A 72,089-nucleotide genomic window follows, 5' to 3' on the forward strand; every position below is an offset into this window, starting at 1 on the left:
ACTGGCACAAAAATAGAGAAGAAGATCAATGGAGCAGAATAGAAACACCAGATGGGAACCCACAGAAATACAGCCAAATAATCTTTGACAAAAAGACAAACGACAACCCAGGCAAATGGGAAGGTCTGTTCAATAAATGCTGTTGGGACAACTGGTTGATAGCCTGCAGAAACAAAAAGATAGACCCATATCTCTCACCATATACTAAGATCAAATCCAAATGGATAAAAGATTTAAACCTACATCCAGAAACCTTCAAACTTTTGGAAGAAAATGTTGGAAACACACTGGAACACTTAGGGGTAGGCCCTCACTTCCTAAAAAAGACTCCAGATGCAGTAGAAATCAAGACCAAAATAAACAATTGGGACCTCATCAAACTAAGAAGCTTCTGTACAGCTAGAGAAACAATCAACAAAGTAAAAAGGCAACCCACAGAATGGGAGAAGATCTTTGCACACGACATAGGTGATAGAGGGCTGATCTCCAGAATATACAAAGAGCTACAAAACAACCAAAATGTCAAAACAAACAAGCCACTCAAGAAATGGGCACGGGAAATGGGCAAACACTTCACAAAGGAACAAACCCAAATGGCAAATAAACATATGAAAAAATGCTCAAGTTCCCTGGCAATAAGGGAAATCCAAATTAAAACATCAATGAGGTACCACCTAACGCCAGTAAGACTGGCCCACATGAATAAAAGCACCAACAACACTTGTTGGCGAGGTTGCGGGGAAAAGGGAACCCTACTCCACTGCTGGTGGGGCTGCAGGCTGGTACAGCCTCTATGGAAATCAGTATGGAGAACATTCAAACAACTCAAATACAACATACCGTATGACCCGGCAATAGCACTCCTAGGAATATATCCAGAACACTTGTTTTATGAGAAACCAACATGCACTCCTATGCTCATAGCAGCACAATCAGTAATTGCAAAGACATGGAAGCAACCAAAATGCCCATCAACAGAGGATTGGATAAGAAAGCTATGGTTCATCTACTCCATGGAATACTACTCAGCTATTAAAAAAAACAAAATGCAGTTCTTTGTGGCCAAATGGGCCAAACTGGAAACCATAATACTAAGGGAAATGAGCCAATCCCAAAAGGTTAAATAGCACATGTTTGCCTTAATTTAAGATGACACGATGTTATGTATAACAAGTTATGTTATGAATGTTATATGTTGTGTATAAACCTAAATTGAAATGTCAATGAGGTAGTCACAGAAGGTGGATAAGAAATCGCATTTACTTTTACCATATTGGTTACTCGTTACTATGTCAATTAATTCCATGGTGATGTAAATTTTTGCTGATGGTATGTTGGAGCTTTTAATTGATCGGGATGATAGTCTGCTGGCTCTGTCTTCAGACCAGAGAGTGTATACCTAAGAAGCCGTTGAACTTATCTGGACAATAAGATGCTGGACTCTATGTTTGGTATATGCTTGCAATGGGGGAATCTCAACTGAACTTGAACTGTGGTTATGCAACAAGGTGGAGGAATCCACCATGGTGGGAGGGTTTGGGGAGGGGTGGGGAGAATCCCAGTACCTATGAAACTGTGTCACATAATACAATGTAATTAATGAATTTAAAATAAAATTAAAAAAAAAAAAAAAAAAAGAAATAGTTCACAATATAACATCATATTTCTGACAACTGTTAATAGTAGATACAATTTATCCATAAGAATCATAAATTAGTTTATAAAATATAAACATTGCTGAGGATGCTTCTAATCTTAAATATAGATTTTCTTTGTGCATTATAACTCAAATAATTCAAATAAAAAATTAAAGGCTATTCTGAATTTGAAAATTATACCTTAACACCAATTAACTGTTTAATAAATCTAAATGTTTGTCTAAATTGTCTTATACTGAAAGAATTACAGATATGCTATCAATTTATTTGAGCATTTAAACATGATTAGATTTCACATATCTTAACAGTGACAGAAATAGATAATGCTGAAAAAGTGTATCTTAACAGAATTATAAAGAAAATCCAAAAATTTAGCTTTTGATGCACATTTTTATATCTCCAATATATACCTATTATCCCATAAACAAAACAAATTAAAAATCTTCTTAATGATTCCTAAAAAAAAAAAAAAATAATAAATAAATAAATAAATAAAAATAAATCTTAAGATAGAAAAACAAAAAGACAAAAAAAAAAAAAAAAAGCATTTCTAGGTACTGGTGCCATGGCTCAACTGACTAATCCCCCCACCTCCAAATGCCAGGATCCCAGATGTGCTAATTCTTGTCCTAGTTTTCCTGTTGTTGACCTAGCTCCCTGCTTGTGGCTTGGGAATGCAGTCAAGGACAGCCTCCCGCATGGGATTCCCAGAAGAAGCTCCCAGTTCCTGGCTTTGGACTGGCTCAGTTCTATTTGTTGCAACAATTTGGGGAGTATGTCAGTAGATGGAAGATCTTTCTCTCTGTATCTCTTTTTCTCTGTAAAGCTGCCTTTCAAATAAAAAACAAACAAATCTTAAAAGAAACACTTCCTATAGCTGCTAGGTTAGAAATATCAATCCTTCGCTTCTTCTCACTGTCTGTTCCAGAAAGGGATCTCTGGCACTGTGAATATTAGGTATCATATTTAAATAGAAGGAGTAAGTATGTTGAATGCTTATTTATTTATTTATTTATTCATTCATTCATTAATTTTTGAGACAAAGAGCTCCTACCCTTTAGATCATCCCTCCAAAATGCCTATGACCAGAGCTGAGAACTCAAGTTAGGTCTCCTTTGTAGGTGGCAAGTGTCCAACCTCTTGAGCTGTTCCTGTTGATTTTAAGGATCTGCAGTAGCAGGAGGCTGGAATAGCCAGGGGAGCCAAAACTCAAATTTAGGATGCAGGAGTCCCAAGTAGTGTCTTCACTTAGAGGTTAAACATCATCCCCAAAGGCAGAGTTGCTTATAAGTAACTGATGATGGTTTAGAACATCCCTGCCTTGACCTTGCCCCTGGAAACCTTTACCTATTTATTCTTAGCACCCAGTGTTGTCTTGGAAAGGAAGGAGATGGGAAGCATGGTTAGCTTGAGGGTACCATCTTTGAACACCAGACAGCAGAACACAGAGTGAGACGTGGGTAGACCACAGGCCAGGAGCTCTGACTGGTGGCTCATCAACTGCTGAGGGGTGGACTGTAGGCAACTAGGAACCAAGAACTCCTCTGTGTGGGACATGTCAGTGTGTGACATGGTGTGGTTATGGGTGGACACCTTGGGCAGATTTTTCCTCCCAGTCAACCACACAAGGCAGGTGCATCTATTTCCTTTCTCTGGAAGGGAGTAGAGGAAAGGAAATGACCTGAAAGCAAGGCCGACAATTGACTCCCTGGCTCTGCCTCTTGACCAACCACGCTCAGACCTGAACCAGATCACCCATTGCCTTGGGGCCCCAGGCCCTAATGTGAAAAGTGGAAGCAGCTCTGCATGCCGTGGTAGCATTCAAGGAAGGGAACGCATAGGATAGTATCTAACATCATTCAGTTTCTAAAACACATCTCCACAGAAGTCCAGCGGGAAAACTTGGGCTGCTGCTTCAGGCACATGAGAGGGCAACTCCCTGGCTCTGAAAAATGAAGTCTTTCTTTTAAAAGATTTATTAATTCTTATTAGAAAGGCATAGTTACAGAGAGGAAAGACATACAGAGACAGTTCTTCCATCCGCATGGTCATTCCCCAAATGGCTGCTATGACCAGAGCCAAGTTGACCAAAGTCAGGAGCCATGAGATTCTTACAATTGTCCCACATAGGTGCAGGAGTCCAAGTAATTGAGCCCTTCTCTGCTGCTTTCCCAGGCCATAAGTGGAGAGCTGGATGTGAATCGGAGCAGCCAAAACTCCAACCAGTATCCATATAAAGATGCTGGCACTTGCAGGTGGAACGAATTGAGCAATCACCCTGGCATATCTATGGCATGAAAATCAGCACTCATTGCCACAGGTTCTTTCCTGCCCCATCTGACTCACCTGACAACCTTCCCTTGATAGCCCATTGCAGCTAGGGGCAGTAAGTAGGTGTGGCCAGTTACCACACAAATGCACCTGGCCACTGCACCTGCAGACCTTTGGTGTGTGGGTTCCCTCCCTCACTTCTGAAGAGATATCCTGCATGTGTGCAGTGTCCATACTGGTGACATGAGCATGGTATGTGCTGTCAACTCCTGAGACTACTCCAGCCTGATGCTCTCCACAGGGCTCCCTGGTGGCCCAGAGTTCTGTGGGCTGAATCACCTGACCTAAGGAGACCCTTGGGCGCCATTTCATTCAGGCATTCAGGCCAACAAAGTCCTTCTCCCTGGCAAGGTTATCCACATCAGTTTGTGTAACCCTTACCTTGGCACTCTCAGAGCTGCCTTTTGATTGTAGTTCTGTCTTCACAGAATAGTCTTCTTCTTCCAAAACTTTAAGTAACAAGCTCTTAGCCATGGACTCATTCATGTTGCCCCTGGGGTGTTCATGGATGATAGAGATTCCTTTGGGTCCAGGCAGTTCATCTGTTGCTGTGCTCACTGAGTTAGCTGGATTTCAGCCTGCACTTGCTTCCCTCACTTCATCATTGTGCAGTGCACTAGTTTCACAACTGCCCGGGGCAGCTGCACCGTCAGTTGTTGTGCTTTAGTTGTCTCTGTGTGCCTCCATTGTCTAGCCTGTTTGATAGGCTGGCTACCGATGAGCATTTGCTGACTAGATGCATGCATGCATGAATAGATGGAAAAATAGCACCTTCCCTGTTTCTCAGGGACTTCCCATTTACACGGAAGCAATCAAAGATTCCTATTAATGCAAGAGCCATCTAGGTCCAGCGTAATGGCTCAGTTGCAATCACCAGGATCCCATATGGGTGACCGTTCATGTCCCAGTCGCTCCACTTCCCATCCAGCTCCCTGCTAGTGGCCTGGCAAAGCAGCCAAAGATGTCCCAAGTCCTTGGATCCCGACACCCATGTGTGGAGCTTGCTTCCCTGGATGTTTTAGTGTGCAGAGCTTCTGGAATCCCTGAACTGCTTGGCATGCACAGAGAAGCTATATCTCAATTGAACTTGGGCATTTCATTTGCCGCATTAGTTTAGTTTATGCTATAAATGCCTTATGACTCAAGCTACTTGAAGAGAGGGGAAGGGAGGATATTACAGACAGGACATTAGGAAACCCAAGTACTAGAGTGCCCGTTTTCCTGCGAGAAACAAGTTCCAAACCTTCCTGCAGGTGTAAAACCATGGAGAGTGGCCAACCATATTTGTATCATGTTTTTTTTTTTTCCCCGTTAAAAGAACACACCTGTTATAAAGTTTAATTTGTAAATCCAGCACTGTAAGAGATAAATAATAAAGAAGACAGAACCTTATAACAAAATGCTGTGATAACAGTTATCTTAAAATATATGGATAATTATTTCTGGAATTTTTCCTGTAATGCCTTGGGGCTGTGGTTGGCTGTAGTTAACTGATATGTTTCAAGTCAAACTGTAGGTAAGGGAGGGGGCAATCCCTGTGGTGGGATGTAGCTCAGTTTCAAGGGTGGGAGCTCGACCCTGGATTTCCACTTGCCTAGCCCATATGGTGTGCACAGGCACATGGCACACTGTGCCCTTGGCTAACAGACCCCAACATGGCCTGTTCACTGGGCATGCAACTAGAGCATTGGGCTGCACCCTGGTCTCTCTTCCCTACTCTTTTAGTTCTTCATTTGTAAATAATTCTAGGAAGTCAAATGTTACATTCATTCTGCTTTTCAGCAGACAACATGTCTGCTCTGAGATGCAATTTCCTATGCTTTCTGAGGTTTAACTTCATTGGTGGATCCAGAGAGACAGACATATCTGTTAGCCAGTCAAAATGCTGTTGGCACCTGAAATTACTGTTGAAACTGCCCTTCTGCCTGCCCATTTCTTCTATACATGCTTCTGACTTCTCTCAGATAAATGGATATCCTTCTCCAACAGTTTGTCCCCAGTGTTTCTGCTGCAGAAGAACACTATCATCTCAACCCTTGGAGGTCTCAGGGCTTGTTGGCTGGAAGACCCCTGAGATTCAGATAAGAACTGGGCCTAGGGATTGGAGACTGGGCAGAAACTCAGCAATGCCTTCACTAATGAGCCACTTTGCATGGCTTTGCACACCTACTCCAGCGCTCTGTGCTCTAGAGACAACCTTGGTCCTTGCATTCAGATGGTTCATGGGGCTGCTCCCACAGTTTCCAAGGTACTCTCTACAGTCCTAAGAACCAAGAAGCAATGACTGTGGCTCCTGTTTTGATTTTGAAAAACCTTCATTTGGGGCCCAGCATAATGGTTCAAATGGCTAATCATCCATTTGCAAGCACTGACATCCCATATGGGCACCAGTTTGTATACTGGTTGCTTCACTTCCCATCCAGCTCCATGCCTGTGGCCTGGGAAAGTAGCAGAGGCCCAAAGCTGCTGGCTCCTAGCTTTGGATTAGCTCAGCTCTGTAGCACCAGCCAGTTTAGACATTTGGGGAGTGAGCCAGTGTATGGAAGATCTTTTCTCTCTCCTCTCTGTGAATCTACCGTTTCAATTAAAATAAATCTTTTTTTTAAAGATTTTATTATTATTATTGGAAAGCCGGATATACAGAGAGGAGGAGAGACAGAGAGGAAGATCTTCCATCCAATGTTTCACTCCCCAAGTGAGCTGCAACGGCCGGTGCGCGCCAATCCGATGCCGGGAATCAGGAACTCCTTCCAGGTCTCCCACGCGGGTGCAGGGTCCCAATGCATTGGGCCTTCCTCAACTGCTTTCCCAGGCCACAAGCAGGGAGCTGGATGGGAAGTGGAGCTGCGAGGATTAGAACCGGCACCCATATGGGATCCCGGGGCGTTCAAGGCGAGGACTTTAGCTGCTAGGCCATGCCGCCGGGCCCAATTAAAATAAATCTTGAAACAGAAATCTTTATTTTATCTGAAAGTTAGATAAAAAGAGGATATCTTTCATCCATTGATTTGGTCTGTAAATGTCAGCAACAGCCAGGATTGGACCAGGCCAGCACTAAGAGCTTGCAATTCAATTAAGATTTCCCACGTGGGTGACAAGAACTCAAGTACTTAAGTCATTACCACTGCCTCCCAGGATGTGCATTAGCTGGAAGCTGGGTTGGAAACAGAGCAGCTGGGACATGAGCCAGACAATCCAGCATGGGAAGCAGATGTCGCAAGCAGCAATTTCACACACTGAACCCAAGCCCTGTTGAGGTGACAACTACCTCAACCCCACCTTCGAGTTCCTGAGAGGAAGGATACCATTGACCTTCCCTGGGTCAAGTGTTTATCCCTGGAGCTGCCAGTCAGTTAGGAGGAAGTGAAGCTGACCCACAGAGATTGATGGAGAATCTGAGCCCATGGATGTAGATCTTGGACCAGTAAAACCCTTCCCACACCCTGACATTGAAAACTCATGCCACCTCCAGCACATTAGAGTTCGCTCTCCTAGAACCAGGGCATCCCCACATCTTCCACATGGCCCCTCCCTCCCCGAGGTGAGCCTCTCCACCCACACTCAGTTGTGGGGGACAGATTCAGCACCATCCTTTAAAGTATCCAAAAAAGTCAACCTGGGAAAAGCAATACGCACTGGCTTTAAAAAAAACCTGGACATCACACACACACAGGAGTCATTCTTAAGGTGTTCCGTGTGTGTGAGTATGTGTGTGCACACGCGCAAATATGCACCTGCTGCAAAAGCAAAATTCCACAGAGAATTTAAGCATAAAGTGCTAAAGTAACTTACTGCATTGTGAACAAAGCTTTGCAATTGCCATATTTAAACACACACACACACATATATATATATATGTATATGTATGTATATATTGGAATTTCTTCCAACTCTGTTGCATTTCATATATGCCCACAATGGTCGTTACTACACTAGCACAAGCTGGGAACTGAAAACTCCATCCAGGTATCTCACATGCGCTATCACTATTGCCTCCCAGGATCTGAGGAAGAAGCTGGCATTTGGAGCCCGAGAACCCAAGTATTCCACATGCTGAGGTTCATACAGTCCCTGGGTCATACCACATGGATGACAGATTCCTTGATTGTGAGAAACAATGACAAGGGAAGAGGAGAAGCAGGGAAAGTCTCTAAACCCAGACTGCAGAAGCATGTTTGATTGAGAGAGATTGTGGCCGCCCTGGGAAAGCATGGATGAGGACAATGGTGGGAGAATACAGAGGTGTTCTCTGTGAGAGGAAACACCCCAGGACACAATCATGAAACTCCCTTAAGAAGAGTTCTTAAGGACATTGGAAAACATTGCTTATGCTGTGCCACTAAACACCAAAAAAGGCAGCAGCCAAGATTCAAAACTGTATTCATACCTGCGACATGAGTTCCAGTATGTAATAAAGAGGGAGCATTCCCAGAAAATCACATCAAGGCCAACTGTTAGACGGGGAAGTGGAGTACAGGGTGGACACCTTTTATTACCCACACGTTTGTACAGCATAAATTTTTCCTTCACAGGGAAAAAAGTCATTCTTTCTAAATGTCAACATCTGCTTTGAGGATAGTTCTAGCTTCACAGGAAACTTAACAAAGATTATGAGGAATTCTAAGAGATCCCACGCCTGGATTCCCCCGTTGTTAACATCTTGTATTTGTCACAAGAAATGGACTAATAGTGATATGTGATTGTTAACTGATAGACGTTAAATATCATGGGATTTTGAAAGTCTTCATTTGGGGCTGCATTCTGGCCCAGTATCCCACCCAGGACATCATGTGCTCAGTGGCTGTCAGTGCCCCATGGGCTCTCCTACACTGTGCCTTCCTCAGACTCCCTTTGTTTTTGATGAGCTTGCAGGGTTCCTCTCACGTGTCTTTGAAGAATCCTCCCTGAATTTTGGCTTTTCCTATTATGTTTGTTCTTACAATCTGGTTGGGGTTATATGGTACTTGATGGGGGAAATAAGTATGCTAAAGTTAAATACAGTTTTCACCACATCATATCAAAGGCTATATTACTTTTACAATGAAACACACACCACAGAATCTTCTTCTAAATAAAACTCATGCCAGAAAATCTTGCAGTTCTTGACCCAGGGTCAGCTTCCGGGCAATGACTTACGTGGACTATTCTTCATGTTTGGCTTTTCAGCTTTGTATACAAAATCATAAAATGTATTGTATGGCTAGAAAAAGAATGACTGTTAAAAAAAATAAAAATTCTCTGGTGATGAGCCAAGCAGAGCTGCAGCTGGGCATAGCTGCAGAGACAGGGGGAAGAAGGGAGGGAGGCAGGCGGGTTCTGGTGGGGCATGGCTCAGGGACAGAGAGTATCAAGAGTGATAGGGAGGGCCCAGCGGCATGGCCTAGCAGCTAAAGTCCTCGCCTTGAACGCACCGGGATCCCATATGGGTGCCAGTTCTAATCCCGGCAGCTCCACTTCCCATCCAGCTCCCTGCCTGTGGCCTGGGAAAGCAGTCGAGGACGGCCCAAAGCCTTGGGACCCTGCACCCGCGTGGGAGACCTGGAAGAGGTTCCTGGTTCCCGGCATCGGATTGGCACGCACCGGCCCGATGCAGCTCACTTGGGGAGTGAAACATCGGATGGAAGATCTTCCTCTCTGTCTCTCCTCCTCTCTGTATATCCGGCTTTCCAATAATAATAAAAAATCTTTCAAAAAAAAAAAAAGTAATAGGGAACACGCCAGTGCCTGGCTGTGCTGGAGCACTCAGGATTGCTCAAGGCAGGATGGAAACTATCAGCAACAAGAGACAAGCAAGCTGGTGAGCAAGGAGTCAGTGAGGGCCGGCCTTGGAGACAGCTATAATGAGAACACAGAGATGCATTCCAGGACAAAGGGGAACCCCAAAACGTAAGCAAGCCTGGAGCTGAGATTAGTCCTAGCCAAATAAATCATAGAGGATTAGAGGGTGCCGGTGGCTGGCCTGAAGTGCAGGGCACCTCCAAGTCTCGGAGCATGGCACCAGTGGGCTTTGTGTAAATACTGACTTTCTAGGGAAGGCAGACAGGAGTCTTTGTTTCCACTGGAGGGATTAACCCAAGTTTATTGATGTTTAGACAGACTGGTTTTAATCAAGGTTTCCTTTAGAGCTAATACATCTCTGTTTTCTTCATTGGGTGTGGAAAGGGAAGTCATTTTGGGTCTCTGGGTAAACTACTTCTAAATGCTTTGGAAGAAGGTACATGAAGGTCACGTGTAGCACCCAGGACAGTGACCCAAATAGGATCTAAGACATCCCCAGTATGTTTCTCTGCACTTGGTCCAGCACTAAAACGAATGGGCAGATCTAACTGGGCAGAAAGTGTAACTCCCAGAGAATGCCAACTCTCAGTCATCACTGTTACTCGAGACCAAAAGCAGGCGCCTTCTTCACTAATTCTCTCAGCTATCCTAATAGGGTCACTCTTCTTCTACTTCCTTTATGAAAAAACTGTAGCTATGGTGTTTTTTTGTTTGTATTGTTTTTAAGATTGAATTATGTATCTGAAAGGCAGAGTGGCAGAGAGAGGAGGAACAGAGAAAGAACTCCATTTACTGGTGCAAAAATGCACAATAGGTACAAATTGGCCAGGCGGGAACCAGGAGCCAAGAACTCCATCTAGGCCTCCCATGTGGGTAGCATGGTATCAAACACTTGGGTCAAACCCTCCACTCCCTTCTCAGGCACATTAGCAAGAACCTGGATCAGAAACACAGCAGCTGGAACTCCAACCTGCACTCCAATATGGGATGCAGGCACCACAAGTGAGTGCCTAACCTCCTGTGCTCCAAGGACAGTCCCTGAAGTTGTTTTAAGAATTGATCACCTGTACTGATGTGGACAGTGAATATGTTCATTTCCAATCCAACATTCCTGCCTCCCACAGAAGTAAAAACCCCAAGTAGAATCAAGTACTATGTGAAAATGGGAGAAGAGCTTACTGACATTGAAGGAATAAACTGAACATTTGTGCATGAGTGTGGGCTACCCCACACAGAGAAAAAACCAACGTGAGCGGGCCGAGGGGTTGTGCGTAAGCAGGGAGGAGAAAAAAGCAGAAACAATGCCACAGTGGGAGATGTCCTCCCTTGGGAAAGAGTGTGGGAAGAGGCCACCAGGGATTGGACACAGGTTGAAGAGCACTCTCACCCGCCTTCCACATCTTTCTATAAGGAAGCAGTGGTTCCCCAAAGAATATACAAATAGGATGGAGTCTGAGCATGTGTCCTGGTCCTGAATGGGACAAACGTGTCCTGGGAAAGTGAGCTTAGCAAACCTGTAGTTAAAAATACAGGCTTGGGCCCGGCAGCGTGGCCTAGCAGCTAAAGTCCTCGCCTTGAACATGCTGGGATCCCATATGGGTGCCGGTTCTAATCCCGGCAGCTCCACTTCCCATCCAGCTCCCTGCTTGTGGCCTGGGAAAGCAGTCAGTCAAGGAAGGCCCAAAGCCTTGGGACCCTGCACCCGCATGGCAGACCCAGAAGAGGTTCCTGGTTCCTGGCTTCGGATTGGTGCACACCGGCCGTTGCAGCTCACTTGGGGAGTGAAACATCGGATGGAAGATCTTCCTCTCTGTCTCTCCTCCTCTCTGTATATCTGACTTTGTAATAAAATAAATAAATCTTTAAAAAAAAAAAATACAGGCTTGGCCAGTACAGTTGCCTAGTGGCTAAAGCCTTCACCTTAAGTGCGCCCAGATCCCATATGGGTGCTGGTTCTAATTCTGGTGACCCCACTTCACATCCAGCTTCCTGCTTGAGGCCTGGGAAAGCAGTTGAGGATGGCCCAAAGCCTTGGGACCCCGCACCCATGTGGGAGATCCATTAGGGGCTCTAGGTTCCTGGTTTCAGATTGGCACACGCCTGGCTCTTGTGGTCACTTGGGGAATGATTCATCAGATGGAAGATCTTCCTCTCTGTCTCTCCACCTCTCTATCTGCCTTTCCAATATAAGTTAATGAATCTTAAAACAAATGAACAAACAAACAAAAACACTGGCTTACAAACCTGACACAATAGCTCAATGTCAAATTTTCCACCCTGAAAGTTCTGAGGTCCCATATGGGTGCAGGTTGGTGTCCTGGCTGCTATACTTGCCATCTATCTCCCTGCTTTTGGCCTGGAAAAGTAGTGGAGGATGGCCCAAACCTTGAGACCATGCACCTGTGTGTGAGACCCTGAAGAAGCTCATGACTCCTGGCTTTGGATTGGCTGAGCTTCAGCTGTTGCGGCCACTTGGAGAGGGAGCCAGTGGATGGAGGATCATCTCTCTCCCTCCCTCTTTAAATCTGCCTTTCCAATAAAAATAAATAAGTATTTGAGAGACAGAGACACAGACAGAAGTGGAAACCATGATGCAGAGTTAAAAAGACAAGATGAGCACTCAAAATTGTGAAAAAGCTATTCAAACTCAACTGTGCCTATGCATGGTAAACATGTTGCCCAGGGCCCAGCCTGGTACTCTAGTAGCTAAAGTCCCTGCCTTGCATGCGTAAGACCTTATATGGGTGATGGTTGATATCCTGGCTGCTCCACTTCTCATCTAACTCCCAGGGAATGTGGCACAGGACAGCCTAAAAGCTTGGGACCCTGCTCCTGTGTGGGAGACTTGGAGGAAGCTCCTGGCTCCTGGATTCAGATCAGCTCATCTTCGGCCATTGTGGCCACTTGGAGAGTGAACCAGCAGATGGAGGATCATTCTGTCTCTCTTTTTTTCTTTGGATCAGACTATTTAGTGGAAGTGAGTAAATAAATATTAAAGGAGAGAGAGAGAGAGAGAGAGAGAGAGAGAGAGAAACAAATGAAGAAAGGAAGGAAGGAAATAAGGAAAGAGGAAAGGAAGAAAGAAAGGAACAAAGAAAGCGAGAAAGAAAAAAAATCAAAGAAAGAAAAAAGCAAAGATAGAAAAAGAAAGAAACAGGTAGTGCCCAGTGCGGGCTGGCTGAAGGAATTGAAGGAACCAAGGCCTTTCATCAGGTGACCACCTGCCAGCATGGGCCCTTTGGCAAGCTCTGAGCCTTAATCTCATTTGTAACACCTCAACTCTCAGCTTTATTGTCTTTGTTTTTAATTGGCCAGTAGAGAATTGAGTAAATTGAAGGTACCTGAAAGAGTGTTTTGATACATGCAATGTGGCTATATGGAGCTGTTCCACAGCAGCAGCCCTGTATGCAAGTATAATTTTTGTATTCTGAGGACATTTAAAATCTTCCCTACTAGACACTGTGAGGCACTGCCTACCTCCCTCTGGCCAGGTTCCTTGCTTGCAGATTCAACTAAAGGCAAATAAAACCACATGTGTACTGAGCCTATCCAGAATACCCCTTGTCATTCCCTAAACAACCCAGTAAACTGGCTATGTACGTACATGGTAGACACACTGGCTTAGGTGTAAGTAATGTGAAGATGGTTTAAAACTAGGTAAATTTGTAACCATAGACATTTCTCTCCAAAGTGTGCCCTACTGGGCTGGCATTGTGGCACAGAGAATTAAGCCACCATCTGCAGTTTCAGAAACACATGTGAATGGCAGCTTGAGTCCCAGTTGCTCTGCTTCAGGTTCAACTCCCTGCTGATGCACCTGAGAGAGTAGTACAAGGTTGTCCAGGTGCTTGAACCCCTGCACTCACATGGGAAACCCAGCTAGAGTTTCAGATGCCTGGCTTCAGCCTGGCTCCTGGCCTTGATTATGGTGTAATCATCTGAAGAGTGAATTAGTACCCAGGAGATTCTCTCACTCTCGTTTTGATCTTCTAATGAATAATAAAGTGAATCTTGGCAGGTTCCAGGCTGGGTCCATCTCCCTGCTTGGAGCCCTGGTTCCAGCCATTGCGTACACGTAGTGAGATGTCCCTGGGCCTGCCTAAGCTCCAGAGGCTGCTCCCTTCCTGGTGAGTACACTGAGAGTGGAAATCTGGAGAACAGGGCAGGCCCGGGCCCCACCCACCGACAATATTGTTCGGTGGTTGGGGTTAGGTGGGAGTAACCTTGTGTTCTGGGGGTTAAAAATTCTAGCAGCCTGTTGGCTCCTGCCAGGTTCCAGGAGAGGTCCGTCTTTATGCTCAGAGCCCTGATTCTAGCCATCATGTACATGCAGTGAGCTGTACAGGGGCCTGCCCCAGCTCCAGAGGCTGCTCCCTTCCTGCTGAATACTATTTGATGTTAATAAATGCATTGTAGTACAACCTAAAAAAATGAGAAATATGTATCATGTTGAATATTTTCTTTTGAACATCTTAGTGCAGCAATTATTTTGCATATTTGAGCCATAGTTGTCTTGCTTAGCCATGGTTCTTCTTGGGCTTTTTCTTCCTCTGCTCTTTGGTACCACCCAAGCTGGTTGCTTAGTCCCTCTGATATCGCTCTTCTCCTCCCGCCATGTTGCCTTCTCACTTTTCTCACTTGGCCCCTTCTATTTTCCTCCTCTCTTCTCTACTTGTTCCTTTTTTTTTTTCGGGGGGTGGGGGGATTGCTAGATGATCCTTTATTGAGACATTTTTTCTTCTTAGCAAGCTGGGCACTCCACTGCACCACTGTTGATGTCATCTATGATGTCGTGCGGGTGGCGGCCATCCATGTTAGAGCTCATTGACTGGGCAGTCCCCAGATTCTCTTTGATGGTTCCAGAAAGTTCTCTGGCTAAGGATCAGTGGCACATCTGCCGTCGATGTTGACAATTTCATCAGATGTGATGTTCCCACTGTGTTTGATGTTCTGCTTCTTGTGGTCCCTGGACAGCTCCTTGAGGGCTTTGATGATCAGGACAGAGGCCAACGGCACCACCTCAATCTGCGCTTGTCGGATCTGGATGGTCAGCTTCACTGTGGTCCGCAGGCCCTTCCAGTCCCTGGTGACCTTGGCAATGTCATCACCCAGCTTCTTGAGAGACAGACCCAGGGAGCCAGTCTTGGGGGTCAGACGGACATGGCACCCACCTGGCCGCCAGTGTGCCGCAGGTACACTACTTTAATCTCATTGGGGTCGAACTTGCGTGGCAGGGTGGAGGCGTCTGGTGTCAGATGAATCTGGATTCTGGACGACCTAAGAAAGTTGCACTGCAGCCTCCTCTCAGGCAAAAACCAAAAGTACTTATCCTTACACTCACCCACCCACTCAGTTTCTCCCCTCCCCTGATTTTTCAGCACCGTTTGGTTTTCTGCTTAAATTATTCAGGGCAGTTCTCCCATTACCTCATATTTGGAGAAAGAGAGCTGCTTCAGCCAATCTGGTTTCTGTCTGCTTTTAGATCAAGTGATTTATGAGCTGCAGTGAGGTGCTTTTAATCTGTCTTGTTGCACTCTGAGTCTGTAAGATGGCTGTTTGGATGGCAGTGCCTGGAAAAGACAGAGGCGGGGACAGGGAATACCAGAGGGTTTGCTGAACTAATGTTTTTAAATGTGCATTGAATCCAATGAAGCCAAGGTTGGGATTTCTCTGGGATTCCAGGACTGCCTTAATTGCATTTTTTTTGCTGAGAGTAGGAGGGGAAAGAAATAGGAAATTCACTAAGCTGTATTAAGGAGCCAAAGAATCAATATCTGCTCCAACATAGGCTCCTGTATCTCCAAAGAAAAGGTTTCACTTCCAAATGAAGCAAACGGGCAAAAATCCCTGCTCCAGAGGCATCTCATCCAGAACCTTTGGCATGACCTGGAATCGTTAATGAGACTGAAACCCCATGAAAGTTAACAGTGAGTCTCCAAAACGAGAATGGAGTGGGAGGGATAGAGAATCCTCTCCCATTGGACATTCAGCTGCCGTTCCAGTCCCTAACTCACAGATGATGGATGGTGTAGCTGACTGTGCAGGTGAAGTAGAGAACGCAGTAGGAGGCCCAGACTGCTCACGTTTTATTAGAGAGTGAGTCATCAGTTGCTGAGAAGGTCTGGGTTTCACTGGAAGTGGGAATGACTATCATTGTTAACCTGCTTGACAACCCAGCAGAAAGGAACTGCGGAAGTCACTAAGCCAACTCAGTCTGGTCTGGCAAGGTGTCTGTTTTCACTATGCATCAGGTTCTCCCAGCATTTCCGCGAATATCATCCCAGGATATCACTGAAGTACGAATCTAAGTCTACATAGTCCTTCAGATACCCATACTGCTTATTCATGCTCAGCATCTTGCCAATATAAGCAAGCTCACCACAGATGTTTTCCTCCTGGAAGAACAGCCCCTTTTAGAAGATCATGCTTGCCATCGTGCAGCCAGGTGTCCTTCTGATAATGTACAAGGACTGCAGACAGCATATTCCTGAGCAGGATGATAGAACTCAACCAGGCTCCAGTCTATAAACTGTTTTTGTTGTTGTTGTTGGTTTGCTTGTTTGTTTGTTTTATTGGGCCTTTACCATGACCTGGTGAGGTTTCACATCCCTGTGCATGATTCCTTTGCTGTGGTTGTAATCCAGAGATGTAAGTAGCTCATACACATGAACCTGGATATCAAAGTTTGTGTGGAGCTGGTAGAGTTGCATATATATTCAAACACCAAAGTTGGTGTCTTGTTAAAAGAATGATTTATGCATTTTTATTGGAAAGGCAGATTTGACAGAGACAAAGAGGAAGATTTTCTATCTTGTGGTTCACTCCTCAAGTGGCTGCAAGAGCCAAAGCTGAGCTGATCTGAAGCCAGAAGCCAGGAGCTTCTTCTAGGTCTCTCAAATGGGTGCTGAGTTTCAAGGCTTTTGACCATCCTCTACTGCTTTCCCAGACCATAAGCAATGAGCTGGAAGGGAAGTGGAACAGCAGGGAGACAAACTGGTATTGATATACCTTCCCGGGCATGCCAGGGAATGATTAAGCCACTTAGCTACTCTACTGGGCCCAAGCTGATGGCTTTCACTCACGGTCCTTCACTGTGTCAATGATATATGTTTAATGATATTTATTCCACTATTAAGATACCCCAGAGTCTTAACTTATCATGTTTTCTTATTTTCTCACTATTCCAGCAGCTGCAGTGGCTGGAACTGAGCCTATGCAAAGCCAGCAGCCAAGAACTATTTCTGGGTCTCCATGTGGGCTCAGGATTGCAAGGCCTTGTACCATGCTTGACTGCTTTCCAAGGCCACAAGAAGGGATCTGGATGTGATATCCAAAAGCTGAAACATAAACCGCCACTTGCAAGTAGAGTGCTTTAGCCACTATGCTGCCATGCTGGGTCCTAAACAGTATATCTTGAAGGAAAACAAAAATGATTTGAGGAAGCACACAAGCAAATGCTGCACTATGAGTTAGAGTCAGAGAGTGCCCTGATTGCATTGGGGGAGAGCTCAGCTCCATCTGACCACACAGATAGAGACCAGGAAATTTTATACTAGCAGTTCTCACAGTTTCACTTACATACAAAAAAAAAGAGTGAACCCCCCCTTCTTTTGATATTATCAAGATCTGACATGTGATTCTAAAATGTTAGAAAATATACAAAGAAATGATAATACTGTTCATTTTCTCACCACTCTGAAATTGTGCTGGAATTCTGGTGTGCTGGTTCAAGGAGATGCCTACAATACTGCCATTCCCCATCACAGCACCAAATTGAGTCCTGGCTGCTCCACTTTCATTCCAACTCTCTAATAATGCACCTGAGAAATGTCCCTGCTCCCATGGATGAAGCATGTGATTTCTCACTTTAGCCTAGCCTAACCTGACTGTCCTGGTCACCAGGGAGTAAAACCAACTGATGAAAGATATCTTTTCCTCTGTCACCATGGCTTTCAAATCAATAAACCTGCCATGCAATCATTGGAGGATCCCTTCTTTGCTCTACTGCAGCCTCCAGGAAGTTGCAGGTACCCTCCTGTGTGGCCAGAAACAGGCAGAGAAGAGCATGCAGGTGGCCCTGGGTCAAACCCTGTGCTAGGTCACAGCAGGTTGTAGGATGAAGTCATGAAGAAAATGGCATCAGAAGTCCATCTTGCAAACAGCAACACAGTTAAGTGTGACAGATCTCCACATCAAGCCATGCTTAGAGGCAGCAAATGTGGTGTGCAGACATGGAGCAAAAGCAGAGGAAAGTACCCAAAAGGAAGCTGGACCCACTTTTTTCAGATCATAGCACTGACATGCAAGTGCTGGGGGAGGGGGTAAGGAAAGGTAGAAAGGGAAACAGCAGGGACCCTGGAAGACTAGTCCCTCATCTGGGCATGAGGGTGGCTAGAAGTAAGATCCAGTCTTGGAAAAACTCTGCCCCTGACTTGGCCTTGGAACATTGGTGAGGTAGGCATGGGAGATGCATAGTGGGTACAGAGCAAGTGGAACTGGCTCTGGAGCTGTAGGTAGGCGAAAGACCTGATGCAGACACTGGCCATACCTGCATGGTCCTCGAGCAGCAGGCAAGGTGGAGGGAAGACTAGAGGTACTGAGACCCAGCTGTACCCACTGGTCCTGGAGCAGATGTAGTGTGTGCTGGGGGCTGGTGGATAACCCTTGGAACTGGTCTGGCTCTACAGCAGCAGATTGGGTACCAGCTAAGCCTGCCTGGCATTGAAGTTGAGAGCAGAGGGGCACCACCAAAATCAGCCTGGTCCTGGAACAGCGGTTGCGACAGCAGACTGGGCAGACTGGAGTCCTGAGGTCACCACACAGCCAGTCTGCCACTATTTCAATGGGCAGGGTGGACAGGCTAGATGTGTGGCTGGCACAGGTGAAGAGGCAGGTGGGACAGAGCCCAAGCATGCCTAGCCCTGGGGCATCCAGAAGGGAGGAAGGGCTGACTGGCTAGATGCTGAGGGATGCAGGCCCTCTGGCTCTGGAAGTACATCAGATGGCACTGAGTGCTGGAGGGACATGGCTGGCCCCAGAGTGGATGGCAGGCAGGCTGGGACCCGGGTTGCCCTCCAAGCTGGCATTGTTCAGCAGCAACAAGCAGTCCAGCAGGGCCATTTTGCTGTGTGTGGCGGGATGCTGAAAGAGCCAGTGTGGCCTTGGAGCAGGTGGCCATGGTCAGCCAGGATGTTGTCATGGGGGAGCTGTCAAGGCACAGGAGAGACCTCATGGAGGCTTGCTAGACACACTGGCAGGAGTGTTAGAGGTATTGTGGTTGCAGGGCACACAGGGCTCACCCTGGATTTGAAGGCAGAGCATGGTACATGTGCGATGAAGTGCATCTATTCTGGCTGAGCTGACCTTTCCTGGCACTGGAGCAGTGGACATGGTGGTGAGGCTGGCAGACAGAAGCACAGGGTGCAAACTAGGCAGCAGCAGCAGAGTGTTCATGGTTCAAAAGTGGCTCATGGGTCAGTGGGTGTTGGAGGGAGTGGGCTGCTGGCTGAGCCATCCTGACACTCGAGCTGCGGAAATGGTGGACAATACAGGTTTGTACGAATTTGGTGGATTTGTGACCAAGCATTCTGAAGCCTGGAGGGTTTGACAATTAGGCTGGGGACACAGGAATTGCTGCCTGGGGCCATTATTCCTGGCAGAACCAAGGCTGGACAGAGGTGTTGGCATATTGTGGAGCTGGTGAAATGCCTGGATTAGCTTGAGGAGGGTGTGGTAGGCAGGCTAGAAGCACAGGTTTTGCCACCCTATAGGACCTGTGCTTGCTGCAACGGCGAAACACGGGAATGCTAAAGGTGCTGTGGGCCCACGGAGAGTGAGCTTAGCTCTAAGGAGCAAGATGGAGGGCGGGGGTGGCAGGGTCCCTGGCAGAGCCAGCCTAGACCTGACTGCCTCCTGCAGTGCTATAGTCCACCCATTGTCCACCCACTGCAAACATGGCAGCCTCCTGTGTCTGTCCAATTCACCTGGTCCCTATTTGTAAAAAACCATCTAATGCTGTTGTTGAGGTCATTCTCTGAAGGTAGGGAGAGCTGACCCAGGCTGATTGGTCTATTTACCTGCCTCCTGTTTACCTGCCTCTTCTGTAAACATTGCTGTTTAGCAAACACACTGGGGCCACAGGGTCACGGGCAGAAGGGACCTGGCCCTGGAGTGCACTTCTTGAAGAGAGGCTCAAGGTGCAGACATCCACATTTCCCTGGTTTCTTTGCTCACATTCCATTACTGCTAGGCCTCCTCTCTGCTGCAGCTCATCAAGGTACACAAATTAGAAATGCAAGGCATCCTAGAATTAACATCTTTACTGTTCCATCCAAGCAGTGAACAGAGGGTCAGGAATAGACATACAGGGGCCATGCTCAGGGGCTACCTGGCCTCAGAGTCTGTCTGCAGGAAGCCAGAGAACAACAAGCTACTGGAGAGACCAAGAGTTGGAGTGTCAGAGTGATGGAAGCATGTGACCAAGAGAGCCAGGCCCTCACTATTAGGGGCCATTATGGGGGCTTGGGAGGGTTGTGGTTGCACAACAATGCAATGCTGCTCCCTCTCAGGATCCAGATGATGATAGATGGGTAGGAGGGAACACCTAGGTGGTGGGGTAGGGTGGGGTATGGCTTCCAAGCTTGTGACCCTGAACTAGCTACCTACCCCACAACATTGGGAGAAGGAAGCCCTTTGTTTTACGGTGAGATGGTAGACATTACTGCATATTGCGAATAAGTTTCTCTCTCTGCCCTTGGGGTGACTCATGTGAACACTTCCCTGAGATGGTGCACAGTGGACACACTTTCCATCATTTCCTTGGATCTTTCCTCCCTTGGAGTCCCCTCCAGCTGCTAGGACAGATCATCTTCATTCTGCTTCTTATCTAAATCCTGCTTTGCAAACTAGAGTTGTCCATATGAGCATCTTTTCATGAGACAAAAAAAAAATAGGTTGTTGCAGTGTTTCACATTGAATTCCCTACCACACTAGCCCACTTTGGCCTATATCAGCAGGAAGACTCTGGGGGCAGACAGGTTAGAAATGAATGTTCCAGGAATGAGACCTCATGATGCTGGAGGAGATTACAAGCAGCTCAGTGGGAGATGACACAGCAGGGTGAGGTGAGGTGGCCGGGTGGACCTGTTCTGGGGCTGGGGACTCAACACATGCTGGCTGGGACTAGGGTCACTGTCGGAGGAGCCCAGCCCTAGAACAATTGGCAAGCACACTGCCTACTGGTGGAGCAGGATCACTGGCTGAGTCTGATTGGTTCTCGAGCAGCAGACAGTAGTATGTAGCCGGTAGCATGCACACCTGGTCTGGAGCTAAGGCCAAGGAGAGTCGGCCACCAACTTCTTCACTCAGCCTTTTATCCAGCTACAGCACCAGACCCACATAAAATCACAATGTGTTCTCTCCGGTCTTCTATTTGTTAGCAACAGAAACCTTTTCAACAAATGATCCCTATGCTCACTTTGTAACATTTGTCATAAATCCACATCCATAAAATAATGTCTGAGCTTCTAATTCCTTCATTATTGGAACCGTGAACATTTTAGAAACCCTTTCTTTAGGGTAGGCTCTTGCCCCAGGCACCGTCTCCAAAAAAATAAAAAAAAGAAAAGAAAAGAAAAAAAACACTAACCCATTTCCCCAACCTAGTTACACCCAGGTCCCAGAGGCTCTCCCTTCCCAGCTGAATTCTTCCAGACTTAATGTAGGGGTTCTCCAAGGCATAAAACCTCCTGTGCTAGACCAAAAAGTGCAGGGAGGCACCAGTAAGGTTGCCCAGTGGTTGAACCCAGCTGCGGGAGCAGGGGAGATAAAATGGTAGCCATATTTACATTGCTTTGTATAGTATTTATTGATTCAGGAAGCAAACTCAAAATTCTGAATAAAATGACTTGGAAACTGGATTCCCCTCCTGCCCATGCCTGGCCTTTCACTTGACTGGCCATCATTGAGTCAGTGCTTTGCTTGTTCAGCATCAATAGTAAGATGTGGGCAGGGCAGCTTCAGGTCCCTTGACCCAACTGGGTGCTGACTGATTCCATGTTCATGTTTGTAACCAACCATTTGACATGCTACTATAAAATCTAGAACATAGAGAGCATGGGTTCCCCTCTTACCTTGGAACAATGTAACAGCGGATTAGATTTTTTTAAGATATATTTTCATTTTGATAATCTTACATAGGTGATTAGGGCACAAAGTGTCAAGGGTTACAGGAAAGTAGGTAAGACCATTATTTCCACACTAATATTATATTTTGGGGGTTAGGGCAGAAACAGAGGGAGAAGTCCACCCAACCTCCCACCCATCCCAGATCACCGATGTGGGGCATGCTCAAGGGTCCTGCTCAAGCAGTTTTTGATGGTATCTCTTCAGAATCCACAGGCTAAAATAGTCTATTCATGATTGGGGTTCTGAGATCAGCAGTTCAGTTGGAGGGATCTCCAAAGAAACTTCATCTGAGGTGATACCAGACCTGATCAATGTGTTTGCTTGACAGTACAGGGTCCAGCACAGTCCATTGCCCTAATCAGTTTATGCACATGCTTGTGGTTGCAATTGCTGGGTCAGTTCTGTTCCAGCCCTGTCTTCCACATGAAACAATCGTTGTAGTTCAGCCCGATCAGGCCCACTTCATATTCGGCTCTCCCACAAACCAGAGGGAGCTGCAGCCTAGTTGGGGCAACCTCCATTACCCCCACCAGGCCTGCCACATGCCCTGGTTCCCATGTTTGCCACTATGTACCACAGATATATTTAGTCTGTCCCACACCCCATTTAGTTCTCATATATGTCAATGGGCATTGAAGCCTAGTTCAACCCAACCATCCCCACTATCTAGTCCGCAAAGATACTGGCAGGTGACTTTCTGTCTAGCCATGCTTGCTCCAGTCCTGGTTTTCATGCTTTCCAGTGGAAGTGGTAACCCAAGAGGGAGGTGCCCACTATTTCCCTACTAGGCCACTCCAACTCCGGGATTATGCACTCTCCAGGTAGTTCTGCAGTTTAACTTGACAGATTAAGCCTCCGGTGCCAGCCTCTGCCAACTGATACTATGATAAAACCCAACCAACCCTCACCCAATGTAATTTATGCTTGCAACAGTTGGAGTAGTCAGCCCAGCCTAGCTTTTCACTGATCTAGTTTGCATAAGGCCCACAGGTGTGGTAGCCCTGCCTGATCTCCTTTGGCCCCATCCCATCCCACACTCTCCAAATGGGAGTGTCTGTTCAGCAGGGGATCCCACATTTCCCCTACCAGCTTTGCTCCCTCACTCTCTGGTTCTCATATGTGCTGTTTGGGCACTATGGCTACATCTGGTGTGGCTAACTAATCTTGGCATTGTGTAATGTGCATTGATATGTGTTGTGAGCAAAACTGGCCTGAGCCACACCCTGTTCTAGTGCTCTTATTTGCCATTGGGTGATGTGAACTGCTTTATCCAGGTCTCCCCCAGACCTATGTCAAATATATGCTGGTGGGTACCTTCCCCTTGCCTGGTCTGGGTTGCTCCCAATCATGATTCTTGCACTCACAAGCAGCAAGGAGTTGGATGTTTCAGCCCAGCCAAGGTTTGTACATACCCAGACACTGCTCACACATGATTCAGTAGGGGCAGAGACCTAGCCTAGTCCATCCTACATCTAACCAGGATCTCCAGAGCACCAGATGGTGCTGCAGTCTAGCCTGGTTAGGTGTGTCCAGCCCCAGTTCACACTTGTGCCAAGGGAGATTGCCTAGATTCGCTTAGGACGTGGTCAACACTTGGCAGCAGTGACCATGGTCTGAGTCCACAGCATTGGGTCCAGCCTGGCTGGGGCACCCCTGCAGCAGCCAGCTGCAGGAGACTGCATTTCCAGGCACTCCACTTGCAGGACACTCCACTACCGAACACTGGATTAGATTTTATTTCTATATCAGTTTATCCTTGACAAAATGGTTACACTTTTAGAGATCATATCAAGAGCTATATCTAATCGGGTAAAAACATTGTTCATAGGGCAAAAGAGGTTACGTATTCTTAAGTTTACATTTAGAAAATATTTTGTCTCCCTTAAATTAAAATGTAAGGTGTAGAAATCTCTACTTTAATATTCATCTCTTTTGGAGGACTCTGTTATAGCAAGTTACTGAACAAGTTTGGCAAGTAGCATCCTGTTTTGTTTGTAAGTAGCTGTTACTTACCTCATCCAGCACCCCACCCCTCTGGATTAGTGGTGGGGGTGGGTGAAGTTGAGAAAAGAAAAAAGTTTACACCTTGGAAAGACTGCAGTTTCAGGCAGAGAAAGAGGGAGAAGGAGGGGGAGAAGTGACTGTGGCAGCTCAGATTTTCAGTGAGGAAATCTAACAAGGCAACTTAAAACAGAGGAGGGTAAAGGAAGGAGTGAGCTGTGAGAAGAAGTTGGAGCACAGTTGATTTACAGGGAGGAAAATAGTGATGATGGATCTGAGTGAGTAATTTTGATTGACATGCAGATGGCTCATGCTGTAGGCACAAGGAATATCCCAGTGGCTGCAATGGCCAGAGCTGAGCCAATCTTAATGCAGGAGTCAGGAACCTCTTCCAGGTTTCCCACATGGGTAAGAGTTCCAAAGCTTTGGGTCATCCTACCCAGTGTTGCCAGGCCACAAGCATGGAGCTGGATGGGAAGCAGGGCCAGCAGGACAGGAATCACTGCACAAATTGGATCCCGGTTCATGTAAGACAAATACATTTAGCCACTAAGCTACCATGTCAGGCCCAAATGACAGGTTTCTATAATGACAAAATACATAGATGAATATGGGCCACATTCATGCAAGGTGTTGAAACTGCAGATAACCTATAGCCCAGGGACAAGAATGAAGATATACAAAGTCAGGCCTAGCTACAGGCATATAGGGCTCGAGACATGAAGAGTCAGACAAGATTTATATAAGTTTCTAAAGCACAGGACAAAATACAGAATATATCCCATGAACCAGCACAGTAGCTGGAGATCCATTTATAGCCTCAAGTGAGTGTTTGCATTACTGAAAACCATCCACTGTGGCAATGCATTAACAAAATTAACAGCTATTTTGGGTCTAGCTTGATGACTCAGTGGCTAAATCCTCAGGTTGCATGTTCTGGGATCCCATATGAGTGCCAGTTCATGTGCCAGCTGCTCCACTTCCCTTCTAGCTCCCTGCTTGTAGCCTAGGAAAGCAGCAGATGATGGCACAAAGCCTTGGGACCCTGCACACACATGGAATGACTGGATGAGGCTCTTGGCTTCAGATCAACTCAGTTCCGATGATGGGGTCCAATTGTGAAGGGAGCCAGCAGATCGAGGATTTGTCTCTGTCTCTCCTTCTCTCTGTAAATCTGTCTTTCCAATAAAAAGCAAATAAATATCAAAATGGTAATTAGGATAATCATTAAGAAAAAATGCCATGTAAATAATCAATTTCAGGGATATAAATATCATCCCTCATAAAACTTTTAACCTTTTATGACATGAGAGGATTTTCTGTAATACTTAGGAATAAGATGTTTTAAAACAGGGCCTGCTGCAATAACCTAGTGGCAAAAGTCCTTGCCTTGCACATGCCGGCATGCCTTATGGGCACAAGTTCTAATCCTGGCAGCCCTACTTCTCATCCAGCTCCCGGCTTGTGGCTGGGGGAAGGTGTTTAGTATGGTGCAAAACCTTGGGACACTTGACCTGAGAAGAAGACCTGGAAAAGGCTCTGGGCTCCTGGCTTCAGACTGGTGCAGTTCTGGTTATTGTGGCTGCTTGGGGAGTGGATCAGTGGAAGAAACATCTTCCTCTGTCTTTCCTCTTCTCTGTACATATGACTTTTGAAAGATAATTATTCATAATCCTCCAAAAAGAAGCATGTCATAGGAAATATAAATACAATATCTATAAAGTATAACACAGCAAGTTTTTTCCCTAGATTTAACCTGGACAAAACCCCTTGACACTTTGTCTCTTACACATTGTTGTGAATGTGTAATCATGTGATTAAACACAGAAAGGAAACTGCAGCAGAATGGTTAAGTTTTAAGAAGCAAAACTACCCATGTACACTAATGGCCCTTTTGTGGAAAACCAAACACACTGATGAGAGAATCCAACAAGAGTTCTGGGCGGGGGATTGATATATACAATCAAATTACTATGTATTTATAAGAAGCAGATATGTTACAATATGAAAGCAAAAAGTACAGACCAGTTAATGAACATCATTAAAAGAGATTGAAAAGATTAGTTTATATCATATTTTCAAAATATTCTTCAGTTCTGCATTTTAAAATCAAATGAACTAATGGAAAACAAAGCCAAGAAAAGTCCCAGAATCTATTGAACATTCAGGGAATTGTAACTGGAGCCTATCGTCATATAATTCTGGGTTTCCAGACTTGCAACACCAAGCAGAGAGGGAAGGAGAAGCCGGGAGATGGACTGATGTGAGAATCGACAGCATCCCCTGCTGTTGGAAGGCTCAAGCTGCAATAGAGGAGGCCACACCCAGCCTGAGGTGGAGCCACTCCCCTCACTCCCGCTTTTTCTCAAATTCTTAGGACAGCCTACACCCATTGCACTTCTGATTGGCTGCACAGCCTCTGATGCACCCAGGAAAAGCCTGTGAAACTTCTCTTCTCTGTCTCTACCATAGCTGTACTGCTGGTTCTGTTCCCAAGAAAGCCCAGGTGGCTCAGGAGGTGCTGCCCTGTGAGCTCCCTCCCTGCAGGAGCCTGTGCTGGACACCCGACTCTTCAGGCTGGAAGCAGTGAGTGTGTGTCAGCATCTCCTGAGGCCCCAGGGTGGGAGGGGGACAGTAGGGGGACTTTGGGTTCCTCACTCTGCTGCACTGCTCTTGAAGAAAAGCCTCATAGGATCTGGTGACATCAGAACTACAGTCAGGAGCCCCAGGTTGTACTCAGAAATACAAGGATTGTAAGCTTCCTTCTGGACTCAGGAGAGGAACTTTTTCTGGTCCTTATCTAGCTCCAGCCTTGACTCCCAGCCCTCTCATACACCGATCATCAGGGTTGCTTGTGAGCCCCAAAATTAGTTCAGATAGACAGAGACTAATAAAGGTCAGCTAGCTGATAATCCCTCACCTTGTACCTTACTGATCAGGCTTCCCATTGGCTTTTCAGATAGAGAGAGACACTGATAGAGACACTCTGGAACACCTAGCCTATAATGCCTCAGCCTGTAGTTACTGGTCAGGCTCCCTATTTGCTTCTCCTGGACTTTACTAGGTAGGATGTAGAGTTAAATTCTTCCTCATCCACTGGGTTGTTGGGGAATTCACTGCTCACCTGCCTAAAACTTTTCTCTTCTTCAATTGTTAAAATGCAAAGTTCTGTAAAACCATGCTTAATCACTATATACTGCAAAGTTTAGATTGTGGCTTAATTTCCCCCCCCCAAAAAAACTTTTTTCAATTTATGACTGTTAATGCAAAACAAGATGCAACTGTGTAGAAACTTTGATGCTAATTTTGTACTCAGCTGTTATATATGAAGGATGTTAAAGTTAGTCGTTTCATTGTTCCTGTGCCATGCTGATTTAGGTTAAACTCAAAAACATGTTATCTTGGGAGAAAAAAAAAGTTTCTAGCAGCCAGTTGTGTATATATTAAAATTGAGAGTGATATCAAGGAAGTAGTTACAGGATGTGGTTATGAACTTGCATTTTCTAACTTATTGGTCACTCAATGCCATGTGAATTAACTTGATGTTGTTAATTTTGATGTTTCTTCCTGTTGTTGAAGTTGTGTAGTAACACTGGTCCTTGTGGTCACTTGGGGAATGAATCATCGGATGCCAGATCTTCCTCTATGTCTCTCCTCCTCTCTGTATATCTGACTTTGCAATAAAAATAAAATAAATCATAAGCAAACAAACAAAAAAGAAATGATTGATGCACTGTGGTTTTTCTCAGCCTCGGCTACTAGCCAGTAAAACCTTGAGAATGGCCCAGGTAAATGCTAGGATAGTGTGTTTGAGAAACTGGGCACTTTCATTTTGCACACACAAGCTGGTTTAGTCAGAGGATTATTTGTACCAACAAAGAATCTTTCCAAAGATAAGGCCATTTGGTGGCCTTGAGCACTTGCAAATATGTGAATGTATTTGTGCCTGGTTTCAAAAGTTATTTCAAGAAATATTTGCAGTGGCCCACGTCTGCTGGTAAAATGCATAATAAAAATTGGGTTTGACTGGTTTAAAAATATCATTTGTGCTCAATATCTGGGACATGGGTCTTTATAAAAAATACTTATTTTATTGAAAATCATATATACAGAGAGGAGGAGAGAGAGAAAAAAAAGAAGATCTTCTGTTCATTGTTTCATTCCCCAAGTGACTGCAAAGGCCTGAGCTGTGTCAATCCAAACCCAGGAGCCCGGAGCCTCTTCTGGGTCCTCCACATGGGTGCAGGGTACCAAGGATTTGGGCTGTCTTCAATTGCTTCCCTAGGCCACATGCAGGGAGTTGAATGGGAAGCAGTGTCGCTCAGATTAGAACTGGCACCTACATGATGATATGTCCCATGTAAGGGGAGGATTTTAGCTGCAAGGATACTGCACTATGCACCCAGATAATTTCTCAAAGGGGACAAAAGTCCAGAAAGATCTGACACTTGCTATCCCTTAATATTAACCTGCACCTGTGGATAGAGATTGAGCCTTCACCCTGAAGCCTCTACTAACTGCAGATGATGAAATAATTGTTTTGTGATTAGTTGTTGGTAATAAATTGGTATTAAGCAAATACAACACATCTGGTGTTTAAAAAAATAATAATTATCACAGAGGCCACAACCTTAACTTGGTTTTGAATGTGTGGTTGCAGCAGAGAGCTAAGATTCTGGAGGAGACACTGCAGGCTGTGAAGAGTTCCCAGGTCAACACTCTGACACTTCTGCCTGCTTAGGATGCCCTCAGTCAGTACAGTGAGCCCCCCACTGTGTCCTCAAAGAATGATCCCCAAGGCCTGGGAACATGGGGAAGCTGCTGAGTGTGGGTCTCCCTGTGAAGTATAAGCAGGCTGCTTCCCAGAGCTCATTTTCTGACATGTCCTGGTGCTTTGATTTCTGGTTTGCTCACTGATTTGGATGTTACATCTTTGTTCTCTTGCATGGAACCTGAGTTTATGCCATGCTCTCAGAGAAAGAAAAGTAAATTCTTTACAACTTTAATTTCTGTCAAGTTTCAGTAAGACTGTAAACAATATAAACTTCAGACCTATGGAGAAAAAAACCTTTGTCATTTCAGGTCTTAGTCTCTTTGATCTTGCATTCCCAGAGGTGACTAAATTCCAGTCCTGTCTGATCATTCATGTTTGTGATTGCTTAATCTGTGTTTTTCAGTAAGGTGGTATCACAGTAAGTCAAGATGTTACCTGCATATGGGCTCAAGATCTGGCTGCTTTACTTACAGTTCTACTCCCCACTAGAAAAACTGGAAAATAAGCCTTGCATGTCCCAAATGCTTGTATTCCTGCCCCTCTGTGGGACATCCAGAAGAAGCTCTTGTTTCCTTGCTTAGGTTTGGCCCAGAAAGTGCTGTCATATATGCAGTGAACCAGAGAATGGATCTCTTTCTCCCTGCCTTCAAATAAATAAATAAACCTTAAAAATACAATTTGTTTATTCTCATATTATTATTACTTATTGTTTATTTTATTTGTTTATTTTCAACTGAGAGTTTAAGCATAAGAAATAGAGATCTTCTGCCCTTTGGCTCATTACCAGATGGTGGTGGGCCAAGCGCTGGACCAAGCTGACCAAGCTAGACAAAGCTGAGTCCTGGAGCCTGCAGCTTCCTCCAGGTCTTCCGTGTGGGTGATCAGGGCCCAGGCACTTGGATGATCTTACACTGTTTTCCCCAGGAGATTAACAGAGAGCTGGGATGGAGGTGTAACAGCTGATTCCACATGGGATGCTGGTGTCGCAACTGGCAGCTTTACATAATATATACCACAATGCAGGCCATTGCTTTGGTTTTTGAAACTGGTGACAATATTTTTTCTTGCTTGTTAATTCTCATACATGCATTTTTAGCAAGTGTTGGAATATATGGGGCAATATTCTTAGGTTACCAATTGTGCATAAATTCTGATGGTGTCTGAGGTGTTGGCAGGGTAGAGGACTGCAGTCTAACATGTCCTCCATGTGCACTTATTTATTTTGTGATTCTCTAGGACCGGGTTTGTCTTTATTTTCTTCATCTAGTGTTCACCGAGGTCTCTGATCACATTGCTAAGTAGCAGTTCCCACTGGCTGGGCACAGACACTGCAGCCTTAACTTGTCCTGATTATGGCCGGCCAGTCGGTATGTACCTTCCCTCGCTGTTCAGAGAGATTTTCCTTCACATAATGTGCTGCTTTATTTAGAATCACTACGAAGAAGCATGTGGACCTCCAAATTGCGTGTGCAAAGCTGCACCAAACATGCATACCGATTCTTGTTTTTAGATTATTTTTTCTCTTATTTAAAAAAAATAATTTTCATTAATTTATTTCACTTATACAAGTCATAGAGACAGTGATTTACCATCAGGTGTTTAATTCTGTAAAGCATATTTTCTGTGCATGGGGGGGCTATGAAATTTCTTCTAAATAGGTCATTTTTAGTGTCAGGGGATGATTCCAATTTTTAAGATTCTGGAGAATTTTGATCAACACCTACTTGAATACTATTATACGGTACAGTGTAGCGTTTGAGTATACATACAGCATAAGCTGAGTAAACCGGGTACCAGGCTTTCCATGTGTCTGTGTTCTTACAGCACATAGGGTCGTGTGTTCCAGTGTCCTGCATAAGCTTATATTGTGAACACTAGTCATAACACACTGGGATGAAACACTGGGTCTTGTTTCTTCTGTCTCGTTTTCTTTGCTACCTCTTCTACATCCTTCCTTTCCCCGGTCTTCAAACTTACCAACCTGTAGCATCACAATTCTAAATTGGCAGCTGTTTTTTAGCACTTATATATGATAACATGTTAGATTTTTTTCTCCATTTGCCTTATTTCATTTTATTACATCCAGTTTCATCTACTTCATAGTAAATAAAAGTATTTTACGCTTTTTAATGGCTGAATGCAGTCTCTTGGCATACATTATGGTTCACTATTAATGAAATCAGGGGAAATAAATGAAATCTAGAATCAAAAAAATGGAGTATCTTCATTTTTGCTTTTCTGTTTTTTATTTCCTTCCTTTGTCTATTTGGTTGAATATTAAATTACATAACAATAAAAAATAGTCATTCGAATTTGGTTACATATCTTAGAGGAAGTACTTTTGGTTTTTTGGCATTCAGTTGTGTGATGACTCTACATTTGTCATCTGTAGATACAATTTTATTGAGAACTATTTCTATTTACCTCAATTGAGGTATATTGGGTTATATTTTTATATTTGTAGGTTTGTTCAATATATATATGGAAGTTATTACAAAGTAAATGTAGAATTTCATAGATTGCTTTTTGTAAGGTAATTTTAATAATGCTTGTTCTTCATCCTGTTTGTGTGAAATATTTGGTTGGTTGATTTGCATTTATTGGATCATTTTATACATCCTCAGGTTAGGTGCAGCTTGGCTATTATGTTTGAATTTATTGATGTGTTGTTGCATTTATTTTTATGATAATGATTTATATCTGTTTTTATCAGTATACTGATAAATTTTTTAATATTTTACTTTTATTGGAAAGTCAGATATACAGAGAGGAGGAGAGACAGAGAGGCTAGATTTTCTTTCTGTTGAATCACTCCCCAAGCTGATGCAATCGCCAGAACTGAGTGTATGTGAAGCTCACAGCCTAGAGCCTCTTTCAGGTTCCCCACGTGGGTGCAGGGTCCCAAGGCTTTGTGCCATCCTTGAATGTGTTCCCAGGCCACAGCCGGGAGCTGGATGAGAAGCGAGGCTTCCACGATTAGAACAACATCCATATGGTTTCCCAACATGTGCAAGGCCAAAACTTTAGTGCCTAGGCTACTGCACCGGTCCCAGGTAAACTGGTCTGATTTGTTAATGATTTTTTAAACTAAGTTTCTGCAGTATGAAAAATTATTTGGAAGAAGTCCTAAAAAAAGAATACACAGAAAACCAATGGTACAGCAATGAAAACTGCATTTTTGCTGAGCAGTTCCAATGTTTTTTTTTTTTTAGATTGATATAAAGGAATATCTTCCAACTGTTGTTTCAGTCTAGTTTAGGAATCTAAGTATTGTTAGGCTAAGCACAAATTTGGAACTATTCTATACCCTTCATTTTTTTACAATAATTCTGGAAAATTTTGTGCTTAATTTGTTAGAATTTAGTAGTGAAGATACCTGTTGTTGACATTTGGTTTGAAGAGATTTTGTTTCTTCTTTATTGTTACTTACTGTTGGTTTTGTCAGGTATTTTAGTGTCTTTCTGATTCGGTTTGGTAGGCTAATACTAAGTATCCAGAAATTCAGCGTTTCTAACACCTTACTGTTTATAATTACTGTTGGTAGTCCCTGGTGAGTAATTGCATTTTTTCCAGTAAGTATCAATTTTACCTATATGGAAGGCAGAGTTATAGAGAAAAGAGGGAGAGTCAGAAAGAGAGATGTCTGTCTGCTTTATCCCTCTCCAAGTGACCACAATGGCTAAAGCAGGACCAGCTTGAAGCCAGGAGTCAGTACCTTCTTCCAGTTTTCCCACATCAGTACAGGGAATCAAGCACTTGGGACATCTGCATTCCCATGTGCACTAGCAGGGAACAGGGGCAGAAATACAGCAGCCAGGCCTGGCCTGGTAGCCTAGTGGCTAAAGCCCATGCCTTGCATGTGCCAGGATTTCATATGGATGCCCATTCTAAGCCAAGCAGACCCCATCCAGCACTATGCTTCTGGCCTGAGAAAGCAATGGAGGACAGCCCAAAGCACTGAGAGACCCACCCCGAAGAAGCTCTGGGCTCCTGGCCTCAAATCAGCTCAGCTCTGGCCATTGTGGCATCTTGGGCAGTGAATCAGCCAATGCATGATCATCCTGTCCTCTCTTTTTATATCTGACTTTCCAATGGAAGTAAATAAATCTTTATGAATAGAAAGAGAGAGAGAATGAAATACAGCAGGCAGGACTTGGGATCTACATGGGATGTTCATATCACAAGAAATGGCGGAACCCACTTTGTCACAGACAGACCTGATCCACTGTACTTTTGTGATAGCAGTTTTAATATGTTCCTCTTCCTTTTTATATTAAGTACTTTAACCCACTTTTTTTTAATCGAGCAAGAGATTTATTAATTTTGTTTTTTTTTAAGAAAAATGAATGTTTGTTTTATCTTGAGTATTGCTTGGTATTATTTTATTCATGTTGTCACTAATTTTTATTTTGAATTTCCTTTTACTTCTCCCAGACTTGTCGTTTTAATTTTCTGTGACTTGGAGGTTAGTACTTAGATTGCTTATTTGATATTTTTACTGTTGTTGTTTAGGTGTTGAACAGCTCAAGTGAAAAGCTTGATTTCTATATTTCTCTGATGATGGTTGGTTCTTTCAAAATCATTTGAAAATAGAAAGTATAGTTGAAAATAAGAGTGTGTTTTGGTTGTGATAAAATTATACAATTGGATGTGTGCCTATAATCACAGTAGCTCCTTCCTTATGGTTCTTATTGAAATTTAATTTTGATGATGTTTACACAGTTCAGAAGGGTGCATGCACATGTGGACACTGATTATGCTAGCAAGGGTCGTGAATGCGGGGAAAGTGGATGAGACCATTGTTTCCAAATTTTCTTCTTCCTGTGTCTGGGGAATTTTGAAAGAAGGAGAGAAGCCACTCTCAGAATCCACAACATACCCTAACCCTAGGAATGCTCATCTAATTTTCCAGGGTCCACATGATAAGCATGCTCGGAGGTTTCTGTTCAAGTGGATTCCATAAAATAGCCTTCCAAGGTCTGTTGGTTGACACAGTCCACTACAAAATCTCCATTCACCCAGATCTTTGCTGTCAATACTTGGCTGGTGTAGCTGTCCAATTTGTTCTGCCCTCCTTCACTTGCTACAGTAGAATTCCTCTGCAGGCCCCAATGAACTGGCATATCCCCAAGTGCACCTGAGCAGTCCACTGCTCTATGTGCAGCAACTGTGGAGGCTCAGTTCTGACACATGCACTCCAAGGGCAGAGCACAGCTCACATTTCTCCCCATGGTTGGAGTTCTTGGTACATCAATTCAGTGGAAGGAATCCCTAATAAAATTTAATCTGAGGTGATCTCAGACTTGAGTCTTGTGTGGACTTGGCCAGTACAGGATCCAGTTCAGTCTATCACCCACATCAGCCTACGCACACACTGGTTGTTGCAGTTTCTGGATCAGGTTTGTCTCTAGTCCCATCTCTTATGCAAACCAATGGATGCTGTGGAGGAATCCAGCCATACCCACCCAACACTCAGCCCTCATGTACACCAGTTGAGAACTGCATCCCAGTCACAGTGACACCCAGTAACCCCTACTAGGCCTGCCCCCACCATGGTTCCTCTGTGTGTTGTTGTTTGTGGCAGACTGTAACCTGGGCCAGTGTGTCCTGCTGAGTCCCATGAGTGTCTGAGGGTTCCATGGTCATGTTTTGCTCAGCCCTTTACAACTCCCTGCTCTTGAGCAAACCAGTGGAAATTGCAGTTTTCAAGGTGCACCCATATGTCCCCCACAGAATTGCCCCCACACCTGGTTCTTTTGCATGCTTGTCGATATCATGGCCCAGCCTAACATTATCTCCCCCTTCTATGGAACACACTGACAGGTAGTGTAATCTGTCTCTTCCACAAGGGACCCAGCCATACCTTTACTGTGTCCTGACAGATGTTGGTTGGTGGTAGTTCATGTTAACCATCCCAGCCCAGTCTCCCAAGTGGGTGGGTGCTCTGGTCTGACCCAGAAAGATCCTCAATTGCCCTCTTCAACGTGGTAGATGTTAGCCCCCTCCTTTACCGGCAAGTACAGTGGCTTTGTCAGTAGAAGTCTTTCAGAAGTCATTGCTCACCTGCAACATATTCCTTCAGTGGCCCTGCCTCCCACATATGCCCTTACCCTGTTCCCTGAGCAATTCACTGTCCCTGCACTTGGGAGTGCATGGGTTCTACAGCCTAGTCTTCTGAAGGCCAGTCTATCAGAGGGTGATGTTCTAGCCTGGAGCTCTGCCCACCCAGTAAGTTTCCAAGCTTGTGGCATGTGTGCTGGCCTGGGACCTTGCCTCTCTACCAAACCAAGCTCCAGGCCCACTCAAAGATCCTCAAATGCAGTCCACCAACAGACCATGCCACTATGCTAGCCTAGGGCTCTCTTCTCCCCTCCTCCACACCTCCTGAAACCAAGCACATGAGAAAATCCCCAGGATTGCTCTGCCTGTATGGGCATAGTTCTGCACAACACCATTGCCATCCGCTCTTACTTGCAAGCCTGCTCTCCCAGGCCCTCACAAACCCACTTCCTTAGTGACAGTTCAAGCATGAAGGGGTCCAGGCACCCATCTTATGGTTCTAATGATTGAAAATTTAAGAGCAAGGTGATAATAGACTTGGTTGCTTCTGAGGTGTCTCTCAGTGGCCAACTTAAAGCCTCCATCTTTCTGTACCCTCACATTGTGTTTTCTTTGTTCTGTGCATTCTTTCTAAAGGAAACCAAGTCAGTTTGCTGTAGGGCTTCACTGTCTGGGTATATTTTGCTGCTAATTTCCTTCTTTAAAAAAAGTATTGGAAAGTCAGATTTACAGAGAGAAGAGAGCAGATGAAAGATCTTTTAGTCGCTGGTTCACTCTCCATGTGGTCATAATGACAAGACCCTAGCCCTAGCCAGTCCAATGCCAGGAGCACAGAGGTTCTTCTGGGTCTCTCTTGCAATGGCAGGGTCCTAAGAACCTAGGCCATCCTCTACTGCTTTCCCATGTGACAAGCTGACAGCTAAAAATGAAATGGAACAATTGGGACACTTTCCCACACCCACATTCGATGCTAGCTCATGCAAGAGAAGGGCTTCAGTGACTAGGATACCACACAAGACCAAGCTAATTACCTTCTTAAAATGTTATGTTACTGTAGAGTCACATTGGTGCTCTACCTTTCATGATACAAAATATAGGGAGATGTATTTCTGTCTATAGCAGACCCAGTGGTCTGTCCTGAAGACAAGCACCATTTCTGAGGAGCATGTAGTTTTAAATTAGTGTTATGATTGCTCTTAGCTTCATTTCATTTATTTATGTACATTTGATTTTTTTTTTAAGATTTACTTTTTTATTGTAAAAGACTTACAGAGAGAAGGAGAGACAACGAGAAAGGTTTTTCATTTGCCTCTTCACTCCTCAAGTGGCAACAGTGGCTGGAGCTGAGCTCAACTGATCTGAAACCACACACCAAGTGTCAGTAAACTTCTTCCAGGCCTTACATGTGGGTTTGAGTACCAAGGCATTGGGCTGTCCTCTACTGCTTTCCTTGGCCACAAGCAGGGAGGTGGAGCAGCTAGAATATGAACCAGTGCCCATTGCGATACTGGAACATGCAAGATGAGGACTCTAGCCTCTAGGCTACCATGCCAGGATCTCTTAGCTTCATTTTAAATATAATCACTGCATACCCATAGACAAAAAAGAACATCTATAATATATATATATATATGTGTGTGTGTGTGTGTGTGTACACCATTATGAAAATGACTAATGATTGTTTGTAGGTAATCACATGGCAATCCACAAAAGAAATTAAGTGGAAAGCATGATCAAATGAACATATATACTATCTAATATTTATAGTTTCTAAGATACAAACTGAAATTTGAGAACTTAAGGAATGCAAAACCCATATATTACTGTCCTAATGAACAGTCAGCATGAGGAAAGTTTTTCCTCTTTGTTGACACTTTAAATCACTGTTATTGTCAAGTAGTACTTGGGACTAAATGAAACATGGAATGATGCATTTCCAGAAGCATAAACCTAAAACCACTGTAGAACAATTTTAGCTAATGCTGCCTGTTTCCTTACATTATCTACTAAACTAACCCAATGCTAAATCAAAGCTGGTTTTATGATCTTTGGTGAACAATAATAATGGTCAAATTTTCAAATTTGCCATAGGTTTATTTGTCAAGATGCATTGATATTACCAGTTTAGTGAACTAGGTGTAACATTTACAAGCTAGCAAAAAATATATTCTAGTTTTAAAATTAACAAAAATTATAGTTTCAATATATTCAAAGCCTCCAAAAACACAAATGTGGGTCTTTAATTGAAGATGTATCATTGAAATTAATGTTTTTTTCTAGCAAATGTGTCCTCCTGGGTGGCAATTACAGATGTAGAAATTCTCAGTATGCAAGCACTCAACGAGAGTGGAAAGGACAAAATAACCCTGCATTCACTGGTTCACTCCACCAGGATCCCATGGTCTTCAGTTCCAGGTTTGGCCAGGTCCAACTGGGGATCAAAGAATCCCATTTGGGTCTCCCATGTAGTATCAGGGACCCAATCTCTGGCATCATCCACTGCCATTTCAGGGGTCTTATTGGAAAGTTGATCAGAAGAAGAATGGCTGGAACAGAAAGTGGTGCTCTGATAACAGGTTGCCAACATTAGAACTTGGGGGCGCAACCTGTTGTATCTGAATGACAACCTGGTTAAAAAAATACAGAAAATTTCTATGAGGTTTCTCAAAATGGTGTTACTGATACAGCAAAATGGTGTTAGTGAGACAGAAAAACAGATTTGATCAAAGCAGGGAGACTCAGTGTTTTTTTTTGAACTAGAAGAGGTACTTCCCTCCCCCATCATGACCAGGTCATATGGGAACTGCACTCCAAGCAATTGCAACTGAGAACACAGACCTCGACCTCCTGCTGACTGCCAGCAGATGACATCTCTGCTTTCTCTGTCCTTGGTTGCCTGTTGACAGAACCATGCTCTGACTGCGTGGTGCTGAGAGGTATGGGTCCATGGCCTGCTAGGCTGATGAGGCTCTTTATTGAGCAGGAGGACACCTAGACCCCATCTTCACAATGTGCAGTGTCCACTGTGGGTTAATCTATATAGAAGAAACACATTTGCAGTGACTTTGGACTGGAGGTATTAAACATATTAGGGAGACTAAAATGAAAATAGACAGAAGACAGCTGAATAGTAACCTATAGCCATTTTAAGGTGTATAGAAGTCGGTTGTATATAAACTAAAATTGAAATGTCAATGAAATAGTCACAGGATGTGGTTAAGAAATTGCATTTTTTAACATATCGGTTAATCAATACCATGTCAATTAATTCTAGAACATTGTAAATTGTTGTTGATGTTATGTTGGGGCTTTCAATTGATCGGGATGATACTGTGCCAGCTCTACCTTCAGACCAGAGATGGGCTCCCAAACAAAATTTGAACCACAATACGGCAACAAAGTGGAGGAATCCACCATGGGGGAAGGGCCTGGGGAGAGGTTGGGGGAATCCCAGAGCCTATGAAACCATGGCACTTAAAGCAATTCAATTAATTTTAAAAACCTATATAAAGGTATTAGGGAGAAGTTCAGGGAAGACTGGGTTTCTATTCTCTCTTTTGCATTTTTTGAAATAAATTATTTTAAAATATATTTTCATTTGAAAGACAACATTGCAGAGAAAGAAGCCGAATCAGAGAGGAATCTTCCATCTGGTGGTTCACTCCCTAAAATGTCCTCATTATCTGTAGGTGGGCTGGTCCTATTTAGGAGCTTGGAGCTTCTCTTAGTGCACTGACATGAGTCCAGATGCCCAAGGAATAGACCATCTTTTGCTACTTTCCTAGGCATTAGTAGGGAGCTGGATTGTAAGTAGAGCTGAACTCAAGGGAGCACCCATTTGGATGCAAACACTGAAGGTGGATGCTTAGCCACAGGATGCTGATGCCATCTTTCTGTGTGTTTTTGATTTAGAGCAAGGACATAGAACGTGGAGAGAGAGAATACTCTCAGAAGGTGTTTCACTACCCAAATTCTTGTTGCACATTAGGCTAAATTAAAATTGGGAGCTAACGAGTCAGAAGTGGCAGCAGAGGAAGCTTAGCAAGTGATTTGGATACCTGTATTTCAAGAGGACAAAAGTCATCCTCTTGGACTCGGCTGGACCCCACGTGTGCTGTTTATAACATTGGCAGCCAGGCTTCCCACTCAGGTCCCTGCTTGTGTAAAATAGTCAAGGACAGCCCAAAGCCTTGAGACCCTGCCACCCACATGGGAAACTCGCAAGAAGCTCCTGTTTTCCCAGCTTTGGATTCTAATGTGGTAAAACCATTGATGGCTTGCACTTGTTCATCAGGTTAATTGACCCCAGACATCCCCACTCAAGTTAATTTTAGGCATGAAATGTGCACCTTGCCCTAGAAATTACTCCCTACGTTCTCCACACCTGGCCTCTCCTGCTGCCTTTTGTGCTACGTAAGTTAACTAACTTTAGGCTCTGGTAACTCCTTTCCTGCTTAACTGTGATTGAGCCATGTGGCTCTCAATCTGATCAGAGGATGAGAGCTTAAAAACTCCTGACTTTCCCCGTTCAGCACAATAGTGCCTGGAGTGTAGCGGGAGCAGCTGTCACCAAGCTAGGGAAATACAGACTCCTCCCCACATCCTACACTTGGTCCCAGAGTGATCTCTCTGGCACCCTGTAGCAGGATTGGCACAGCTCTGGCTATTGGCACCACTTGAGGAAAGAATTGATGGATGGAATATCTTCCTCTTCGTCTCTCCTCCTTTCTGTATATCTAACGTTAGAACAAAAATTGCTAAATGTTAAAAAAAAAAAAGGAGTTCCAGTTCAGGATTCAGGCAGCTGTAACTGAATCAGGTGTGGTGCTTGATTCAAACCAGACACTCAGGGTTGCATTGATCACAAGCAGAAACTTTACCACTATGGTCATTACAACTATTTTTAGAATACAAAAATAATTGAAAATTGATCATAGGGATGACCATAATGAAACACAATGAGTTAAATTTATAAATTTTCTGTGAGTTCTTAGATAATTTTTGGCATTGTAAAATGATAGAATGAATTATTTCAAAGATTTCCATTTGTATTCAGTATGTCAAACTCCACTCCACACTGCACTTAATTATCTTCTATAGGCTATGTTACATATTTATAAATTGACATGAATATAAATGTAACAGTAAGGGATGGTCACATCTAAATTACTGAAATTAAAATGATTGTCTCAGATCCAAAAGTTTTGGGGGAAAGTTGATATAATGTGTTCTTCTTTTTAAGACTCGGATTATGAATTACTTAAAAAAATAATTTCAATTAATTCATATTTTTCGAATATTAATTAATTTTAATTGATTTTAATTAATTCATACTTTTAATTTTAAAAAAATTTCAAACACCAAAGGTACACAAGAATATTCTTAGTAGTAATGAGTCAAAATGACTAACCTTTGGGGCTTACATTGTGGTATAGTGTTTTATACCACTATTTGCATATTGCATTAACAGTTCCAGGGGGTAAGGGAAACCCCCAAGCCCATGGAATTTTATCATAAATTTACAAAGGGCAGGCACAAAAGGAAGTACAGTGCCCATGTACCTGCAAAAATATCAGTTGCAGAAGTGTCTTCGTGAAATTGTCTTAATTGAATTTGAATTTTAATTCTGTATTACTCACCAAGATATATCCACAAATCAAATTAAAATATATTGTTCTAGATACAGCATGTTTCTTTCTATTCATGTTTATAAATACTATGTATGTTTTAAAGATAAATTACAGAAAGAAGAGCGATGTTGCATGAGCTGGTTGATTCACTCAAACAGGACTATGCCATGCTTAGTCCAACAACAAGAATCCAGATAAGATTCCCAGGGGTTCTTGGAACCCACCCACTGTGTTCTGGACCCAACCAGGCTACTGTATTGGAACTGTTACATAGCTAGTAGACATAAAAAAGGCATTTGGGCAACTGATGTGTTCTATCCCAAGCAGCAGCCCAACCTCCTATACCAGGAGATATCCTAACTTGAGTTTGTGTCCTGCCTTCCAGGCTGGCAAAGGAGAAAATCCAGAGTGTTCCCAAGGCATTGCTGACATGGATGGAGGTAAGGCTTGCCATTTCTTCTGTCGTAGCTGTCTAATCCTCCTATTTTACAGGGTTATATCTTTCCTCTGGAGTTGGTATTATTTGTCTGAAGACAAGAATTTTCTGGGAAACTTCTCAGCACTCAATGACATTTTGGACTCGTAAGATTATTTCCAACACAGAAACAGAGGAGACACAGAGAAATCTCATTTCTTGGATTGCTGGGCACTCTGCCACCTCCTCACCACTTTTCAGTTTCTCTTTGCTGTTGTGTATGTGTGCGTGTTAAAAAAAAAAAAAACATATTGTTCTGTGGCTGTTGTTTGTAGCAGAGAAGTTATCCCAGTCCATGTTCCTGGTAGAAGACATTCCTGGCCACTTACTGTTTAAATGTTTCTTTGATGACAGTGATTGTGAATATTTTCTATAAAAGGTAAGGTTGATCAGTGCTGTTTTTAGTGTCCCAAACATAAGCTCTTGTGATATAGTACTTGATAATTATTTTTCTGCAGCTTTGTGTCTTCCATCTGGTATAGCTACATGTGATCTAGCACAACAGTGTTACTCTTCCAAGGCATCCCAACTAGAGGTAACATCCCAGTGATCCCCATAACCCTGCTTGCCCTTGGTGGACATCAGGAGTCCCCTGCCACAGCAGAGAGAACTACGAGCTTTTCTCCCCTGTCATTACTGCTTAAGCAGAGTGTCCTTTGCCAGCACGTGGCTGAGTCTTCCCCTTGGGATGATCTTCAGTTACTTACCATGGTTCTTCAGGGACCTAATGGCAGAGGTGATGGGGTCAGGTTGGGACAACGGTCTGCTTCTTGCAGGTGAGGAAACAAAAAACCATCACGGTTTTCAGCTTTCATATAAAATGCAAAGGAAGCACAAATAAAGCTTACATTTTCTTATCTGATTTATTCAGTCTTTTGTCAGTTCTGTCTCCAGTCTTACAAGGAAATAATATGGCTTAACAAGCTTAAGAAGAGCATTGTTTATGTAGACCACCGAACACCATTCCATGCAAAAGCTAAGGCTCAGGACTTGTCTAGCAGGATCATATCCTATTATCTGATATGATGTTGGATCAGGAGACGGGTAACATTAGTCAGGGCCGTGACATTAACTAAGATATGAGAGAACCATAACTGGGCTTAAATTCTGTGGGGGATATGTAGGCCAAAACCTGTGGAAATACTAGTCCCATTGGTTAGCTCAAGAGTTGGGGTGGTGATAGACTAAGCTAGGTGTGACCAAGAAGCCTGCCATCACTCATGGGTAAAGGAACCAACAAGTCTGGACTGGTCAAGGCAGCAGCACCCAAATGTGCATCCTGAATAGGGTGTGGGGTGGGCTGGGCTGCAGCATTCACCAGCGCATACAAGGCCAAATGGAAGGCCAGACTATGCCCAACACTGGCCTAATACCCAATGGCATATATGAGAACTGGGTCCGAGAGTGGGTCAAGTGGAGGAACTTGGGAAACTCCCCTAGGATCATAGCTTCTGCTGGTGAACACAGTCCAGTTCTGGGGTCAGACAAGCTGGGCAAATTAGCTCCAATGGCTGTCTAATGTGTGGGTTGGTAATGGAACAGGATATACCAGGTAGGACTGAGCAAACCTTAGCCCACAAGCAAAATTAGAAATCAGGATGGAGCGCAGGTCATGCTGAGCTAGGCTCTTGCACCTACTGGTCTGCATGAGCCAGGGAGACTAGGCCACAGCATCTAAGTCAGGGACCGGATGGGTGAGGGGCTGTGCCAAGCTGAGTCAGAGTAACCACTGACATGCGCATAATCTGTGGCTGTGAACAGGCCTGGTTGGGGAGCTAAGGGGACATCCTAGCTGGGTTGAGGCTCCCACCAAGAAGCCCGTGGGATGGAATAGGGGCTGCATTTTGATCAGGATATGGTTGTAGTCACCTTTGGTACAAATGTGGACTGGGACTGGACACACTAAGCCGGGCTAGACTCCAACACCATGTGGTGCTCTGGAGGACCAGGGTAGATGTGGGATGAACTAGGGTAGGTCTCAGCCCTTACTGAGCCAAGTGTGAGCTGTGTTTGGGTATGGACGAGCCATGGCTGGGCTGAAACATCCAAGAGTAAGATTCAGATTGGGTTGAAGGTCAGTCAGGAAAGGCCACTGTTCCTGCTAGGACAGGAGGTGAACTGAGTAGGGTTGGCTCATGGACCCGCTGGTATGTGCAAATTCTGGCATTGGGAGAGGTTCTGATGGAGGAGCCTGGGCAACTCCTCTGGCAGGACACAGACCCGGCAAGTAAGTGCAAGAAGCATGATAGGAAACAGCCCAGAATAGGCCATGGAAAGTTTCCCACTGGCATACATTTGGCATGGATCAGGGGCAGGCCAGGCTGAATCAGTTCACGTGATACACTTGCAAATCCGAGCACTAGAAAAGGATGTGGATTGAGCCAGGTTCGATCGTGACAAAAACCAGTGCACATTACGGAATGCCAAGGTGAGGTGACCTGTTCTGTATTGGATGTGGCCGCAGCACCCAACCAGCACACTTGAGAACCAGGAGGGAGGGGGCAGAGCCAGCAGTGGGAGTGTGGAGGACTCCCATGCTGGACAGCTACTCCCATTGGAGAGCATGAGTTCGGATGGTGGCAGACCAGACCAGGCAGGGCTACAACCCCTGTGGGCCTCATGTGCTCTAGTTCAGGGAAAAGCCAGGTTGGGCTGACTTTTGCTGACTAGTGCAAGCATAAAATAGAGTGGATGAGGGTTGGCTTTTGGGCTTTGCCGCAGCAACAGCTGGCAGAAGCTGGCATTGGGGGCTAATTCTGTCAAGTTAAACTGCAGAACCATCTGGAGAGTGCATTATCTGGGAGTGGCCTAGAAGGGAAATAGTGGGCTCCTCCCTCTTGGGTCACCACTCCCACTGGAGGGCACAAAAACCAGGACAGGACTGGGGTGGCTAGACAGAAGGGCACCCAACAGCATATGTGTGGGTTGGATAGTGGAGCTGGTTGGGTTGAACTAGGCTTCAGTGTCCATTGACATGTATGAGAGCTGAATGGGATGTGGGACAGACTGGACTTGTCTGCTGCACATACTGGCAAGCATGGGAACCAGGGCAGAGGGGCAGGACTGGTGGGGGTTATTGTGGGTTGCTCTTACTAGGCTGCAGCTCCCACTGGTTTCTGTGAGGGCTGGGTATGTGCTGGGCAGAATCAGACTGGACTGCAACACCCATTGGTGTTTGAATCAATCACTCGTTATTTTCATGTCACTGACAAGGAACTAAGAAAGATTGTCCAATTTGTTCAAACTCAAATAGTCCGTACACTATATAGTTAAGAGTCACATATACATCCAGGCAAGAATGTTGTGACACTGTAGGCTAGGTCACCACCTGAGTCACAACATTCTTTATTGGTGTGCCAGTTATTATCCCAGTGAATCTGTTCACTTTTAGTATGATTTTCAGATAACTCACACTGAGGAATGCAACTTAAATACTTGAGTCCCTGGCACCCACACAGCAGTTCTGCCTTTTGATTTCACACCAGGCATTTGGGGAGTGACCTGGTGGGAGGCAGATCTCTGTCTCCCTGCTTTGTTTCTGTCTCCACCACTATCCATCATTCTGCTGTTCTAATACATTAATTTTGTTTTAAAAACCGTCAGATGCAGAAATCCAATTTCAGAATGTGTGTGCTAAGGAGGAATCTGAACCCCTTAGCCCTTCAAAAGGCTCTCATTCTGGCAGCTGAGTCCCCAGTTCCCAAGTGTGTATTTTTTTTTCTTTCCAGTTTCTGCTTTGATTAATATGCCTCTCTGTGAGCTCTCAAGGTAATCCCTGGACACAAGGAAGGAATCTACAAGAAGTCAGAATGTGTGTGTAGCAGAGAACCACCTTGTCTGTCAGGATGCCTGCCGCTCTGCTGTTGATTCATTCGCTCAATGTCCGCAACAGATAGGACTGAACCGCTTGGAAACCAGAAGTGAGGAGTTTCTTCAAGGACTCCTGCATGAATGCAGTAGCCAAAGGCCTTGGACCATCCTCTGCTTTTGTCTCAGACCTTGAGCAGGATGCTGCTGGAAAGGAAATAGAGCATCCAGGAAATAGAGCATTCATATCTATGCTGAAGCTGCAGGCAGAAGCTTAACCTGACAAGCCACAACATCGACCCCTCAGAGGATGTTTCTAGATGTTTGTCAGAATACTTTAGCCAGTTTTCTGAGCTCACTATTTTTTAAATCTGTGATAATGTTTGTTTGTTGAATGTTCACTTTTGTTTTTGATAAATTTACTTTTTGATAACAATATTCTATTTAATGCAATCTCTATTAACTTATTATAGAATACAGTAATACAACAGTCTCTTCCAGTTGACATATCATATATGGCCTTTATTTTAAGTTTTTACATTTAATTTTGTTGCTGTACATGCTACTGAAGTTTTCCCTGAGCTCTTACATACCGATTAGGATCTTTGAAAATGCTTATCATTTTATTAAACTTCCTCATTCAATTTTCCCACGTGGGTGTGTGGAACTCAAGTGTTTGGGCTGTCACTCATTGTTTTTACATGTGCATTGATAAGGAGCTGGGTAGAAAGCATGGAAGCTGTCACTCAAACTGATTCTCCATTATGGGATGTCGGCATTGCAAGTGACAGCTTAGCTCTCTATGCCACATCGCCTACCCCCTAAGTAACCTTTGATATATTGTAATATTTTGATCAGACTGCAGTGAAGGAGGACAATTATTGTTATGCATGATAGTGAAATGGCAGGACATCCTCTGGCATTTTCCATCAATACTCCACAATCTATCAAGGTTAATGAAAATAAACAGAGTGAGGAATTGCCAAGATAGGGAAGGGTTTAAATCAGATGCCAATAAGCAGTGTGTGGCATTCTGGATGGGATCCTGCCAGAGCTTGAGAATTTTGGTTAAAAAACAAAACGGAACAAAAAGCTATGGTACTCAATTAAAAATACTGCTTCAATATTATCTCATTAATTGTGGCAAATGCATCACAAGTGCAAGATGTAAATAATGTGAGAAATTGACAATGGTATATGGATATAGGACATTCTCTAAAATTTCCTTCCTGACTCTGAAATCAATATTTTCATTTAAGCTCGATTTCCCATAATGAAATTTTTGCTGATTCCAGTTCCTATGAAGAATCTTCTTTGTACTCAAGTGGTCACAATTTGCATAATTACACTAGCAAAGAAAATTGTTAGAAATCCACAAATTGCATTGTTCCTTCCATAATGGGCAGACAGACTAGAGGTTAAGTAAGGTCTTGGCAAACACATAGGTTTTATTTATTTTTTTTCCTTTTTTTTTATTAAATTTATTCATTAATTACATTGTGTTGTAATTACATAGAATCTGGGATTCTCCCCCCCAACTTCCCCCCATGGTGGGTTCCTCCACCCCGCTGCATAACCATAGTTCAAGTTTAGTTGAAATTCCCTCCCTGCAAGAATTTGCCAAGCATAGAGTCCAACATCCCATAGTCCAGACAAGTCCATCTACTTATTGGGAAGACCCTCTCTGGTCTGAAGGCAGAGTCAGCAGAGTATCTTCCCAGTCAAATAAAAGCACTAATATACCATCTGCAACAATTAACATCATTATGGATTGAATTGACATGATATTGAGTAGTCAACATGCTAAAAATAAATGCGATTTCTTAACCACTTTCTGTGACCCCCCATTCACAGTTCAATTTTAGTTTATATACTACAAATGACATAATATCCATAACATAACATGATATGCTTAACATCATATCATATTAAATTAAGGCAAACATATGGTATCTAACCTTTTGGGATTGGTTCATTTCCCTTAGCATTATGGTTTCCAGTTTGGCCCATTTGGCCACAAAGAACTGCATTTTGTTTTTTTTAATAGCTGAGTAGTATTCCATGAAGTAGATGAACCATAGCTTTCTTATCCAATCCTCTGCTGATGGGCATTTTGGCTGTTTCCATGTTTTTGCAATTAATGATTGTGCTGCTATGAACATAGGAGTGCATGTTGGTTTCTCATAAAACAAGTGTTCTGGATATATTCCTAGGAGTGCTATAGCTGGGTCATACGGTATGTCGAGTTTGAGTTGTTTGAATATTCTCCATACTGATTGTCATAGAGGCTGTACCAATCTGCAGCCCCACCAGCAGTGGAGTAGGGTTCCTTTTTCCCCCCCGCAACCTCGCCAACAAGTGTTGTTGGTGCTTTTATTCATGTGGGCCAATCTTACTGGCGTTAGGTGGTATCTCATTGATGTTTTAATTTGAATTTCCCTTATTGCCAGGGAGCTTGAGCATTTTTTCATATGTTTATTTGCCTTTTGGGCTTGTTCCTTTGTGAAATGTCTGCCCATTTCCCGTGCCCATTTCTTGAGTGGCTTGTTTATTTTGGTGTTTTGGTTGTTTTGTAGCTCTTTGTATACTCTGGAGATTAGTCCTCTATCACCTATGTCGTGCGCGAAGATCTTCTCCCATTCTGTGGGTTGCTTTTTTACTTTATTGATCGTTTCCTTTGCTGTGCAGAAGCTTCTTAGTTTGATGAGGTCCCATTTGTTTATTTTGGTCTCAATTTCTACTGCTTTTGGAGTCTGTTTTAGGAAGTGAGGGCCTACCCCTAAGTGTTGCAGTATGTTTCCAACATTTTCTTCCAAAAGTTTGAAGGTTTCTGGATGCAGGTTTAGATCTGTTATCCATTTAGATTTGATCTTAGTATATGGTGAGAGATGTGGGTCTATCTTTTTGTTTCTACAGGCTATCAACCAGTTGTCCCAACAGCATTTATTGAACAGACCTTCCCATTTGCCTGGATTGTCGTTTGTCCTTTTATCAAAGATTATTTGACTGTATCTGTGTGGGTTCCTTTCTGGTGTTTCTATTCTGCTCCACTGATCTTCCTCTCTATCTTTGTGCCAGTACCAGGCTGTTTTGATAACCACTGCCCTGTAGTATGTCCAGAGGTCCGGGACTGTGATTCCCCCTGCTAACTTCCTGTTCTTCAGGATGGTTCTAGCTATTCGTGGTTTTTTGAAACACATAGGTTTTAAAGGTGAATAATTGTTCTAATAATGCCTTCTTGTTCAACATAATTAGCATCTTGCACTGCCATCTTCTCCTTTCTAAAACATGAGAGTAACAGTCATTTCACAATCATTGTGGTAAGAATTACACAAGATAACAACCATTATGGATAATTAACTCCATTCGTGAGAAGATTGGCAAATTGTTCAATGGGAAAAATATTGACCATGTACTAAATAGGAAAGTATATTGTGAGCTATGACAAACAAAAGGGCACAATCCATGTTCTCAAGTAATAATTAGTTGAAACAGTGAAATTGTTGGGGTCCATGCAATGGATGTGGGGGACACGAGGGTGTGAAGACATTGTTCCATTGTAGGCAGGGCCACAAGGAACTTCCTGCTGCGGCAGGGCCGGGCGGATATCTACAGCCACCTGGATGCAGCTCCACCTTTCTTTGCATGGATACCGGACCATCCTGCGGAAGAATTCTGGTTCATTCAGGCATTGTTCGCTACTGTGGAGTTGGCTTTTTACTCAATGTGAGCTTGGAGGTTAATGTCAATAATAATGTCTTGCAATAAGGGCCTTCTGTCATTCCTACTGTCTTGGCTATCCCCATTGACCTTATGCTAATCAAGGGACCTATATTTAGGGTTTCATTCTTTCCTTGATCTTTAGGTTCTCCTTTTCTTTGTGATACAAGATTAAGTTGTAGAATAAGAATTGTAGCAGGAACTTCTATTGTTTTTAGGTAAAGCAAATGGCAGAATTATCCTTAGAAACACCAACTTGACCATGACGTAAAAAGTCTGAGCCAGAGTTTGACTGGTTCTGTATAAATAAAGCGGACAGCTTTAATGCATTGTCCACTATGATCAAGGAATCCTGGTGGTCCGTCTCTTTATTTTTTTCTTTGAGCCTCATCCACGCACCCTTTGCGAGTTCCGAACTCTGCTGGAGCTGGTCTCTGGCAAGTGAATTACATGAGGTAACAACCATTATGGGCAATTAACTCCATTCGTGAGAAGATTGGCAAATTGTTCAATGGGGAAAATATTGACCATGTACTAAATAGGAAAGTATATTGTGAACTATGACAAATAAAAGGGCACAATCCATGTCCTCAAGTAATAATTAGTTGAAACAGTGAAATGATAATCTAGCAGGTGATTTAAAGATTATCTCAGCATAAAGGAAGAATAGTCTGTGGCAGAAGAAAACATTTTCTGAAGAGACTGCTAAACTGAACAAAAGTATTTATTAAACCGGAAGCAAAATTCTCTAGAGCCTGAACAAGATAATGCAACTCCTTATCATACATAAACTCGTGGCAGAATTCACAAACTGTCATAAGCTCATCAGGGAACAGCCATAGGTTCATCATGTTTACAACACAGTTGAAAATGGGTGAATGTTAGGTGACATTGGGGGGCTGTGTGGATGATGGCAGGATTGGCAGGTCGTGTTGAGATGCTAAATGCTTGTTGTGTAAGCCACCAAAAGATCATCACAGAAACTCTTGGGATCCAGGAGACAGGAGAAACATTTCATAGAAGTAAACTCAGAGATGCAAGAACTATAAAGACAGTTGCAAAGCGTTTTGGCTAAATCATTTCAAAAAAGAGCTTATTTTTCTGTACATAACTCAACCACTGTGTGCATGAGAGGAACATGCTATAAAAGCGTAGTGCTTAATGAGGTCACATTAAACATTTAAGTCTATCAGTTATTTGAAGTCAAAACACAGAAATGGAATGAGATAGAATATCATCTCAAATCAAATTTGTGAAATTCTGACCAGAGCCAGAGCCGGCAGCCCTTCGAGAACGTGGAGCAGCCACCTCTGCTCGCACTGCCGCAGGGCTACGGGCACTTTGCTTTCGGCATCTTTGACAACAGCTTTGAGATCCCCACCTTCCCTCCCGGGGCACAGGCGGACGACGGCAGGGACCCCGAGAGCCGGCGGGAGCGAGAACACCGTCCCGGCACCGCTATGGCGCCCGCCAGCCCCGCCCGCCTCACTGCTCGGCGGGCCACCGGCCGGCACGAAGGCATCCCCACGCTGGAAGGGATCATCCAGCAGCTGGTGAAAAGCATCATCACCCCGGCCACCATCCCCAGCCTGGGCCTGGGCCCCTGGGGCGTCCTGCACTCGAACCCAATGGACTACGCCTGGGGGGCCAATGGGCTGGATGCCATTATCACACAGCTCCTCAATCAGTTTGAGAGCACGCCCCCCGCCCCCGGCCGACAAGGAGAGGATCCAGGCCCTGCCCACCGTGCCCGTCACGCAGGAGCACGTAGGCTCCGGGCTCGAGTGCCCGAGTGCCCCGTGTGCAAGGACGACTATGTGCTGGGGGAGTGCGTGCGGCAGCTGCCCTGCAACCATCTCTTCCACGACGGCTGCATCGTGCCCTGGCTGTAGCAGCACGACAGCTGCCCCTTGTGCCGCAAAAGCCTCACAGGACAGAACACGGCCACGAACCCCCCCCGCCCCCGGGCCTGAGCGGGGTGGGCTTCTCCTCTTCGTCGTCCTCCTCCTCGTCCAGCTCGTCCAGCAATGAGCACGCCAGCGGCACCTCCTGAGCAGAAGCCACTGGGAGGGCCGGCTGCCAACCGGACTGCAGGCCGCCCGCCTGAGCGTCCAGGTCAGTGCCTTCCAAGCGGTGGATCGAGGCGTCCTAGCAGGCCTCCTCCATCCCAGCAAGCGCAACTGGAGCCCTGGAGAGCAGGATCGGGGCTCGGATGGGATTCACCTGCTGGGACTTGAGGGTTAACACAGGCCACCCCTGATCAGGGGCCCAGTGGGTGCTGGCTTGGGGCGGCCCCATGGGGGCACGGGAAGCTGACTCAGCCCTTCCGCCTGTACAGGCTGGGCTGGAGAGGTAGCCGAGGCCGCTCGAGGCCACCCCGGCCTCAAGCTGCCTTTGGGCTGCATACTCGCCCCACAGGGCTGCAAGCCCCCCAAGAACAAGACTGTCCCATCCAGGTTAAAGGTTGGCCCTGGCACCCGCTTCGGCTGTCTTTGAGTTTACAGTTTACAGTTACCTGAGTGAACGTTCAGACATTTAAAAGCCACATTGCAGTGTGCGGCTCTCCCACTTGCACCAGCCCAGGCCCAGAGCCCACAAGGCACAGTGAGGCAGGCCCAGCCACGAGCCCCTCTGCAGAGCTGAACACGCGGGGAGCTCTTTGGAGAGAAGGCTGAGCGGCAGAGGCAGCTTTTCCCTTGCCTCTTTCTCTAGGTGTCTGTCCCGTCAATAGAATGTTCCAGAGTCTCATGGATGTCCAATGCCCATTACAGTGCTATGTACGAAGCAATAACCCAGTGTATCTTGAATGAGTAAAAAATTCAAGAGCACAGAATAAAATCTGGCTCTCCTAAGGGAACTGCAATTTACAATTTAATAGGATTATCATGGTATCATCCATGATGGGAACCGGGAAATAGCAAGGGCTGGGGGGATGAGGGGAAGGGACTAGGAAAATGTGGGGGATGTAAGGGCCCAAAGGACCCAGTAAAGACAGCTTTGTGACGTGGGGTGGGGGGGTCCAGAGAGACTGCACGTTCCCTTTTTTGCACAGGAAGCATGACCCCAAAAGGCGCCAGCTCTATAACCCTGCTATTCCTTAAGCAGTGTTTTCTGGGTCCGTCAGCTATGGTCCAAGATCACTAGATCTGCCTCTAAAGCAATTCCACAAAGTCTGTAGCCTCCTGAGCTTTCCTTTCAGCTGCCAATTCTCTTCCCAAAAGTCAGTTTTGTGTGGGTATGCTTTTTCCTTCCAAGCAGGGAAAAAAAAAAAAATAAAGAAGAAGAGATGAGGATGGTTTCTTCTTGTGAAAATGGGGGAGTTGGTCTGCACCATGTGTGTGGTCTCCATCAGATCAACCCAAGTCTAGGAGACACAAAGCATGTTTTTCACACAGCCCATGGAGCTCTGCTGCTGTCCAGCCATCCTAAACGTCGCTACACCCACCGCACCCCCCTCACCGCCCCGTTGCCTCTGTTAGCCATGTATCTGCCTTGGGAGCATTCCCTTATTACTGGGTCCTCGGCCTAAGCACCTGGGGAACATCTGGCTGGAGATCTTCTGGCATAGACGGTCCCCATTCCTGGGGACGCCCCTGCCATCCGCAAGGACCTCTAATCCAATGTGGACCTAATTTTCCAATGTGGACCTAATTTTCCAATCTCCCAGGCCAGTCTTAACTGTTTGGTGCCCCCTAGTGGCCAGCGCATTTGCTGACTACTCAGAACGCACCACACACAGATGATGCCAACAGAGCATGTGCGATTTTGGCTCCCATCTGCAGAATGTGGCTTCAAACTGCATCTTTCCTTGGCAGTTCTAAAAGTTCCTTGCAAGTTACTGGATAGTTCCATTTTCACTCTGTGCCCAACATTTGTCTGTGAATAAACTTCCCCTCATAAGTCGGCACTAGTCCTAATAAAAGAAGCAAAGATAACGTGCATAACATCTACATACAAATTGTGGAATTTCTACTTGTTAGAATAACATATTAGGGCTTATGACATAACAATATGAAAGCAAAAATGAGTCTTAGTGAAGTCTGACATAATTATTGCTCCTTTAAAAATAATAATTTTAAAGAAAAAGGCTCTCTCTCATGCAGTGCCACATTAAGATGTACTTTCATCTGACTTCTGCCAGTTCCATGTGAGAACTTTCCCTGTAATTCTGAATCCAAAAATAATGTTTCTAAGTTTAGGAGAGTGAGAGACTGAATAGGGCCCATGCTGTGTCTGGCCAGGACACCTGGCACCCTCAGGTGGTGCCCCAGGAGTAGAGCAGCCACCTTATTCTTATCTGTACCCAGGAGGTAGTATGACAGAACCTCAGGGAGAGAGAGCCTCATGGCCTTGGCTCATGGCTCATCATGTGAATTGTGGAGCCTGGGCCACTCTGGATTCCACTCCCCACTTCAGTGGAGCAAGTGGTGGCTATTCCAGCCAGCCCATGAGCTCCTCTGCCTTAGGATCCTATGTGGCCTTCAATGAAGAAAACTTGCTTGAGGACTAAATGGCCAGCATGGTTATGGCCTCTGGCAGCTCCATTGCATCTTATGGGAAGATTATGCTTGTTTAAGAAACAACATGGGGGCCCAGTGCAATAGCTTAGCAGCTAAAATCCTTGCCTTGCATGCACTTTATGGGCGCTGGTTCTAATCCCGGCAGCCCTGCTTCCCATCCAGTTCCCTGTGTGTGGCCTGGGAAAGTAGTCAAGGACAGCCCAAAGCCTTGGGATCCTGCACCCAGGTAGGAGATCTGGAGGAGGTTCCTGGCTCCTGGATTCAGATAGACTCAGCTCTAGCTGTGGTGGCTGCTTGGGGAGTGAATCAATGGACGAAAGATGTTCCTCTCTGTATATCAGACTTTCCAATAAAAATAAAATAAATCTTCACAAAGAAGCAGCAGCAACATGGCTTTGTATCTATAAAGAAACTTATGGATTATGTTTATGCTTTTTGTGGTGTACACATACCCCTACACACAGCAGAACTGGGAAGCACAATGCAGGTATGGTGTTTATACTATCACAGTGAGACATCAATGTCTTTGACCTCTGTATCCCAGGATGATCGCCATGGCCATTGTGCTGCTGGCTGGAATGTCCCTGACCATGTAAAATATGCTCTCTTCTGAGGTACTGGGTCTGTGTGAAAGTGCAGTGCTGTCGTGGCTGGTGATGCAGGTGTTAGTCCTACTCCTGATCCTCTACCCAGCCACTGTGTGCAGTAACCAGAGCATATTGCACCAGCTGGCCTACATGGGCACAGAAACATGTGGTCAATTTCCCATGTGCCCACAGGTTGCTGGTGCACAGGGATGGTGTTGGCCTGGACCTCATCTCTGCTCATGATCTTCATTGCATGCTTTTTGCAGATGGCAGTCCTGGGTCCTGACAACCTGGGAGATCCTTGTCCCCCTTGCAGTGTCTTCAGCTCTGCCGGTCCCTGGGGCTACCCACTTCCAACCCCACTTCATACTCTGTTGAGCCTTCCAATTGGGCTGGTGACACCAGTCACCAGATGGCATTGTTTTTTACAAACACTGAAATGTTGGATTTCCTGGAGGTGCATGAGAGAGAGAGAGAGAGAGAGAGAGAGAGAGAGAGAGAGAGAGAGAGAGAGAGAAGCATTCCCAGTATAGTTCAAATAATTTCAGGTTATAGCAAACAATCTTGTTGAGTACTCAATCTGGGCAGAATAATTGAAACATAGTGAACATTTTATGGGGTAATTGGATAAACAGTTGAATGTAGTTTTCTCTCCAGAGAAACAAGGTGGAAGCTGTATGGAAACTAGAAATATAAGACAAGGAAAGAAGAGGGAACAATTGATGTAGTGATTAAGCTGCTGGTTGGGACACATGCATCCTGTATCGAAGTGTTTGGATTCAAGTGTCAGCTCTGCACCACATTACAGCTTCCTGCTAACGTACACCCCGGGAGACAGCAAGTAACAAGTTGATTAGTAATAGGTCATGTAGCAGGAAGGAGTTCCCAGCTCCCAGTTTTGGATCTGAGCCAGCCATGTTCCTTTGGTTATTTCTGGAATGAACGAAAAGTTGGGAACTCTCTTCATCCCTCTGCCCATCCCTTCCTCCTTACCTTTATCTCCCTCTATCTTTTTCTTTCTTTCATGTCATATTCAGTTTTCTCGTGTAAACCCACAGTAAATATTAATGCGCTGGGAGAAAATGAAAAGATCTTATTTCTCACATCCTGCTTAAGATTCCTTTGGCTAGAATTTATTTGGTTCAAAGACCTTTTTTTAACTTACTTTATTAGTGAATATACACACCTGTTTTGGCAGGCTTTGCCTTATTTTAATTTTGGGGAGCACGGCATTAGAAAATTTCAAGAGAATAAATATATCCAGTACAAATTCTGTGTCATATTTTTTTTTACAAATCCCCAAGATTTTATTTTACCAAAGAGAGTTTAGGTGACTTAGACACAAAATTAAACGAAAGGTAACTTGTAGCAATAAGCATGTTTTTAAAATGATTCAATAATTCTGTTGGAAAAAATAAAACACATTGGAGCAATAGACAAAATTCACGTCTGAGCATAACGAATTTCCAGCAGCACAGCTTTCTGATTTAATGTTTGACAGTAACTGCCCAGCTAAAAAAAGAGGAGTAGGCACACTGGGTCCAAATTTCCCTCCCTGGGAAGACTTTGGCATCTGCCTTCTTTTGGTTTCAAAGCAGTTTTACGTCATGACATGTTCATGACAATAAACGTTTTTTTCCTCTAAGTCATAAATCACTCATTTTGTGATACTTTATCTGTTTTCAAGACAAAATAGCCTATCTGTAATGTAATATCTCTGTTATAAAATGCATGTCATAAAACATTAGAAATTGCTAAACTAAAACAATCAACTTATAAAATTCAGAAAATTTGCAAAAGATATTCCAATGTTCCTTGGACATCACACCTGGTTCATCCACCAAGTAGTGATTATGATATGCAAAGTTCATCTGTGATTTAGATTTCCTTTCTCTGTTCCATAAGTTCATCCAGGCTATCAGGTATGGGCTGCTCTGGACAGAAGCAGGTATTCAACGAGTCTGACTTCTGTAGGATCCTGGCAGTTTGAGACAGAGTGTTACAGAGTGCTCCTCAGTTGGTCTGCTCAGTGCTTCCCTCCTGGTTATTCTGGGTGGTGGAGGGAGGGAGCAGAACCACAGAGGGAAGCTCCATTTTCCTTCTATCATGTCAGAGCCTGCTGCCAAGATGACTGTACACTGATTTTAGTATTCACCAGGTTAGCGAAACTCCAGACTCCTGCGACCTGGACTTTGATTTGTCATCTATGGCAACAGCCCTCACATAAAGGCTTATGGTATACCATGACTTCAAGAGGGAGAATTTCCATAAATTATGTGCACAGCAGTCATGTTAGGCTTAATGGTTTAACTCGCATCCCACACTGCAGCCCCTGTGTTCAGTGTTCGGCTACACTCCTGCCTCCAGACCCCTGCTAATCAGATCTTGGGAGGCAGAAAGTGAGCCAGGGAGACCTAGACTGTGTGCCTGGGTCTGCCTGTAAACTCTGCTAGGGGCAATTTTAGGCATTTGGGGATTGAATGGACAGATGGGGGTAGGGACACATATCCTCCAACAACACTTTAACATATTTTGTAAGATAAAAGTCTAATTTTCCCAGGACTTGTATCCAGCTTATAAAGATGAAAGAAATAAAATGCTAGGGGTATTGTGTGAGTATCAGAGAGCTTTTATCTGTATTTCTGATGTTCTTTGACCTACAAAGGGTTATATCCTGATAAACCCATAGTCCTAGTACATCCTAAAATATTAGAATTAAATATTAGAATTTAGCCTTAACTACTTATGATCAGGGCATTTGTATTAGCTTCCAGTTGGGCAAAATTATCTCATGGGATACCTATTTCATGATAAGATGTTGAATATTTTGTGTGTTCATTGAACGTGGTACACTGCACAGGATAGCTGGGGGGATGCTGCTCAGCCCAAGCTCAGTGTCATGAGGTGATAGGACTAACCCAGGAAGAGACCACTTTGCACCACAAGGAGATCAACCATCCCAGCTCAGACTATCCTAAGTGGAGGACTCTTATCTTCTCACCCTTCATGGGTAAGGACATTTAGATTGGGAAAGCTAATTAAAGGTAGCAGAAGAAACAGAGGGAATTGTGAGTGAACTTCATTTAACTACACATTTGTAATTTGCCAATCACCTTCTAAATAAGAAACATTGAGAAAGTTCTTCTAAATCTTGACTTGGTTCTCTGGCATTCACGTAACTCTCCAGATGGCTGTGGAGCGTCAGGGATATTCAGTGCTAAGGCAGTCATTCCACACTACCCAAAGGTGCACTGCTCCTTGGCTGGCAATGCACACCCAGATGTTGCATTAGGGGAGCCAGGGACACAGAGCCATTTCCTCAGCCAGGCAGAATGCTTGCTGTCTCAGGACCATTAGTTCTCTGAGAGTCCAGGAACCAGTTGCCAAAACACATCCCTAGGAACAACAATGAGGTGACAGTCTTAGTGCAAACTCTTCATTGGGATTGGAAAAAACAGCTTCCCTGGAGGCTTTTGATGTGTCTCAAAGAGGCAACAAATGGAGACCAGCACGAATAGATGGTTTAAACACCAAGGAGAGAGAACTGAGTTTTGAGGACAAGCCAGGCTGTTTACTGCAAGTTTGTGACTTGATTACATGGAGAGGACAGGATGGATGCAGAAAAATGGTTTTTCTTCTTTTAGTTTGCTGCTCTCTTTCTTTGGTGGAACACCAAGCCCTATAATAAAGTAAAGTTAACACTAAATGTAAAACAGTAGAGAAAAGAGGAAGAGAATTTTCACTGTATTTGTAAAATCTATTAATTTTTTCTAATCTGTTCTCTTTGTATAAATTTTCAAAAATTAAGGAAATTATTAGAGTAATTGACTCAATTTAGAATAAAAGGAGAGTGTTGCTAAGCCATAAAGGAACTGAGAAAACCAGGAGGTAAAAGTGTTTTTAGAGTAAGATGTTCAGGTAGTGTACATTCATTTACTAAATTAGTAGGCATTAATTAATAAATTGACATATGCACTTAAAATACACAAGAAAACCCTTAGCTTGAAGAAGTTTAATCATATTGATACTTCATAATTTTGTTGAAAAAATACAAAACAAATGGCTACATTATTGTTTACTATGCAGTATTTCAATTAATGCATGTAATTTGCCATGTTAAATAACTTGGTATTCATAAACGGAGCAGGTCCTTTATAACTCTTGGCATTTCAATGCCTGGACACATTTCTTACAACTGATGAACTTACTTTGGCATCAACACTCAAAGTTCCCAGTTTACACTGGAGTTTGCTCTTTATATTGCACACCCCAAGGTCATTAGTAAATGTGTAATTACATGTGTCCGCTAAGACAATCTTTATACATTCTTGCCCCCCAAATCCTCTCTGCACAGGCTATTCATCCCTCCTTCATCCCAGCACCTGACAGCCCATCTTTCTGATCATCATGGTTCTCAAACTTGCAAATGTCACAGCTGGCTGACATCTCAGGACAGTCTGTGCAGATGAGCTTCCCCCACAGAACAAAAGGCATTTAAACTTCCTCCATGTCTTTTAATGGCCTGATAATTGCTTGGTTTTTTGTTTATTCAGTCTCCTGCTAAGATTTGTCTTCATTACATATGTTTTTATAATATCTTTAAAATTTGTGTAAGCCTCAGTGGAGCAGCATTTTAGAACTGCATGCATTTCAGCTCATTCTCAAACATACTGTTACATTCACCAGTGACGGTCACAACTGGGACTGACACCCCTTACCAGAGTGTGGCCCCAAATAGCACATTGACAGAGTTTTTATAGGGGCAGTCCACAATAGCCTGTAGCATGAGGGGTGGGGGAAAGTGCCACACATTTCCTACCTGTCTCAGCTGGACAGCCTATGCCTGGCTCTTCTCTGGTCCAGCAATTAAGGTAACCAGCTACTTAATTACTTGGAACCACCTACTTAATTACTTAATTACATCAGCTGTGAGATAACCAGACTTGGGCCTTGATTCATGAGAATTGCAGCCTATTGGTGCTAAAGGTCACATAGGCCATTTGGTCTGCAGGTTCACACCATTAGCAAAGCAGAAGTTACAAAAGCAAAAAGGCTTGTAGTTGGCAATGAGCCATGTTTATTCCATTTTGTTTTCAACCCTACAATACCAAGAAATTCAATGCAATGCAGAGCCTTTGGTAAGAGAGTGTGTGTGCTTAGTTTTTCAAGGGATTTCTGCAGGCTGGCTCAAGAGCTGAGAGTTGTAAAGATCTGAGCTACACATAACCATGGAACCCTCTGACACTCATGAATACCGGGATTGGGAACAGGACACACTGGTCCAGCCTGAAGCAAATAGCAGTCTGCTTAGGTTATAGGGTGTCACTTTGATTGGGATGCAGTCTCCAAATGGTGTACCTGAGAGCTGATGTGGGATGCGCATGGTTGGGCTCCACCACAACATCAACTAGTTTGCATAAGAGATGGGACTGGAGACAAAATTTATCCAGCAATTGCAACCACCAGTGTGTGCATAGGCTGATGCGGGTTACACGCCTGAGCTGGACCCTGGACTGGCAAGTAAACAAAATGTGTGTGATTTCTTCAGGGATCCCCATCACTAAACCAATGGACTCAGAACTCCAAAAATATGGACAACTGAGATTTGAGACACACATTCTATACTATTTTTATATGGCAACCAAAGCATACTCTTATTTGCAACTCTATTTCTTATTGCCAAAGAGAAAGAAAACTGTGGTACATCTACTCCATGGAATATTATTCAGCTATTAAGAAGAATGAAATTATTCTATTTACAACCAGGTGGTCCCAACTAGAAACCATTATGCTCAGTGAAATGAGTCAATCACAAAAAAAACAAATACCATATATTCTCTCTCATATAAGGAAGACAACATGGAAAATGTAACTCAAACAGTCCAATCTATACTGTTTTTTGAATGTCTGTTTGCTTTTTTGGCTGTATCCCATGTGACATGATGTTTTTATTTCAGTTGGTTGCTTCCAAATAATCTCTTTTCTCTAGCAGAATTCATCATGTGCTCATGAAGTATACGATGGTATCATTTTTCCCAAGAAACTTCTGTGTTTCCTTTTTGTCATGCATGTGTTGGTTACTCTGTGGTGCGTTATTTTTTCAGCGTGATATAATTAGTTGTTGATGTTGTTGTTGTTGATGTAACTGTTATGAAATGATGTCAATCCGAAAAACAGTAATATTATTTCAACCCCAAACAGCCTGTATTTCATGCAATAAGATATTGTGAAGTAACCAATGAACCAACAATCAGTATGAGTCAGACTGTTTAAGATCTACATCAGGGCCCGGCGGCATAGCCTAGCAGCTAAAGTCCTCGCCTTGAACATGCTGGGATCCCATATGGCCGCCGGTTCTATTCCCGGCAGCTCCACTTCCTATCCAACTCCCAGCTTCTGGCCTGGGAAAACAGTCGAGGACCGCCCAAAGCTTTGGGACCCTGCACCCGCATGGGAGACCTGGAAGAGGTTCCAGGTTCCCAGCTTCGGATCGGCACAGCACTGGCCATTGCACTCATTTGGGGAGTGAATCATCAGATGGAAGATCTTCTTCTCTGTCTCTCCTCCTCTCTGTACATCTGACTTTGTAATAAAATAAATATATCTTTTAAAAAAAGATCTGCATCAAAGAATCGTTAAGCCTAATATACTTGTAAGGCCCTATGCTACTCGGAAATGGGGAGGGAGAGCAGAGAAATCTTACATCACCCTAGAAGGTGTGAGGAAGACGGGAAGTATAACCTAGCAGGATCATAACTGGTACCTCATAGACAACAGACTCGAATCAGCATTAGACAATAGCAAAACTACAAAGGCATATGGGGGCGGGGGGGAATCAGGAGCGATCCTAACAACATCTTAACAAGAGGTCATATGCAAAGAGCAGGAGGGGACCACAGAGCGGAGAAGAGGGACAGGAGGAGGCTTGTTTCCCAACCCTGAAGACACCCAGATCCTCACCAAGGACTATCAGTACGAGCACCGAGGACTACATCCCAACTGCCAAGGAGATCACGGGGAAATGGAGTGCCTTCGAAGACCTAGAACTCTGAGGTCACCCACCCCCATTTGGATCTACCACATGGGATGGAAGAAGCCCAAGTCCTGCCTTGCAGGATCCAAGGTCATCGGAACAACAACCAGGATCCCTGAGCGGTCCGCAGAAACAGAAGAACAGTAAACTTCCTTCGGGACTAGGGAGAGGAGCTTTCTGTGGTCCTTGTCTGGTTCCGACTTTGGGTCCCCACCCTCTCCTGTAATGACCATCAGGATCGCTCCAGAAACCCCTCAAAACAAACAAACAATCTAGAATAGATAGAGAATAACAAGGAAAGCTTAGAATCAGACAGGAAACGGTCAGCGGGGATGCACTTATAGCTCACTGGGGGGAACACAAAAATTAGTTACTCCTCACTAGGGTATTGAAGATTTCTCTGCACACCCCTCCTAAAACTGTTCATCTACACTGTTGACACATGTCTTGTTAGAGTTATAGAGTTAGACTACCCGAAAAACAGCCATTTTTTTGAAGCCAGGAGCCCAGAGCTTCTTCCTGGTCTCCCGCACAGGTGCAGGGTCCCAAGTGTTTGGGCCATCCACCACTGCTTTCCCATGCCACAAGCAGGGAGCTGGATGAGATGTGCAGCTGCCAGGATTGGAACCGTACAGAATCCCAACATGTGCAAGGCAAGAACTTTACCCACTAGGTTATCGTGCCAGGCCCAGCCTCTTTATTTCTGATCCAGCTCCCTTCTAGTGCACGTGTGAATGCAGAGCATGTCCCAAGTGCTTGATTCCCTGTACTGCTATGGGAGAACTGGGAAGAAGCTTTAACCTGGTCCTGCTTTAACCATTGTGGTCACTTGGAGAGGGATAAAACAGGAGGAATATCTCTCTAACTCTCCCTCTTTCCCTATAGTTCTGTCTTGCATATCTATAAAATAATTTTTAAAATATATATGTTTTTTTGCAAAGTCAGATATGCAGAGAAAAGAGACAGACAGGAAGATCTTCCATCCAATGATTCACTACCGAAGTGACCGCAACAGCTGGTGCTGTGCCAATCTGAAGCCAGAAGCCAGGAAACTCTTCCAGATTCCCCAAACGAGTGCAAGGTCCCAAAGGTTTGGGCCATCCTTGAATGCTTTTTCAGGCCACAAGCAGGGAGCTGGATGGGACGTGGAGCCGACAAGATTAGAACTGTTACCCATATGGGATCCCAGCATGTTCAAGGTGAGGACTTTAGCTGCTAGGCCACAGCGACAGGCTTGATAAAATAAAGCAAGTGACAGGCTTGATAAAATAAGTAGGAGGATCTTCAACTATGTCTGACTGTTTAAAATAGGAATAAAAAATAAGATGGAATTGCTCAGTAACAATGCAATCTCCATTGCTGTACAATTAGTTCTCTGTATATTTACTTCATGCTTCTGCTGAAATAATTTGCTCATAGTCCAGAAATCTAGTTTAAATTCATTAAAAAGTCATAGACCAATTACCTGATAAAATAGATGTGAAATTCTTATCATAGGGCCCAGTGCGGTGGCCTTGTGGTGAAAGTCCTTTCATTGCATGCGCTGGGACCCCATATGGTCACCGGTTGTAATCCCAGCAGCCCATGCTTCCCCACTTGGGGAGTAAGCCATCAGATGAAAGATTTTTCCTCTAAGTCTCTCCTTCTCTCCATATATCTTATTTCGCAATAAATAAAATCTTCAATAAAAAGATTCCTATAATACATGTAAAATAAATGAAACATCACATCAGTAAGCTCACATGCACTAGGCAAGGTGCACCTAACTAGAGAATGTAGAAAATGGGTCAATAAATGAAAATCAACAAACCAAATATTTCAGATAAACAGAATGAAGGACAAGCATCATTAATATTATCTTATGGAAAGCACTCAATAAATTTCTACATTTATTTTGTAATAACTTATATATGTCAGTTGAGGAAATCTACAAATATATACATATATCCAAATCTACCTCAGTTGAAGCGCACAGAAATAGGTCTCAATAAAATAATATCTATAGATAATAAACCTATAGCCATCACACAACTGAATGCCAAAAAACCAAAAGCATATCCTGTAAGATACTAACCAAATTAGAATGACTGCTTTTTATTGTTCTGTAATTTAATATTCACCCAAATAAAGTAGACAAGGTAAGGAAATAAAAAGCACAGAAATAAAAATATACTAAATTAGTATACTAAAAAGATACCAAATTAGTTTTGATTCTAGATTTCATTTCTTCCCTCAGTGTTATTAATAGTGAAACCTAATGAATGCCAAGAGACTGCATTCAGTCATTAAAAGCAAAGTCTTATTAGTTACAAAATAGATGAAAGGCGATGTAGTGAAATGAAATAAGGCAAATGTAGAAAAAACTATCATGTTATCATATATAAATGTTAAAAAAAGAGCTGCAAACTTATAATTGTGATTGCTACGGGTTGGTCAGAGTGAAGACCAGGGAAAGGAAGGAGGTAAAATGGTAGCAAAGAGAGACAGAAGAAACAAAGATCCAGTGTTCCATCCCAGTGCGTGGTGACTACAGTTCACAATGATAAGGCAACGGGAATGGAGGACCTTGTGTGCAGTAAAACAAAGAAGCAAACAAACAAACATGGAAAGCCTGAGTACCTGGTTTACTCAGCTTATGCTGTACATATACTTATATATAACAATGTATCCTGGGATATCTTTCAAGTGCAAGTTGATCAAAATTCACTGGATTAAAAAAAAATCAGAATCATCCCTTCAGCTAAAGTGACCTATTTACAAGATATTAAACACCCAGCTCTAGGCAGCTGCCTAGTTTGCATTGTACCTAGGTAAATGGGAGAAAAGTAGCTGATAGCTGGTGTCATCTTGGACCTGGTTAATGCTAAATACGTGTTAACTCTACCAGTGTGTCACCATAGCTGCATATTCTTTCTCCTTTTTCTTTTGCTTTTTTTAAAGGTATGAGGGATGGACCTCAAGACTGTGTTAATGGAGCTGCCAGCAGCGTGGCGGCTGCCGGGGGTACCTGAGTCAGCTCGAATTCAATACTTGGAGCACATACAACAGCCTTTGATGCCAAGTGCTGAGTGAATCCTGGGCTTGTGGGTAGTCAGAGCACCAACCGGCACCGGGCTTCACCTGGTGGCTTCACACAGGGGTGAACTTTAGAGTCTTGGGACATTCATGGATAAAGCCACTATACGTTTAGGTAAGGAATGAATCCTGAGGGATTCCCAGTGACAGGGCCACTGCATTTGCGGGAAAATGAGGGGACTGAGACATGGTGGTTTGGAGGGGAGAGACGAGAAGCACTGTATGGGTCACACTGATACACCAGCCTATATGGGAGTCCTGAGTAGGGATTCTTAGTAAGGAATATTGCTGATCACCACATGCTAGTCCATGCTAGGCCTGGGGATCTGTCTGACAGGGCTAGATCCCACTGCCTGACTGAATGTCGGAACAGGGATGGGTCATATTAGGCAGGGCCATGCCATCAACACATAAGAGAACCAGGTCCAGGAGTAGATTCTGTGGGAGATATATGGGTCTAAACCTGTGTAGATACAAGTCCCACTGGTTACCTCAAGAGCTGGGAGGGTGATGGCTTGAGCTAGGTGTGACCATAGAACCTGTCATCACTTGCGGGTACAGGGACTGAGAATAATCCAGTCAGGTCCAGGATACAGCACCAGCATTAGCATCCTAAAATAGGGTGTGCAGCAGGCTGGGCAACTACATTCATAAGCTCATACAAGGCCAAGATGCAGGAGCAGGCTATGCCAGTCAAGGGCCCAGCAGCCACTGACATGAGTGAGATAAGGGTCTGGGAATAGGCAGAGTGAAGACCTTGGAAAACTCCTGTTGGTGAGCACATGATCCAGGTCTGGGGGTCGGGAAAGGTGGGCAATGTAGCTGCACCTGTTGGCAAATGTGTGGGATGGTTTTGGAAGGTGGCAGACCAGGCAGGGCCAAAAACCTTTAGCTCACCAGCAAGTGCAGGAACCAGGCCAGAGCACAGGTCATTCCAGGCTAGGCTGTCAAACCTACCAGCTTTCATGGGCCAGGGATAGGTGTAGACTGAGCAGGTCCAGGTCACAGTACCCACCAACAGAGTTGGGACTGGAGGCAGGCTGGGTCTGGCCAGGTTCCAGCATCTAAAAGCAAAGGTCAAGACAGGTGAGTGACTAGGCCAAGCTGGGTCACAGACACCACTGGCACAAGCAAGATCTATGGCTGGGAACAGGCCTGGCTGGGGAGCCAAGGGTATACCCTGGCTTTGGTGTGGTTCCCACTGCAGAGTGTGAGGGCCAGAGTAGGAGCCACTATCTGGTCTGGACATGGCTTCTGTCTCTTTTGGCACAAGTGTGGACTAGGTCTGGTGTGTGCCAGACTGAGCTAGACTCCAGCACCCACTGGTGCTTGTGAGAACCAGGGTAGGTGTAGGATGGACTAGTACACTTCTCTGTCCCTGATGAGCTATGTATGGGCTGTGTCTGGTTGTGGATAATCCTGAGCTGGGATGTAACACCCAACATTTCCTGCTAAGACAGGAGATGGACAAAGTAGGGCTAGACCATGAATCCACTGATCTGGCATTGGGATAAGTTCTCATGGAGGAGTTTGTGGAATTCCTCTGTTGAGACACAGTCTCTTCAGGTGAGCGCAAGAACCACAACAGGAAACAGCCTAGACCAGTCCAGGTTATGGTACCCAAGGGTATACCTTTGGCTCAGGTCTGGGTCAAACCAGGCTAAGCCAGTTAATATCACCCACTGGCAAATCTGAGAGCCAGAATGGTATGTGGATCATGCCGAGTTGGGCCACAACACTCCACAATTCACCTTAGGGATTGACTTCAGGGGCTGCTTGGATTGGCTAGGCTGTAGCTTCCACCAAGGCGAGCTGGAACTGGGGCAAGCTGGGCTGGGCCAGGCTACAGCACTCAATGGCAAATGCCGAGGTGAGCTATGCTATGCCAGACTGGGCCACAGCACATAACCATCACAAGTGAGACCCATGGGAAAGCAGGTGAACTGAGTAGCGGGGGCTGCAGGGAGCTCCCCCATTGAGCCACTACTCCTATGGTGAATGTGAAAGGTGGTATCTGGACAGACCAGTCTGGGCAGGGCTACAATACCTGTTGGCCTGCATGTTTAGTGGAAGAGGGAAAATCCAAGGTGGGCAGACTGTACCTGCTGGTATGTGCATAAGCCAGAGTGGGTGAGGGTTGGGTTGGATGGGCTTTGCCACAGCATCACCTAGCAGATGATGGCTCTGGCAGGGAGCAGGCAGGAGCAAACTGTTCCAAGCTAAACTGCAGAAACACCTGGATAGTGCAAGATCCAGGAGTGGGAGAGAGCCCAACAGGGAAACAGTGAGCACCTCTCTGATAGACTGCAACACTCATTGGTTTGTATAGAAGAGAGGGCTGGAGGCAGATCTGACGCAGCAATATCAATCACCAACCCATGCATAAGCTGATAGGGGTGATGGAATCTGTTGGACCCTCTATTTGCATGCACACACAAGAACCAGGTCTGGGATCACATCAGATGAAGTTTTGGGATCCCCCCAACTGAATCACTGGATTCAGAACTTCAACCATGGAGAGAATTGCAGGTTTCATGGACTGGCCATGGAGGGCATTTGTCAGAGCCAGGCCTCCTCAGTGGCTTCGATGGAGCAGTGTACAGCATATTCAGGTGCACATAGAGGATATGGAAATACATTGGAGCGTGCAGAGGACACTTGGTACAATAACAGAGCATGAAGAATAGAACAAACTGATCAACTACCCCAGACAAGTGTTGGAGGTGAATATGTGGACAAACGGAGACTCTAAGACAAATTATATCAAACAGTGGATTTGGGACAGATTTCATTGTGCTTGGAATTGTGAGACTGGCAGTTTGAGAGATTTCATTATGATTGAAGTGGTAAGATCGGCAGCAATTCAGAACTGTTGAACTATCAAAATCTCATGAGCATGACCCTCAGGGCATGCCCCCAGCAGGGATCATGGGATAGTTGGAAGGCTGGGTGTAGCTTCTCCCTTTATCTCCTTCCTACCCCCAGATACAGAAAGGATAAAAGGAGAATATGGAAATGGTGATCTCACCTTAATTTATGCAGCTTTGCGCTTAATCACCATAACCAACTATGTAATAATCACTAAAACTAAAAACAATTCATTAAAAAGGGAAAATAAACAGTCCCCAATCTACAGAGTATAAACTATAGTGGTTTTTAAAAATTTATTTTAAAAAACAATTTACTTACTTAAAAGTGAGAATTACAAAGCAACAGTCAAAGCCAGACAGACAGAAAGATCTTCCTGCCACTTGTTTACTCCCCATGTGGCCACAAAAGGAAGTAAGGTCCAGGCCAAACCCAGCAGCCTGAACTCCATTCTGACACTCCGCAGGTCTGCGGCCATACCACCCTGAACACAACCGATCTGGTCTGATCCTCCACAGGGGTGCAGGTGTCCAAGCAACTGGGACATTTTTTGCTATTTTCCAGGCACATTAGCAGGGAAGTAGATCAGAAAGTGAACATCAGGGACTTAACTGGTCCTTATATGGAATGCTGGCATTGCATGCAGCAGTGTAGCATGGTATCTCAAAACATGCCACAAGGATTGTTTAAATGGGTCTGGTAATCAAAAGTCAGGTTGCTTTTCCCACTGAACCTTCTACTCATCCCATACCTGATATCCAATGATGTTATCTGGCATTTTGCATAATGTAAATACTACTGCTGGAAAACTAACCTTGAACCTAGATGGAAAGATACTTAACACTGCTTTTATAATACCACTATCCACTTGACAGGAAAAATGACAGAAAAACACATGTCTTATGCAATTTTATTTTCTGAATGCGTTTACCAGCTGTGGCTGTGTCAGACTGACTCCAGGTCTCCCTCTTGTATCTCACATGTGGGTGGGACATATGCAAGGACTTATACCACCACCAAATTCTTGTTAGTAGCAGGATGGATTGAAATAGTGGAGTAACCAGGACTAGCATTAGGTTCATTGTAATTACATGCATCCATCCCACCATACTGACACACCCTTGCACTGCTTTTTTTTTTTTTTCATTTTAATGCTGCTGTCAACTTACTGTCAATATATCTCAGACAGGGCAAAGTGCAGTCATCTAACGTCTAAAGTCCTCACCTTGAACATTCCAGAATTCCAGATGAGTGCCAGTTCTGATCACAGCAGCTCCACTTCCAACTCAACTCCCAGCTTGTAGCCTGGGAAATCAGTTGAGGATGGCCCAAACCCTTGGGACCCTGCACCTGTGTAGGAGACACAGAAGAGTATCTGGGCTCCTAGCTTCATTTTGGCATAGCATGGGCCATTTTAGTCATTTGGGGAATGAATCATTGGATGGAAGGATGGAAGATCTTCCTCCCTTTCCTCCTCTCTGTATATCTGCCTTTCCAATAAAAATAGATCTTTTTTAAAAAATAAATTGTTAAAAATGTATATAAAACAGAAAACCTGGAGAGGAGATTTCGATCAGCTTTGACAGTTACAATGTTTAGTTACCAAAATTTTACCTTCTTTCTCTCATTTTTTTTTCATTTTAGCTTAAAAACTATCATAATGCTCCTAAAATACAATGTCTGAGAAGTGAACAAGCAACTTATTGAAGGTGTGTTGGTGTTCTCCAGCCAGGGAAGCATGTAGCAGGCTGCAGGGCTACACCTAAAAAGAAGGTGGAGACAGGGAGTTATGCATTGGTCTTGATTGTTCCTAGGCTCTTCAGTGGTTCCTACTGTGCTAAGCAATGTCAACTTAGAGGCAGACACAGTGGCTGAAAAATAAAAGCCATCAGCTTCCCTGGGCAAGAATAGTGCCTTACAGGTGCCAAGAAGGCATCCTTGAAACAATATCAATAATTCCAATAACTGGCAGTGATTAAAGTCAAGTAATCATTAAGGTAAAGCAAACAATTACTATTTATTTAAAAGTAGTGTTACTGGGACAGGCACTGTAGCCTAGTGACTAAATTCCACACCTTGCACATACAGGGATCCCATATGGATGCTGGTTTATATCCTGGCTGCTATATTTCCCATTAAGCACCCTGCTTGTGGCCTGTGAAAGCAGTCACGGACAGCCCAATACCTTGTGAGCCTGCACCTATATGGGTAGAAGCTCACAATAAGAACTCACAAGAAGCTCCTGGCTCCTGGCTTCCACTTTGGCTCAGCTCTTCCACTGAGGCAGCAGATGGAAGATCTTTCTTTCTCTGCTATTGTAAATTGTCTTTCCAATGAAAAGTTTTAACAAATTAAAAAAATCAAAATGTTACTGCAAAGCACTTATTTTTTCAACACCTATTATTCAAATTGCAAAACACTGCAGAAAAAACATATTATCACTATAATGTATGTTTCAGAAAAATAACTGGATGGTATTAAGTTTTTCAATGTTTCTACATTCAAAATAATTTTGTCTATAGCCATATATGAAAATTGAATGTAAGATTTAATCTATAAAGTTTTCTAGTAATTGTTCCAAATGAAAGTTCCTAAGTTTTCAATGACACTTCCCAGTTCTTAAAGCCTCAATGACATTTGATTTTTCCATTTTATTTGCCTTAGCCCATAGGACATCCATAAATATGACAGCAATATAGTTTGAAAAGTGTTTTTAATTTACCTCATCAGATAGTTACATTATGGCAACAGCGAGAGAAAATCATCAGGTTTGCATGAGTTAATGTCATGATAGAGGAAGCTGGGCTGCTGTTTGGAATAGATCATATCTGATACTCAAATGCCTTATTTATACCTACTTGCTATGTAACACTTCCAATGCAGTATCCTGTTATTGTGCCTGGAACACAGTGGGTGGGTTCCAAGAACCCCTTGGGAAACCTAGATGGATTTCTGTTGCTGGACTAAGCATGGCAGGGCCCTGACATCTTGGGAGTGAATCAACCCACTGATGGAACATCTCTCTTCTCTCTGCAATTTACCTTTCAAACATACATAGTATTTATGAAAATGATTGCAAAGAAACATAGTGTATCTAGAACAACATATTTTAAGTTGATTTGTGGCTTTATTGGTGAGCAATAAAGAATTACATTTCAAATTCAACTAAGAGAACTTCATAAAGACACTTCTGTAACTGACATTTTAATACATATTTGGGCATTCCACTTCTTTTTCCCCTCTATTTTATTTTTAATTTTATGATACAATTCCCTGGGCTTGTGGATTTCCTTTATCCTGTGGCACTGCAATATTCTATTTATATGACCAGCAGTGATCTAACACACTACAACACAGCAACCAACAAAGTTTAGTCTTTTTGACTTATTACTACTAAAAATGTTCTCATGTACCTTAGGTATGTGATCATATATTTTTTAATATCTTCCACCCGATGATTCACTCCCTAAGAGACTGCAATGGCCGGTATGCACTGATACAAATCCAGGAGCCAGGAACTTCTTCCAGATCTCTTACATGAGTGCAGGGTCCCAAGGCTTGGGGCTGTAGTCAACTACTTTCCCAGGCCACAAGCAGGGAGCTGGATGGGAAGTGGAGCTGCCGGGATTAGTACCTGCATATGGGATTCCGGTAAGTTCAACGTGAGGACTTTAGCCTCTAGGCCAGCATGCCAGGCCCTGATTGTAGTTTTTTTTTTTAATTAATTCATTTTATAACCCATTCTTCAAAAGACAAGCACATTAATGTTCTCTTTCCCCCAAAACTCTGGACCTGAAACAATCACTGTAATTCATGTCACCAATGTGTGACCATCCCTTAAGTTTACATTTATACTCAAATGCAAAATACCCTGTAGAGGAAAATCATGTTTAATGTGGATTGGAGTTTGACATAGTAACATACACTTGAAAATTTTGAAATGATTTATTGCATCCTTTTACAATGTCAAAAATCACCACATAAGAACTGAACTGAAAATTAAACTCATTGTTTTTCTATTATGACCATCACCACCATCAATTTTCAGCTATTTTTGGCTTCTAAAACTGTTGGAGTTGATCATACTTGTAAACTTTCTGCTTGGGACCAACACAACCCAGAGTGCCTGGCTTGAATGCAAGCACCATGCCTGATTCCATTATACCTGCCTGCAGAGGTCCACCCTGGGACATCAATGAAATATGAAGTTCAAGCAGGCATTTCAGTTATGTTGAATACTTAGATTTAACACATAGCTTCCAACTAAGAAGAATTATTTATTTATTTAAAATGCAAAAAGAGCTTACATCTGGTGGTTCATGCTGCCCACACTTACAAGAGCCAAACTGAGTCAAGCCAAAATTAGAAAGGAGGAACTCCCTTTTTGTTACAGATTCATTATTATTATTATTATTATTACTAGTATTATTTGCAAAGTCAGGTATACAGATTAGTCAAGCCAATGCTAGAAATGAGGAATTCTATCCATGCTCCCATAGGGATAGTTAGAAGCCCAGTTTGGTGGGATATTTTTGCTGTCTATCCAGCAAAAATCTATCTAATTAGAGGTAGCCAAATTCTGAGCTAGCAATCTTGAAAGATGACATAGGTATCCATATCACTTGATAAACTTGCTGTGCTGCCACACATGCCTCATTAGCTCCCAGTTTTAATACAGTCTAATATGGTACAAGAATCTGGGTAGGGAACCAGCTTCTGAGAGCACTCTCTCTCTCCAAATATGTTTTTTAAAGAAGGTAATTACCAGAAACTGTGTTACCTGAGAATGTTTCAAAATACCTTTAGAAAAGGATGCACATGGACAGAGGAAACACCACATGAGGGTACAGGAACAGGGAGGCTGTGTGCCAGCCAGAGAGTGACCTCAGCAGAAAACAAATCGATTACCACCTTGCTCTTAAACTTTCAATCATTCGAAACACAAGGGCCGGGCAGCATAGCCAGGCAGCTAAAGTCCTCACCTTGAACTCCCCAGGATCCCATATGGGCACCGGTTCTATTCCTGACAGCTCCACTTCCAATCCAGCTCCCTGCTTGTGGCCTGGGAAAGCAGTCGAGGATGACCCAAAGCCCTTGGGACCCTGCACCCATGTGGGAGACCTGGAAGAAGTTCCTGGATCCTGGCTCCGGATCGACATAGCACCATCCATTGCAGTCACTTGGGGAGTGAATCATCAGAAGAAAGAACTTTCTGTCTCTCCTCCTATCTGTATATTTGACTTTCCAATAAAAATTAAAAATAAATTAATTTTAAAAAGCCTTTAAAAAAAGAAACAGAAGAAATGAATTACTGTGATTCAAGACAGACATTCTATAGTGTATTTTTATGGCAACCACAGTACACTCTGATTTTCCACTATACTTCTCATTGCCAATGAGAAAGAACCCACCATCAGAGCAATATAGAAACCATAGGTTATGATTTTGCATGCCTAACACTTAAAATAACAACAGCAACAACTGAAAGTCAAATAAGCAACTTAAGCACTGATCTCAAAGTCCCAGAAAAATAAAAAAAATGTTTAGGAGTAGTAAAAGGAAATTAGAAATAGATTGGTGAAGAAA

General features: G+C 44.0%; 3 pseudogenes across 1 annotated transcript; 1 reads left to right on the top strand and 2 right to left on the bottom strand.

Annotated features, from left to right (window-relative positions):
- Positions 1 to 14,490: 14,490 nt before the first annotated feature.
- LOC101523013 (large ribosomal subunit protein uL11-like) lies at positions 14,491 to 15,198 on the bottom strand (annotated as a pseudogene).
- Positions 15,199 to 15,976: 778 nt separating this feature from the next.
- On the bottom strand, positions 15,977 to 20,493 carry LOC131480860 (casein kinase II subunit alpha'-like; annotated as a pseudogene).
- Positions 20,494 to 49,676: 29,183 nt separating this feature from the next.
- Positions 49,677 to 50,473, top strand: LOC131480861 (E3 ubiquitin-protein ligase RNF126-like; annotated as a pseudogene). Its single transcript, XR_009245865.1, has one exon. The product of XR_009245865.1 is annotated as an E3 ubiquitin-protein ligase RNF126-like (transcript).
- Positions 50,474 to 72,089: the final 21,616 nt, after the last annotated feature.

This window comes from Ochotona princeps, chromosome 7 (assembly GCF_030435755.1).
Source record: "Ochotona princeps isolate mOchPri1 chromosome 7, mOchPri1.hap1, whole genome shotgun sequence".
In the NCBI taxonomy this organism is placed as follows: Eukaryota; Metazoa; Chordata; class Mammalia; order Lagomorpha; family Ochotonidae; genus Ochotona; species Ochotona princeps.